The sequence below is a fragment of the Salmo salar genome, chromosome 02, assembly GCF_965601325.2.
Source record: "Salmo salar chromosome 02, fSalSal1, whole genome shotgun sequence".
In the NCBI taxonomy this organism is placed as follows: domain Eukaryota; kingdom Metazoa; phylum Chordata; class Actinopteri; order Salmoniformes; family Salmonidae; genus Salmo; species Salmo salar.
In genome coordinates, this window is record NC_138292.1 from 35,909,852 (window position 1) to 35,981,940 (window position 72,089).

At 41.9% G+C, this 72,089-nt stretch overlaps 3 protein-coding genes across 3 annotated transcripts; all 3 read left to right on the top strand.

Moving 5' to 3' along the window:
• The first annotated feature begins 18,497 nt into the window (after positions 1 to 18,497).
• Positions 18,498 to 38,197, top strand: LOC106580852 (leucine-rich repeat and immunoglobulin-like domain-containing nogo receptor-interacting protein 1). Its single transcript, XM_014162339.3, has 3 exons — positions 18,498 to 19,033; positions 33,765 to 33,881; positions 34,003 to 38,197. Exon 3 carries the CDS (start codon positions 34,015 to 34,017, stop codon positions 35,848 to 35,850), a length of 1,836 nt encoding a protein of 611 aa, XP_014017814.1. The 5' UTR covers positions 18,498 to 19,033; positions 33,765 to 33,881; positions 34,003 to 34,014; the 3' UTR covers positions 35,851 to 38,197.
• Positions 38,198 to 40,227: 2,030 nt separating this feature from the next.
• Positions 40,228 to 57,320, top strand: LOC106580807 (semaphorin-7A). The gene is made up of 14 exons (XM_045702970.2): positions 40,228 to 40,585; positions 43,142 to 43,281; positions 43,819 to 43,881; positions 44,333 to 44,428; positions 44,659 to 44,764; positions 45,403 to 45,510; positions 45,888 to 46,027; positions 46,351 to 46,535; positions 47,097 to 47,205; positions 47,473 to 47,674; positions 48,271 to 48,386; positions 48,557 to 48,729; positions 48,970 to 49,025; positions 52,676 to 57,320. The coding sequence occupies exons 1-14, from the start codon at positions 40,504 to 40,506 to the stop codon at positions 53,020 to 53,022; spliced, it is 1,923 nt and encodes a 640-aa protein (XP_045558926.2). The 5' UTR covers positions 40,228 to 40,503; the 3' UTR covers positions 53,023 to 57,320.
• Positions 57,321 to 67,473: 10,153 nt separating this feature from the next.
• LOC106580799 (toll-like receptor 2 type-2) lies at positions 67,474 to 71,215 on the top strand. Its single transcript, XM_014162243.3, has 3 exons — positions 67,474 to 68,468; positions 68,690 to 69,872; positions 70,072 to 71,215. The coding sequence occupies exons 1-3, from the start codon at positions 67,474 to 67,476 to the stop codon at positions 70,588 to 70,590; spliced, it is 2,697 nt and encodes an 898-aa protein (XP_014017718.2). The 3' UTR covers positions 70,591 to 71,215.
• Positions 71,216 to 72,089: the final 874 nt, after the last annotated feature.

Genomic DNA, 72,089 nt, shown 5'->3' on the forward strand with positions numbered 1-72,089 from the left:
ATTTCTTATTTCAGAATGAGCCTGTTGTAAATTACATAATGGAGTAATGCAAAAAAATTCTAGGTATGCTGTAAATCAGAGGTAAAATTGAGGGTATGAGTGGTGAGTGGGGTGGTGTTGTCTGGGGTGGGGGGGGGGGGGGGGGGGGTATGCCATTTGGATAACTTTGGACCTTCACTTTGGATAGCTGAAACAAAGTAGAATTTTTCCATGTGACTCAAATCAGGGTTAAGTATAATACATACAAAAGTTTCAAGGTGGCCTCTATATAGAATATTAAATACCGTCTGTGGCAAATCCCAACAATTCTATGCTATGCTATGGTCCCCCCTTCTGCATATGATCACGATTGCTCTGTGTTTGGAGTGGGTACTTCCCTGTGTTAGTCAACCCCCTATGGTCCTGAGCCAATGTGTCAGGACTGTGTATATATGAAAACTGTCTCATGATGTTTAGGTACATGCAGTCAGACATGACTCTACATGCTTAAATCACCCCTTAAAAAAGAATGCATCTCGTGACATACACTCAACAATGATAACAACCCACTAAACTGCATGTTGATTACTCACACCTTTTCATGTAAAATGGGGCCCTATTCAACCCAAACTTTTCTTCCTGTGCTGAATGAATTCATGTTTGAGTGGATTTCCTAATATTTTTGCATCGCAAGAACATGCTTCTTGGTCTTATCCACCAAATCCAGTTACCATTTTTGATAAGACATTATCATTATTTCAACATAAAATACTAGATAACAGAATAAAGATGTTTAGTTCTCTCTGTTTCAAAAGTAGAAGTGTGATGTTCAAGGTCAAGCCATGTGGAGTCTCGAGTATGAGAGTCATTCATGTGCAAGGGAGCTAGCCTGGCACTCGCCAATGACCATTTGTAATCTGTCTGATCTCTGGTATAGACTTGGGCACCTGTAGCATATGCCCTTGGCCCTCCGGAGCTCACTGGCCAGCAGAATGAGACTTAAGCTCCTTTAATAAGACTCTTTTGATTTGGCCAGCCACTCTAGATAATGAGACCAGGACTGTCTCCATCGATCAACCAGCAGTTCCCCTCTCAGACCGAGAACATGTCATGGGGATGCGTATGTGTGTGTGCGTGCATGTGCATGTTGGTGTGTTTGTGGAGTGCGGAGCGTTGGTGTTTTACCCGGTCTTTTCTGATTTACCATGTTTATGTGACAGCGTCAATACTTGAATTAACTGGAATTCCAATGGAGTGTTCATTTTGAACGAAGACCTGCCCAGTATATATCGAAATTGCTTAGCAAACAAATTACTTTTGAGAAATATAGTATTCTTTCTAACAAAGATATCTACATATATACACATATACAGTACCAGTCACACCTACTCAGTTTGAAACCCTTGAATGAGTAGGTGTGTTCACTTTCTTTTTACTATTTTCTACATTGTAGAATAATAGTGAATACATTAAAACTATGAACTAACACATATGGAATTATGTAGTAACCAAAAAAGTGTTAAACAAATTTGAGATTCTTCAAAGTAGCCACCCTTTGTCTTGATGACAGCTTTGCACACTCGTGGCAGCCTCTCCAACATAATCCAGGTAGAATCAGGAATTCCTCAAGGCAGCTGTCTAGGCCCCTTACTTTTTCAACCTTTACTAATGACATGCTACTGGCTTTGAGTAAAACCAGTATGCAGATTACTCAACACTATACACGTCAGCTACTACAGCGACTGAAATGACTGCATTACTTAACAAAGAGCTGCAGTTAGTTTCAGAAAGGGAGGCAAGGAATAAGTTAGTCCTAAATATTTCTAAAACTAAAAGCATTGTATTTGGGACAAATCATTCACTAAAGCCTAAACCTCAACTAAATCTTGTAATGAATAATGTGGAAACTAAGCAAGTTGAGGTGACTAAACTGCGTGGAGTAACCCTGGATTGTAAACTGCCATGGTCAAAACATATTGATACAACACTAGCTAAGATGGGGAAAAGTCTGTCCATAATAAAGTGCTGCTCTGCCTTAACAACACTTTCAACAAAGCCGGTCCTACAGGCCCTAGTTTTGTCGTACCTGGACTACTGTTCAGTTGTGTGGTCAGGTGCCACAAAGAGGGACTTAGGAAAATTGCAATTGGCTCAGAACAGGGCAGCAAGGCTGGCCCTTGGATGTACACAGACAGCTAACATTAATAATTTGCATGAAAATCTCTCCTGGCTCAAAGTGGAAAAGAGATTGACTTCATCACTACTTGCATTTGTGAGAGGTAGTGACATGTTGAATGCACCGAGTTGTCTGTTTGAACTACTGGCACAGAGCTCGGACACCCATGCATACCCCACAAAACATGCCACCAGAGGTCTCTTCACAGTCCCAAAGTCCAGAACAGACTATGGGAGGCGCACAGTACTACATAGAGCCATGATACATGGAATTCTATTCCACATCAAGTAATTGATTTTTATTTATTTATTTTTTATTTCACCTTTATTTAACCAGGTAGGCAAGTTGAGAACAAGTTCTCATTTACAATTGCGACCTGGCCAAGATAAAGCAAAGCAGTTCGACACATACAACAGAGTTACACATGGAGTAAAACAAACATATAGTCAATAACACAATAGAAAAATAAGTCTATATACAATGTGAGCAAATGAGGTGAGATAAGGGAGGTAATGGGAAAAAAGGCCATGGTGGCAAAGTAAATACAATATAGCAATTAAAACACTGGAATGGTAGATTTGCAGTGGAAGAAAGTGCAAAGTAGAAATATAAATAATGGGGTGCAAAGGAGCAAAATAAATAAATAAATACAGTAGGGGAAGCGGTAGTTGTTTGGGCTATTTATAGATGGGCTATGTGCAGGTACAGTGATCTGTGAGCTGCTCTGACAGCTGGTGCTTAAAGCTAGTGAGGGAGATAGGTGTTTCCCGTTTCATAGATTTTTGTAGTTCGTTCCAGTCATTGGCAGCAGAGAACTGGAAGGAGAGACGGCCAAAGGAGGAATTGGCTTTGGGGGTGACCAGAGAGATATACCTGCTGGAGCGCGTGCTACAGGTGGGTGCTGCTATGGTGACCAGTGAGCGGAGATAAGGGGGGACTTTACCTAGCAGGGTCTTGTAGATGACCTGGAGCCAGTGGGTTTGGCGACGAGTATGAAGCGAGGGCCAGCCAACGAGAGCGTACAGGTCGCAGTGGTGGGTAGTATATGGGGCTTTGGTGACAAAACGGATGGCACTGTGATAGACTGCATCCAGTTTATTGAGTAGGGTATTGGAGGCTATTTTGTAAATGACATCGCCGAAGTCGAGGATCCGTAGGATGGTCAGTTTTACGAGTGTATGTTTGGCAGCATGAGTGAAGGATGCTTTGTTGCGAAATAGGAAGCCAATTCTAGATTTAACTTTGTATTGGAGATGTTTGATGTGAGTCTGGAAGGAGAGCTTACAGTCTAACCAGACACCTAGGTATTTGTAGTTGTCCACATATTCTAAGTCAGAACCGTCCAGAGTAGTGATGCTGGACGGGCGGGCAGGTGCAGGCAGCGATCGGTTGAAGAGCATGCATTTAGTTTTACTTGTATTTAAGAGCAGTTGTAGGCCACGGAAGGAGAGTTGTATGGCATTGAAGCTCGTCTGGAGGGTTGTTAACAGTGTCCAAAGAAGGCCCAGAAGTATACAGAATGGTGTCGTCTGCGTAGAGGTGGATCAGAGACTCACCAGCAGCAAGAGCGACATCATTGTATAGTATACGTATACAGAGAAGAGAGTCGGCCCAAGAATTGAACCCTGTGGCACCCCCATAGAGACTACCAGAGGCCCAGACAACAGTGTACGTACACAGAGAAGAGAGTCGGCCCAAGAATTGAACCCTGTGGCACCGCCATAGAGACTACCAGAGGCCCAGACAACAGGCCATCCAATTTGACACATTGAACTCTATCAGAGAAGTAGTTGGTGAACCAGGCGAGGCAATCATTTGAGAAACCAAGGCTATTGAGTCTGCCGATGAGGATGTGGTGATTGACAGAGTCGAAAGCCTTGGCCAGGTCAATGAATACGGCAGCACAGTATTGTTTCTTATCGATGGCGGTTACGATATCATTTAGGACCTTGAGCGTGGCTGAGGTGCACCCATGACCAGCTCTGAAACCAGATTGCATAGCGGAGAAGGTGCGGTGGGATTCGAAATGGTCGGTAATCTGTTTGTTGACTTGGCTTTCAAAGAACTTAGAAAGGCAGGGTAGGATAGATATAGGTCTGTAGCAGTTTGGGTCAAGAGTGTCCCCTCCTTTGAAGAGGGGGACGACAGCAGCTGCTTCACAATCTTTTGGAATCTCAGACGACACGAAAGAGAGGTTGAACAGGCTAGTAATAGGGGTTGCAACAATTTCGGCAGATCATTTTAGAAAGAAAGGGTCCAGATTGTCTAGCCCGGCTGATTTGTAGGGGTCCAGATTTTGCAGCTCTTTCAGAACATCAGCTGACTGGATTTGGGAGAAGGAGAAATGGGGAAGGCTTGGGCGAGTAGCTGTGGGGGGGTGCAGTGCTGTTGACCGCGGTAGGAGTGGCCAGGTGGAAAGCATGGCCAGCCGTAGAAAAATACTTATTGAAATTCTCAATTATAGTGGACTTGTCAGAGGTGACAGAGTTTCCTATCCTCAGTGCAGTGGGCAGCTGGGAGGAGGTGTTCTTATTCTCTATGGACTTTACAGTGTCTCAGAACATTTTTGAGTTTGTGTTGCAGGAAGCAAATTTCTGCTTGAAAAAGCTAGCCTTGGCTTTTCTAACTGCCTGTGTATATTGGTTTCTAACTTCCCTGAAAAGTTGCATATCACGGGGGCTGTTCGATGCTAATGCAGAACGCCACAGGATGTTTTTGTGTTGGTTAAGGGCAGTCAGGTCTGGAGAGATACAAGGGCTATATCTGTTCCTGGTTCTACATTTCTTGAATGGGGCATGCTTATTTAAGATGGTGAGGAAGGCATATAAAAAAAAATAACCAGGCATCCTCTACTGACGGGATGAGGTTGATATCCTTCCAGGATACCCGGGCCAGGTCGATTAGAAAGGCTTGCTCACTGAAATGTTTCAGGGAGCGTTTGACATTGATGAGTGGAGGTCGTTTGACCGCTGACCCATTACGGATGCAGGCAATGAGGCAGTGATCGCTGAGATCTTGGTTGAAAACAACAGAGGTGTATTTAGAGGGCAAGTTGGTTAGGATGATATCTATGAGAGTGCCCGTGTTTACGGCTTTGGGGTGGTACCTGGTAGGTTAATTGATAATTTGTGTGAGATTGAGGGCATCAAGCTTAGATTGTAGGATGGCTGGGGTGTTAAGCATGTCCCAGTTTAGGGGGTGTTCTATAGCAGGTGGCAATGGTGAGAGACTTGTTTTTAGAGAGATGGATTTTTTAAAGTAGAAGTTCAAATTGTTTGGGTACAGACCTGGATAGTAGGACAGAACTCTGCAGGCTATCTCTGCAGTAGATTGCAACACCGCCCCCTTTGGCCTTTCTATCTTGTCTGAAAATGTTGTAGTTAGGGATGAAGATTTCAGAGTTTTTGGTGGACTTCCTAAGCCAGGATTCAGGCCTGGATTCACCTCTACATCCCCAGAGGAACAGAGGAGGAGTAGGATAAGGGTACGGCTAAAAGCTATGAGAATTGGTCATTTATGACGTCCAGAATAGAGAGTAAAAGGAGCAGGTTTCTGGGGGTGATAAAATAGCTTCAAGGTATAATGTACAGACAAAGGTATGGTAGGATGTGAATACAGTGGAGGTAAACCTAGGCATTGAGTGATGATGAGAGAGATATTGTCTCTAGAAACATCATTGAAACCAGAAGATGTCATAGCATGTGTGGGTGGTGGAACTGAAAGGTTGGATAAGGTGAAATGAGCGATTAGCGGGCCGCAGATGGTGTTCAGGTTACGTCGCGATGGAGGGGCCAGTTGGATAACTCCCTCAGGTAGATAACGCCGGTAGTCCATCATGAATGCCCGATGGGGCTCTGCATCGGCAGTAAAACGGGTCCGGATAGGTGATTGTAGCCCAGGAGTGGCTGATGGAACTCTTCAGCTGGCTAGCTCCGGAATAATTGATGTTAGCTCCGGGACCGACGTTAGCCAATAGTCACTCGGGTAGCAGCTAGCTAGCTGCAAGATCCAGGTGTAAATGTCCAGAGCCTGCGGTAGAAATCCGGGGATATGGAGAGAAAAATAAGTCCGGTATGCTCTGGTTTGAGTCGCGCTGTACAAAACTGGCGATAGCTTTTCGAGCTAAGGGATAGCTGATGACCGCCAACCGTGGCTAGCTGAACTCCAATGTTAGCCAGTGAACTGGCCAGCCTCTGGCTAACCTCTGGCTAGCTTCTGTTGTGGATTTCAGATTTGAGGTAAATAATACTTTTTTTTTTAATTGGTGAGGCGGGTTGTAGGAGAGTGTTTTGAGGTTGAGTTTTTAGAAAAAAATATATAAAAAGATATGCGAAGAAAATATATATATATATATATATATATATATATATATATATATATATTGTGGCAAACATCTTCAAAGTTAGGAGCGTTTGTCACAAATTAAGTGGGAAACTGTCACCAAAGTCAGCCCAGAATGAAAATTCTTTCGAACATGACAGTACCTGTGTGTTTGTTTCGCTGTCCTGGTCCACCCAGGCCGCAGGTAAGGTCAAGGATAGCAGGGTTCGGTACACAAATCTGGTTCTCGGTAGGTCCAGGTCTAAACGCCAACAGGTAAGTCCAAAACAGTCCAGCTCGTACACGGTAAATCCAGCCAATGTAGATTGTCTCTCTCTCTCTCTCTCTCTCTCTCTCTCTCTCTCTCTCTCTCTCTCTCTCTCTCTCTCTCTCTCTCTCTCTCTCTCTCTCTCTCTCCTCTCTCTCTCTCTCTCTCTCTCTCTCTCTCTCTCTCTCTCTCTCTCTCTCTCTCTCTCTCTCTCTCTCTCTCTCTCTCTCTCTCTCTCTCTCTCTCTCTCTCTCTCTCTCTCTCTCTCTCTCTCTCTCTCTCTCTCTCTCTCTCTCTCTCTCTCTCTCTCTCTCTCTCTCTCTCTCTCTCTCTCTCTCTATGGTTCATAGATCCTTCCCTCTCTCTCTCTTCCTGGTTTTTCTTGACCTTTTATCTGTGGGTCGGCTCCACCTTCTGAGGGTTCCCCTTGCTTCTGGGAATTGTAGTTTTGGCAGCCGGCCATTTTGTGATCTGTAGTTCTGATCGGGGTGGCCATTTTAGTGATCGGGCATAGCCCGTTTATTAGCTCTGCCCTCACATATATGCCATTTATCACTCGACCCCCTTCTTTGCCACAATATATATATATACACAGGGCACGACAAGAGGAGGACAAAGGATGCAATTGATTGATGCAAGCAATAGAATCATATTTACAAAACAGATAAAAAATACACCTAATGGAACAGCGGGGACTGTGAAGAGACACAAACACAGGCACAGACACATGCATACACATACACAATAACATACGCACTGTACACAGACGTACAGATGGATTTTGTGTTGTAGATATGTGGTAATAGAGTAGTGGCCCAAGGGCAGACACTTAATGTGCTGTGAAATCTGTTGTGAATGTATTGTAATGTTTAAAAATTGTATATAACAGCCTTAAATTTGCTGGACCCCAGGGAGAGTACCTGCAGCAGGTAATGGGGATCCATAATAAATACAAATATAAACTCAACTGAGGAAGGAATTTTTCATAATTTGAACTTGACTAATCACACAAATGCGAGGTGTCTTCAAAAGGGGGCAGGAAATGTCTGGGACAGGGATGTGGTTTCAATGTGGAAATTCGTTGGCAAGTTCTCTGCATCTGAGGCTACAAAGCCCATGAAACTGGTCTGCAAGATTCTTGATATGTTTCGCAAGCTCAGACTCATGTCAGACAAGCCTTTGTGTGCCTCTGCTACTCTATCATGGCCTCTCTTTCGCACAGGTACATGTTCATTTTCTTTTTTGCCTATGTACCTCTTAAGCGTAATTTGGTAAATTTTTTCATCCCTTGCTGCTGCTCGAATGGACTTCTTCCTTTCTCTCACTTCCTTGGCTGCTCTTTCAAGAACTTCAAGGGACTAGACCCTTGCTTGTTTTACTTTTGTATACATGGGACATGATTTTCTGCTCTGTAACAATAAAAATGCATCTTAAGTTCATAATGCATGACAATACTATGTGTATTATGCATAAAACCAAATGGCGCAATTTACCCCAAAGCAACTATTTGACTATATTAGCCCACACAGCTGAGTATGAGCTTTCATGCCATGTTTAGGACCTCATATTGTAGCTTATAAAGACCCCAACTGATGTATAAAACTGTCTTAAAACAATCTACTTTGGTTTAGATACAAGCATCATGACACCTATAACACAATACAATGACTTTGTGAAAATCATTTTTTTGGACCTACTAATTTTTCCATGTGGTTTCTTCCTTCACAGATTCCATGAAAAGATTACCTCTTTCCAAATATTTGCTTACATGATTCATTTTGTGTATGGTATCCTAGCAACAAGGTGTGGCTCAACTAACCCTTTGGCATGACTTACCCCACTCTCACCTACAGTTCCTTAAATGGTATGGTCATTGTGTTACTAGAGAGCTTTCTGTTCTGTCCAAAATTCTGGTACCGTTACATTAAACAGATTTTATTTTCTATTTACTTGAATTTACGTGCAATATTCAGTGAGACCTGACAGAGCTGTTGGAGGGGAGACCACATCTGTTTCCTGTTTCTGTGCATACCATTGAGCCCACCACAAAACTGGAAGCAGATCACCTCCCAGGATCCTCTGCTCTGATCATATGACCAATCCCATGACTGAGTCATGGGATGGGATCTCCAGCTTGACTAAGGTGGTCTGGTGCTATAATAATAAGTAATCTGACATCATTGTGTTGTTCTATAAGAGCAACAAAGTAATCATAAACAACCATATATACAGCAAGTTTATATATACTCACCAAGATCCATATGACCCCTCCTATACCATGTTTTGTAACAGAATTTACAGCAATTCCACAGTAGAAGCTTTGGAATTTACAACCAATCCATATATTTTGTTAGGAGAATTATACATCTTTTTTGTTTATTCCCTGTCCAGTATCAGTATGTGGAGTAACATTCATTCAGATTTTTTCCAATCTACTGAAATATGTGTATGTGTGGGTTTGAATTCAGATGTGAACTGTGTGCACTTGTCACTGACCAATTCAGACAAATGCATTTAAACTGGAGGGTTTTAAAATATGTTTGAAAACAGATTCAAGTCCAGTACATTGCTTTTTAAATTGTCTGTTTATTATATTCCGTATCGTCTCTTAATGTAATAAATCCATGATAAACTAGGAGGGTAGGCAGGATTGTTTGATTTGAATGTCCCACAACTCCGGAACATCCAGATGTGTTGAAAATAACCACTTGTCCCATTATAGCTGGGCATTCTTTCACCATTTGAAAGGGTTAGCGAATCAGACTAGATAATGAATAACTGCAGTTTTGTAGATTGTTCATTCATGTGGAGCATGGGGTTGTAGGTTCCCACATGGGTTACATGTACCAATAGGCCTAATGTATGTGTTGACTTGAAGTCACTCTAGATAATAGCATCTGGTGAATGGCTGAGCCTGTCCTGAATCAGTCAATCAGTGTTCAGAGAATTAGCAACACATTGTATTACAACAAAGATTTGAGGCTCTGGATGGGAAATCTATCATTGCTTAGAATACATCCAACCACATTCTGATCTTTGTGCTGGAAGACCTTAGTATGTACTGCAATACCATCAGTGACATTGGCACAAAATCCACATGACAGTTGTTCGTTTTGGGGTAACTAGTTCAACCGTAAGGCTTGGGATGTAATGTCACTTAGGGGCTTCCTCCTTTGGCTTTGAACATGGGGAGGAATGGCGCTGGAAAGTATAATTTTGTGTGTTTTGTGTGCTGATTTTAACTTTTTTTTACATAATGTTTGTGATATTATTTCCTATGACCGGAAAAAGCTTCTTGGACATCAGAACAGCGATAACTATCCTTGATTTGGAAGTGGATTTCTACTCCAATGAGTCGGAGGCGCTGGACACACTGCTCAACCTAGACCAGGCCCTAATCCCCGACATTTGGAAGAGAAAGAGACGGTGATGAAGAGGCCGACGTGCAGGCACCCTGACGAAACTACGGCGGCAAGTAAATAAAACGCTTCTACCCTCTGTTCTATTGGAGAATATACAATCACTGGAGAACAAACTGGATGAGCTCTGTTCGAGACTATCCTATCAATGGGACCTGAAGAACTGTAATATTCTATGCTTCTCGGAGTTGTGGCTGAAGAAGGACATGGATAATATAAATCTAGCTGTTTTTCATATGCATTGGCAGGACAAAATTTCAGTGTCGGGTAAGCTCAAGGGGTGTGTGTGTCACGGCTGTCGAAAGGAGCAGACCAAAGTGCAGCGTGGTTGTAGTTCCGCATTTTATTAAATCCATGAAACTTTGCAATACATAAATAACTGAATTAACAAAACAACAAACCGTGACGCAGAGCGAAACAAACACTACTCAAACCCACAACCCCAGGAAGAAAAACCCCTACTTAAATATGATCTCCAATTAGAGGCAACGAGGACCAGCTGCCTCCAATTGGAGATCAACCCAAAATAAACCCAAAATTGAAATAGAAACCTAGAACTTAAACCTAGAAATACAAAACCTAGAAAAACACAAAACACCCCCTGTCACGCCCTGACCTACTCTACCATAGAAAATAACCTCTTACTACGGTCTACTACACCGCCACTGACGCTCGACGGATGTGGCAGGGTTTGCAAACTATCATGGATTACAAAGAGAAAACCAGCCGCGAGATGCCCAGTGAGGCATTGCTATCAGACAAGCTAAATGCATTCGAGGCAAGCAACACTGAACCATGCGTGAGAGCTCCAGCTGTTCTGGATGACTGTGTGATCACGCTCTCCGTAGCCAATGTGAGTAAGACCTTTAAACAAGTTAACATTCACAAGGCCGCAGGGCCAGATGGATTACCAGGATGCGTACTCAGAGCATGCGCTGACCAGCATGACACAAGTAATGTTTCCAACAATTGTTTACAGACAGATTATTTCACTTATAATTCACTGTATCACAATTCCAGTGGGTCAGAAGTTTACATACACTAAGTTGACTGTGCCTTTAAACAGCTTGGAAAATTCCAGAAAATGATGTCATGGCCTTAGAAGATTCTGATAGGCTAATTGACATCATTTGAGTCAATTGGAGGTGTACCTGTGGATGTACACTGCTCAAAAAAATAAAGGGAACACTTAAACAACACATCCTAGATCTGAATGAATGAAATAATCTTATTAAATACTTTTTTCTTTACATAGTTGAATGTGCTGACAACAAAATCACACAAAAATAATCCATGGAAATCCAATTTATCAACCCATGGAGGTCTGGATTTGGAGTCAGACTCAAAATTAAAGTGGAAAACCACACTACAGGCTGATCCAACTTTGATGTAATGTCCTTAAAACAAGTCAAAATGAGGCTCAGTAGTGTGTGTGGCCTCCACGTGCCTGTATGACCTCCCTACAATGCCTGGGCATGCTCTTGATGAGGTGGCGGATGGTCTCCTGAGGGATCTCCTCCCAGACCTGGACTAAAGCATCCGCCAACTCCTGGACAGTCTGTGATGCAACGTGGCGTTGGTGGATGGAGCGAGACATGATGTCCCAGATGTGCTCAATTGGATTCAGGTCTGGGGAACGGGCGGGCCAGTCCATAGCATCAATGCCTTCCTCTTGCAGGAACTGCTGACACACTCCAGCCACATGAGGTCTAGCATTGCCTTGCATTAGGAGAAACCCAGGGCCAACCGCACCAGAATATGGTCTCACAAGGAGTCTGAGGATCTCATCTCGGTACCTAATGGCAGTCAGGCTACCTCTGGCGAGCACATGGAGGGCTGTGCGGTCCCCCAAAGAAATGCCACCCCACACCATGACTGACCCACCGCCAAACCGGTCATGCTGGAGGATGTTGCAGGCAGCAGAACATTCTCCACGGTGTCTCCAGACTCTGTCACGTCTGTCACATGCTCAGTGTGAACCTGCTTTCATCTGTGAAGAGCACAGGGCGCCAGTGGCGAATTTGCCAATCTTGGTGTTCTCTGGCAAATGCCAAACGTCCTGCACGGTGTTGGGCTGTAAGCACAACCCCCACATGTGAACGTCGTGCCCTCATACCACCCTCATGGAGTCTGTTTCTGACCGTTTGAGCAGACACATGCACATTTGTGGCCTGCTGGAGGTCATTTTGCAGGGCTCTGGCAGTGCTCCTCCTGCTCCTCCTTGCACAAAGGTGGAGGTAGCGGTCCTGCTGCTGGGTTGTTGCCCTCCTACGGCCTCCTCCACGTCTCCTGATGTACTGGCCTGTCTCCTGGTAGCGCCTCCATGCTCTGGACACTACGCTGACAGACACAGCAAACCTTCTTGCCACAGCTCGCATTGATGTGCCATCCTGGATGAGCTGCACTACCTGAGCCACTTTTGTGGGTTGTAGACATGCTACCACTAGAGTGAAAGCGCCGCCAGCATTCAAAAGTGACCAAAACATCAGCCAGGAAGCATAGGAACTGAGAAGTGGTCTGTGGTTTCCACCTGCAGAACCACTCCTTTATTGGGGGTGTCTTGCTTATTGCCTATAATTTCCACCTGTTGTCTATTCCATTTGCACAACAGCATGTGAAATGTATTGTCAATCAGTGTTGCTTCCTAAGTGGACAGTTTGATTTCACAGAAGTGTGGTTGACTTGGAGTTACATTGTGTTATTTAAGTGTTCCCTTTATTTTTTTGAGCAGTATATTTCAAGGCCTACCTTTAAACTCAGTGCCTCTTTGCTTGACATCATGGGAAAATCAAAAGAAATCAGCCAAGACCTCAGAAAAACTATTGTTGACCTCCACAAGTCTGGTTCATCCTTGGGAGCAATTTCCAAACACCTGAAGGTACCAGGTTCATCTGTACAAACAATAGTACGTAAGCATAAACACCATACTCACAGACACCATTCAAACAGTTTTAGAAACTTTAGGGTGTTTTCTATCCACAAGTATTAATTATATGCATATCCTACCTTCTGAGTTTGAGTAGGAGGCCGTTTAAAATGGGCACAATTTTTTTTCAAAAATCGCTGTAGCGCCCCCTATCCTAGGCGAACGACAAGAGGTTAAGGACAACAAAGTCAAGGCATTGGAGTGGCCATCACAAAGCCCTGACCTCAATCCTATAGAAAATGTATGGGCAGAACTGAAAAAGCATGTGTGAGCAAGGAGGCCTACAAACCTGACTCAGTTACACCAGCTCAGTCAGGAGGAATGGGCCAAAATTCACCCAACTTATTGTGGGAAGCTTGTGGAAGGGTACCCGAAACATTTGACCCAAGTTAAACAATTTAAAGGCAATGCTACCAAATACTAATTGAGTGTATGTAAAATCTGACCCACTGGGAATGTGGTGAAAGAATAAAAGCTGAAATAAATAATTCTCTCTACTATTATTCTGACATTTCACATTCTTAAAATGAACTGGTGATCCTAACTGACCTAAGACAGGGAGTTTTTACTATGACTAATTGTCAGGAATTGTGAAAAACTGAGTTTAAATCTATTTGACTAAGGTGTATGTAAACTTCCCACTTCAACTGTACATGTTTCAAGCAGACCACTACAGTCCCTGTGCCCAAGAACGCCAAGGTAACCTCTCTAAATGACTATCACCCCGTAGCACTCACATCTGTAGCCATGAAATGCTTTAAAAGGCTGGTCATGGCTGACAACACCATCATCCAAGACCCACTCCAATTCGCATACCGCTCCAACAGATCCACAGATGATGCAATCTCTATTGCACTCCACGCTGTCCTTTCCCACACGGACAAAAGGAACACCTATGTGACAATGCTGTTCATTGACTACAGCTCAGCATTCAACACCATAGTACTCTCCAAGCTCATCACTAAGCTAAAGACCCAGGGACTGAACACCTCCCTCTGCAACTGGATCCTAGACTTCCTGATGGGATGCCCCCAGGTGGGGAGGGTAGGCAACAACACCCCCTCGGTGCTGCGTGCTTAGTCCTCTCCTGTACTCTCTGTTCACCCATGACTGTGTGGCCGCGCATGACTCCAATACCATCATTAAGGTTGCCGACGACATGACGGTAGTAATCAAATCAAATCAAATTGTATTGGTTACATACACATGATTAGCAGATGTTAATGCGAGTGTAGCGAAATGCTTGTAGGCCTGGTCACTGTTGATCACTGTTGATAGGGAGGAGGTCAGAGACCTGGCAGTGTGGTGCCAGAACAACAACCTCTCCCTCAACGTCAGCAAGACATAGGAGATAATCGTGGACTAGAGGAAACGGAGGGCTGAGCACGTCCCCAATCACATTGACGGGGCTGGGTGGAGCGGGTCAAGAACTTCATGTTCCTCGGTGTCCAATTCACTAAGGATCTATCATTGTCCAAACCCACCAACACAGTTGGGTAGAGGGCATGACAACGCTTCAGGAAGCTGAAAAGATTTTTCATGGGCTCTCAGATCCTTAAAAATGTCTACAGCTGCACCATTGAGAGCGTCTTGACTGGCTGCATGGTATGGCAACTGCTTGGATTCCGACCGCAAGGCGCTACAGAGGGTAGTGTGTACGGCCCAACACATCACTGGGGCCGAGCTCCCTGCCTTCCAGGACCTCTATACCAGGCGATGTCAGACGAAGGCCCTAAAAATTGTCAAAGACTCCAGCCACCCAAGTCATAGACTGTTCTCTTTGCTACCACACAGCAAGCAGTAGTGTTGCACCAAGTCTGGAGCCAACAGGACCCTGAACAGCTTCTACCCCCAAACCATAAGGCTGCTAAATAATTAGTTAAATAGTTAACCAAATAGCTACCCGGACTTTGTTCATTGACCCCTTTTTGTACTCATCACATACGCTGCTGCTACTATTTACTATCTGTCACTTTATTCCTAGTTATATGTTCATATCTACCTCAATTACCTCGTACCCCTGCACATTGACTCAGTACTGGTACCCCTTGCATATAGCAAAGTTATTGTTACTCATTGTGTATACAGTTTATTATTACTTTAATTATTACGTGTTTTACTTTTCTATTATTTCTCTATTTTATTTCTCTCTGCATTATTGAGAAGGGCCCGTAAATAAACATTTCACTGTTAGCCCACACCTGTTGTTTACAAAGCATGTGACAAATAAAATTTGATTTGATTTGACATGTGCTGATGTGGAAATTATCACGGGATACCATCATATCTGGCAATGAAACAAAGCCATTCATGATTCCTAATAACTAATGATATTAACTGGGATCATTGTGCAGGCGTCTGTTATTTTTGTTGACGTGCACATGTTCCCTTTACTGTTTATGGGATTAAAGATCATGCAGAGCAGAAATTGCTAACCTCCACATTACACAGACAGAATAAAAAGCCAATTACAATGCCACAGACTGCAAGCTCATTCACTATTTTATTTAAAAATTGGTAGATCTCATCTGCCCCGTGCTGCTCCATCTCCAAGTTTGCTCTTTAGGGATTAGTAGTCCGAGACAAAATTTAGTTAAAGTGGTGCGTGCCTCATGCTTCGGCCTGCAAAGCATATTTTTAGACCAGGGTCAGACACTCACTGTGCAGAAGAGAAAATGAAATGAGCTGGGAGACTGTAGCTAAGTGATGTTCACTTTATAGCGGTGCCAATATTTTAAAGAATAATTGAGCACTCTGCATTATGGGCCTGTTCATTAGTAGAGCCAAGCAGAGCCACAAGAGACAACAGCTGAGGCCTCACTGTGGGATTAAATGCTGATGGGTCTATTTGGAGTTCCATGCTTTGATCCACAGAATAGTATTAGGATGACCTTTTACATCATATGAAATTCCATGCACCACAGTTACTATTGTGTGTGTGTATGTGTGTGTTTGTTTACTTGGTTGGTTGGTTGGTTGGGGTCTGTTATAGACTTTAAACGAAATCTCAAATTTAAATGGTGGTCAAACTATTATAACAGATGAAAGCCATTTTCACAAACTCCCAGTATCCCAGAATCTATTATCCGCATCAACCAAGCAACATTACCAACACATGATTCTGTTTTGCAAAAACATTTAACGAATTCATCACAACAATGATTTACTAATTACATGTTTGTCTGAGATTAGCATTTACATGTAATTCATTTATTGAGTCTTGCTTTGGAGAAGGGAGTGTGCTTTGTTTTTGTTTCCCCTTGTTTTCATTATATAAAAACATTTAAGGATGGATCAGAGCCACCCAAAACAAATAATCCCAATGTAATCTTCTTGGTTACAAAACGAAGTGCTGGCCGCTAACCAAGCAGAGCCTGTTAGCAGGCCTTTGACCAGCTGGCTGTGACAGCCGCTACAAAAAGAAAAACCCTCAAGAAAGAGCTCATCCTTAATTTCAGGCTCCTTCCTACGCAGAGAAAAACATAAAGATTATTCATATTATACAGATTATGATTCTTTATGGTATCATTCTGATGAAACACAACATTATCTTTCTGTTATTCTGTACATGTTTTGTTTTTGGCTAGAAATATATATCTACATTAATCAACAATGTTGATATAAAGATTTTGACAATGATGCAAATCATTCCTCATCATGTTTTCTCAGATTTCGTTCAGGTCTGATATATGTGAAATGGAGTATGTGGCACTAATGTAGTCCACTAGATTGTTTTGTTGTACTACTTTAATTCAGATTAAAGTAAGTGAACTCCATAAGGTAGTAAAGGTGAACCTGGTTAATTATAGAGAACCAGCTCCATCTCCCTTTGTTCATTTTAGACATTCTCCCCCCAGTGGCCAAACGTAATTAAAGTCCTTTGGGCTTTGCCAAGAGTGCCACTGTCCTCCCAAATCACTAATGGAAGGCACACCAGTTTCAGATACAGAGAAATAAAAGGCTGCTCACGATCATTACAGCAAATGTACCATACTGGTCATTAAAATGAATTAAGTGACTATCAGCTACATTATGTCGGCAAAGCAACCAATGCCAACTAATGCACCTCAGTGAACAACACTGTAGCAGAATGTCATTTGGAGAGCGTGGGACTCCTGTGCAATCAATACATAATGTATCTCTAATGCATTTTTTTTTTTTACATCAATCCTATTCTATCTGAATGCTGGATAACGCAGACAGGTCACCAGTGATACAAGTCAGTATTCTGCTGTCCATCCATGTCCGAGGATGTCAGGAGATGACCTGGAAACCGGCCACTAGGGGCAACAGTTAGCAATGTCACCTTCAAACATCTGCCTCTAATTCCAAAAGTTGCATGTTTGAATCCAGTGATAGAAAGTAGTTTTCTATATTTTTGTTTTAAGCCTATCCCAAACCTTACCCCTTACCTTAACCATTCAGAGTTAATGCCTAACCTTAAACGTTACCTTAAAAATTTGGAGTTGATGCATAAACTTAACTTTAAACACTTTGACATTTTCCCTTGTGAGGCAGTATCTTCAAATTAACATGGCCATGTGTTGAGTGTTGTTATACGCAATAACTTTCTGCACCTGCCTCAGTTTCAGACGCACTTTTCCTCTCGCTCCTCATCAGGAACATACCGGCTGGCAGATGCTCCATGTTATGCTCCATAGAGAGGAACCGCAAGGCTGCCCTGCTCCAATCAGAGAACACCAGGTAAACTGATGAGGATTAATTAAAATGGAACTGAGGTTGAGCCCAAATCTAACATTTACTAGTGGGAGCCAAGGCCCAACATCTAGTCCATCTGGCTTCTTTCTGAGAAACAGTCACAGTGTTAGATTAAAACAAAACCCAGAGTAGTTTGCCTGAATCCCATTGATGGGGAGTTGGATTGACTTGTAAAGCTCTCAGGGCATTGTCAGGTTGGCCATACATACTTGAATATGGTGGCGAAATCCCTGTTCTAGACAGAATTCTTCTTGAACATAAATCTCTTGTATAACCTAAAGGGAATGCTCAATTTCAGTTTAGAATCAAACATACCAATATGTTTTTGTATCAATTAAAATATCAAATAATGTTTTTTTAGGATTATTGTGGAAAATCCACGAGTGATTGCATGCATGTGTATGCACACTTTGAGGCATGAGCTCTCCAACTGAACCCTGAAGGAGATGAATTTAGACTGTGATTGCCCTATAGTTTTTTGTTTCTATATATTTATTTATTTTCTATACAGCTGGTGTCTTGCCTAAGTCAAAAGATTTGCCTGACCAGAGTGCACATTTGCCTATCATTCCCAAATATTGGCCTAGCCGGCGCGATAGTAATGTACTGTCCTGGATCATTTCCAGAACTCAATCAGTCTAGTGGATAAAATCACAAATCCTGTCAGAATGCTGAGAGCTCCGGGATTTCGCCACCATATTCGCGCATCTATGGTAGCCTACTATGAACTCGTTCTTACACACTTAGTCGTTGCGCTATGTCCTCATGGACAAGTTTTCCATTCATGTAGTTGACTGGTTCGTTGATGTACACCAATAGGCTACTTTCCTCCAGTTCGCTTGAGGTAGTTATGATATTTTTCTGTGGGATTAGATTGCGACTCGAGCAAAGAGCATCACTACCACGCAGAAGAGCACGAGCAGGGGCAAGAAGGCGGGCTTTCGATAGCGTCAGAAGAGAATAAAGTAGTCGACCTAAATTCTTTTCCGTAGCGTAATTATCCTACTACTCCCAGAGGGTGGTGCAGTAGTCAGAATAAATTAATGAAGGAGGACAAATTAAATTGTGCAAGGTCTCAAGGCATATGTTTTAAAGTCTTGCAAAACATGATAAATCAACCAGCAACCGACACGAAAAGCTTAGGCGAGAAGGAACTCGAACGTTTGGAGTTGTGCGTAAAATATGGAAATGTTTTACTATCAACGTTTTATTGAAGTCATTAGCTGGTGAGTTTTCGTTCATTGTATACAATTTTCAGTGTACATTTTAAATTGTGTAACCCTAACCCTAATTGATTGCAATTGTGTTTTTATATCAGACATAGTTCATAGGCTACTGATTTACCAATCTGCATTGTTGGCTACTTGTCAATAATATGAACAAAGCACCTGTGGGCAGCAATATTTTGAACATATTATGAATTACATCATACTTCTTTGTTTCTGGAAACTCACGCAGGACAGTAGTCCAGGAGCGGACTTGTGTTGTCGCCCTTTGGCGTCGATTGATTTATAGGTCAGCCTAATTCAGACCCCATGTAATAGTTTTTATGGTCAACGTGGGTTTCTGGACAGAGACCAGCTCAAACGAGTTCTTGACATGGCTTTCGACTTTAATCCCACAATAAGTGCCAAAATGGTGACTGTGATTTCCATTTTATTCCTTTGACTCAAAAATTGAACAGGTCCACAACCTAATATGTAAGGAACAAAAACGTAATATTAATAAATATACAAAAATACAGTACCTGGGTTGGCTAGGCTATATTGTCAAAGAAGCAAAGGCTAGACTACTTGATTTATCTTCCGATGTAAGTATGCAGAATGCTACGTTTTCCCGGTGGTGACAATAAAATATGTATTTTTTTTAAAGCAATCCTGATTGAGCCGGGTAAATGTTCTTATCATTTAGAATACGTTGGATGAGCCAATCATATAAATATCCATTAAAACGTATAATTAGATAGCTAGACGTTTATGATAGATTTTCAACTTCATAATTGATTTTCATCTGCAGCCTGATAAACTAAAATTAACATTTCAATTATAATTCATCATGGGAGAGAGAAAGATACAATAATGTTATCCAGCTTGTAGAATTTTTTTTAAAACTTTTTTTCCCCAGCCAGAGAGAGAGCGCATATCACAGAAGAAGGAGAATATCACAACAATGAAGTGCGACTGGCAAAGCACAGTGCCAAAGAGCACCTTTTGGTGACTGGCCAAATAGACACTTTAATCAGGAGGTGCTTTATGCACAGGAAGTATTTAAGTATTCTTGTTAGGGGAATGATTTACTCTGACTTTTATTTTTCAACCTGACCTGATCTGGGTCAAGCAAGAAAGTATTTTTCATCAGTGCCTTCTTTGTTTTGCTTGGTCGTCATTACCGAAGTGTAAATGGACTTGTTCTTAATTTCAAAGTTATGTGAGGCAGGGCTGCTTATACAGTCCCAACAGTCCAGGAATGAGAATATATTTCGACAGGTTGCTCAGCTGCAGCTTTTAGCTTCATCTGCAGTCCTTAATAGCAGGCTTAGTTAAAAGCATTGGGGCAAGGTCACGCGGTAACGGAGTCACACTCCCACTATAAAAACGGCCATATCTTTTTAATATGTGTCATGGAGCCATATGGGAGTCATTAAATGCATACAATTAAGATGTATTATTTCGTTTCTGGGCAGGTGTGACTCCATCAAGCACTAATACATTTTTTGCATTAAAGATATATTTGAACAATTACTTGTTAGTATTGCACTAACTAGTACGGCACTAATATATATATTGTGTGTGTATATTGTGTATATACACAAAATCCACTAATTGAAATCTCCATCGCTGTTTTATGTGACCACGTTGTCCAAAAACGACTCTGAATTAAGATTCAAAGATGTCTGCAGAAATAATGGGGTGTCAGCTATGATATACGTGACCTTGCCCCAATGCTATATACTTTTGTAGATATAGTATATCATAGCTGACACCCCATTATTTCTGCAGACATCTTTGAATCTTAATTCAGAGTCGTTTTTGGACAACGTGGTCACATAAAACACCGATGGAGATTTCAATTAGTGGATTTGGCTATTTCAGCCATACCCGTTGCTGACAGGTGTATATAATAGAGCACACAGCCATACAATCTCCATATACAAACATTGACAGTAGAATGGCCTACCTGAAGATCTGTGACTTTCAACGTGGCACCTTCATAGGATGCCACCTTCGAAAAAAGTCCGTTTGTCAAATTTCTGATCTGCTAGAGCTACCCCGGTCTACTGTAAGTGCTTGTTTTGGGAAGTGGAAACGTCTAGGAGCAACAACGGCTCAGCTGCAAAGTGGTAGGCCACACTAGCTCTAGGAACGGGACCGCCGAGTGCTGAAGTGCGTAGCGTGTAAAAATCGCCTGTCCTCGGTTGCAAAACCCACTACCGAGTTCCAAACTGCCTCTGGAAGCAAAGTTAGCACAATAACTGTTTGTCAGGAGCTTCATGAAATGGGTTTCTATGGGCGAGCAGCCACACACAAGCCTAAGATCACCATGCGCAATGCCAAGCGTTGCCCGGAGTGGTGTAAAGCTCGCCGCCATTGGAATCTGGAGCAGTGGAAAACATATTAATGCCCATGATTTTGGAATGAGATGTTTCACGAGCAGGTGTCCACATACTTTTGGTCATGCAGTGTATGACACCTTGAGTTTGAAAAAAAATATATATATATTTTGGTTATTGAATTACAGTGAAGTGGATTAACACATGGTAACAGAATGATGGTAACAGAATGACATCATGGGTCCTTGATCTGTACTGTAGACAGGTTAGCTGACATCACAAAAACAATGCAAACGCTGGGGCAGAAGGCAGTGTGTTGTTGTGATTCTGGATGGCCAGATAACTAGCAGCAATGATAAGAAGCTGCCATGTGGGGAGTCGTTTCAGCTAGTTTTATGTTGTTCTTGATACCATGTCTTGTTTTGAGGTGTTTTGACTAATTTCCTGACAATGCTAATATGGCAAAAATGTGCTAGCTAGCTAATCAACAACTGTAATGATGTATTTGAAGGACAAGTTCTCATTCTGCAAATGTATTTGTTTTCAATAAATATTGGATAATAAATATATACTAAACAAAAATACACTGCTCCAAAAAATAAAGGGAACATTAAAATAACACATCCTAGATCTGAATGAATGAAATAATCTTATTAAATACTTTTTTCTTTACATAGTTGAATGTGCTGACAACAAAATCACACAAAAATAATCAATGGAAATCCAATTTATCAACCCATGGAGGTCTGGATTTGGAGTCACTCAAAATTAAAGTGGAAAACCACACTACAGGCTGATCCAACTTTGATGTAATGTCCTTAAAACAAGTCAAAATGAGGCTCAGTAGTGTGTGTGGCCTCCACGTGCCTGTATGACCTCCCTACAACGCCTGGGCATGCTCCTGATGAGGTGGCAGATTGTCTCCTGAGGGAGCTCCTCCCAGACCTCCCAGGACTAAAGCATCCGCCAACTCCTGGACAGTCTGTGGTGCAACGTGGCATTGGTGGATGGAGCGAGACATGATGTCCCAGATGTGCTCAATTGGATTCAGGTCTGGGGAACGGGCGGGCCAGTCCATAGCATCAATGCCTTCCTCTTGCAGGAACTGCTGACACACTCCAGCCACATGAGGTCTAGCATTGTCTTGCATTAGGAGGAACCCAGGGCCAACTGCACCAGCATATGGTCTCACAAGGGGTCTGAGGATCTCATCTCGGTACCTAATGGCAGTCAGGCTACCTCTGGCGAGCACATGGAGGGCTGTGCGGCCCCCCAAAGAAATGCCACCCCACACCATGACTGACCCACCGCCAAACCGGTCATGCTGGAGGATGTTGCAGGCAGCAGAACGTTCTCCACGGCGTCTCCAGACTCTGTCACGTCTGTCACATGTGCTCAGTGTGAACCTGCTTTAATCTGTGAAGAGCACAGGGCGCCAGTGGCGAATTTGCCAATCTTGGTGTTCTCTGGCAAATGCCAAACGTCCTGCACTGTGTTGGGCTGTAAGCACAACCCCCACCTGTGGACGTCGGGCCCTCATACCACCCTCATGGAGTCTGTTTCTGACCGTTTGAGCAGACACATGCACATTTGTGGCCTGCTGGAGGTCATTTTGCAGGGCTCTGGCAGTGCTCCTCCTTGCACAAAGGCGGAGGTAGCGGTCCTGCTGCTGGGTTGTTGCCCTCCTACGGCCTCCTCCACGTCTCCTGATGTACTGGCCTCTCTCCTGGTAGCGCCTCCATGCTCTGGACACTACACTGACAGACACAGCAAACCTTCTTGCCACAGCTCGCATTGATGTGCCATCCTGGATGAGCTGCACTACCTGAGCCACTTGTGTGGGTTGTAGACTCCGTCTCATGCTACCACTAGAGTGAAAGCACCGCCAGCATTCAAAAGTGACCAAAACATCAGCCAGGAAGCATAGGAACTGAGAAGTGGTCTGTGGTCACCACCTGCAGAACCACTCCTTTATTGGGGGTGTCTTGCTAATTGCCTATAATTTCCACCTGTTGTCTATTCCATTTGCACAACAGCATGTGAAATGTATTGTCAATCAGTGTTGCTTCCTAAGTGGACAGTTTGATTTCACAGAAGTGTGATTGACTTGGAGTTACATTATGTTGTTTAAGTGTTCCCTTTATTTTTTTGAGCAGTGTATAAACACAACATGCAACAATTTCAAAGAATTTAAGGATATCAGTCAATTTAAATAAATATATTATGCCCTAATCTAACACGACTGGGAATACAGATATGCATCTTTTGGTCACACGTACCTTAAAAAAAAGATAGGGGTGTGGATCAGAAAACCAGTCAGTATCTGGTGTGACCCCCATTTGCCTCATGCAGCGCGACATCTCCTTCACATAGAGTTGATCAGGCTGTTGATTGGGGCCTGTTGTTCCACTCCTCTTCAAAGGCTGTGCGAAGTTGCTGGCTATAGGCGGAAACTGGAACACGCTGTTGTACATGTCGATCCAGAGCATCCCACACATGCTCAATGGGTGACATGTCTGCAGAGTATGCAGGCCATGGAAGAACTGGGACATTTTCAGCTTCCAGGAATTGTCTACAGATCCTTGCGACATGGGACGGTGCATTATCATGCTGAAACATGAGGTGATGGCTGCGGATGAATGGCATGACAATTGGCCTCAAGGTTGAAATTGCCATTGATAAAATGCAATCGTTTTTGTTGTCCATAGCTTATGCCTGCCCATACCATAACCCCACCGCCACCATGGGGCACTCTGTTCACAACGTTGACATCAGAAAACTACTCGCCCACACGACACCATACATATTGTCTGCGGTTGTGAGGCTGGTTGGACGTACTGCCAAATTCTCAAAAATGATGTTGGAGGCGGCTTTTGGTAGAGAAATTAACATTAAATTCTCTGGCAACAGCTCTGGTGGACATTCCTTCAGTCAGCATGCCATTTGTACGGTCTCTCAAAACCTGAGACATCTGTGGCATTGTGTTGTGTGACAAAACTGCACATTTTAGAGTGGCCTTTTATTGTCCCCAGCACAAGATGCACCTGTGCTGTAGACAATGCTGTTTAATTAGCTTCTTGATTTGCCACACCTGTCAGGTGGATGGATTATCTTGGCAAAGGAGAAACTCTCACTAACAGGGATGTAAATGTCATTTGTGCACAATATTTCAGAGAAATAATATTTTTGTACGTATGAAACATTTCTGGGATCTTTTATTTCAAATCAAATTTTACTTGTCACATGTGCCCCGAATACAACAGGTGTAGACCTTACCATGAAATGCTTACTTACAAGCCCTTAACCAACAGCGCAGTTCAAGAAGAGTTAAGAAAATATTTACCAAATAAACGTAAGTAAAAAAAATAAAATAACAATAAAATAACAATAACGAGGCCACATACAGGGGGTACCGGTACTGAGTCAATGTGCGGGGGTACAGGTTAGTCGAGGTAATTTGTACATGTAGGTAGGGGTGAAGTGACTATGCATAGATAATAAACAGCGAGTAGCAGCTGTGTACAAAACAAATGGAGGGGGCGGGGGGTGTCAATGTAAATATTCCAGTGGCCATTTGATTAATTGTTCAGCTGTCTTGTGGCTTGAGGGTAGAAGCTGTTAAGGAGCCTTAAGATCCACTCATTAAGATCTGGCCAATAAGTTGGCACGGCCAATACACCTGAACACACTTAACAAGATAGAGGATAGAGATAATTTTGTTGATGCTGAGAACGGAATGTATATGTTTTTAAATGACATTCTTAGAACATTCTCTAACGTTACTAACGTTTTCTTGTGGTTTTTATGGAAAGAACAATTTGAGAACATTCACAATGGACAACCACACTCTCATCAAACTCTAAGAAACATATGGTTCTCAGAACATTATGTGCTAGCTGGGTTTGTACCCACAATGCATCACTATTGACCAGACCAAATCTGTACCAATCATAGACGTGTCACGGTTATCGTCGGTGAAGGAGGACCAAAATGCAGCAGGACTGTGTTTGTTCATTTTGAACATTTATTAAATCAAAATGAACTCAAAAACAAGAGAACGAACGATCCACTGACAGTCTGGCAAGGCACAAGGCTAAACTCAGAACAATCTCCCACAATTAAACAAACAAACACACACAACTAATATAGGACTTCCAATCAAAGGCAACACCACACAGCTGCCTTCAATTGGAAGTCCACCCCAATTAACCAAACATAGACATACAACTAACTAGATAAACATAGAAATACGTAAACAAAGATCATAACCCGGAAATACTAAATCAAACACCCTTTTTCCAAAACACCACCCTGAACCACATAAAACAAATACTCTCTGCCACGTCCTGACCAAACTACAATACCCATTAACCCTTATACTGGCCAGGACGTGACAAGACGTCTATGTTTCAAGTTTGGACATCACAGTACAGCACAATGCAGCACATATTAGAATAAAGTACAGTATAGTTCAGTACAGTAAATTTCAGTACAGTACAATAGAGTAAATTATACTGTACTCTAGTGTGCTCTACTGTACTAAACTCTACTGTACATTACTGTATTGTACTGACCTCTACTTTTCTGTACTGTACTATACTGTGCTGTACTGTGCTGTCCAAACTTGTGAAACAGACATCTATGATTGGTTCAGATTTGGGCTGACCAAATTTCCACTGCTTTTCAACATCATGGACGTTCGGTGTCGGTCAGTGCTCAGTGGGTGAGAGGGTTGGTTACACTAAATGAAAAGAAAGGGGGCTCATGGATGGGTGTCAGTAAGAGGTGGGTTATCCAGATTGCTTTCAAACGCTTTGACCACCACTTGACAGAAAGAAAACAGTTATGAGCTGAACATAACAGTATGCCAGTGGAAGGGAGGACAGTAGCAGGTGACCCAATTGTGGTTTCTGACTACTATGAATTCCCATTGTAGCCATTCAGTTGCAGTCAGTCTGTTACAGATTTTTTGGGTTATTCTTTTAACGATTTGGTAACAGAATAATGCGTTTTAATCACTTAATAAATTATGAACCAAATTGTTATCAGTAAAAACATAAAACTACTTGGTTGGTCTACCTTTACTTGTTACTTATGTGAACTTTCATTATCCTCCCTCATGAGGGAGAAAAATTAGGAAATATCTTAAAGATATGTAGGTTTTTGGTAACTGAATGATACTAGGCAATATTTCTTAAACTTACAGAAGGCAAATCGTTTTTTTAAATGTATTTTTAATACCTTTTAAGACTTTCTGCTAGATGTTTTCTAAGACCCCTTTTCCATCTGTTTGACCATTAATCAAAGCCTTAGTTTATTCCTAATTTCTAGCATGGAAAATGGTGGACAATTTCTTTCCCCCCAGAAATATTCACTCTCGTAGGTTTAATTTCACACCAAATGTGATGTGCTCCTATGAACTTCACATGTGAATGCTCATAGGGCTTTTAACATGGAACTGCCCATCACTAGTATTGGAGAGTTGGTTTAAAAAACTGTTTATGGAGGATAATGCATTCTGTTCACACCAACTCTGTCCTGGGTTGACAATTTCAAAGGATTGTTTCTGTCATTCTCTTTTTTTTTTACCATATCAGTAGCCTCAAACAAGACCCTTTGGAAGGATTGTGCATAAACATTATGTCTACATAATAAAAGTCACAATATGAAGATTTAAATGGCAATACCCTTGGGCTCATGTCAAACCAACAAATAACTTATTTTCGCCATTGCAGTGGTTATGAGAGACTGTGCTAAAGGACTAGGACTAATGTTTATGCATGTTTTCATTCTGCCTTTAATTTGATTAAGTTCAACTAAATTGCCATAGTGTTTCTGCATATCAGAGGACTTATTAAACTAATCAATGATGTAAACACAACATCACAGCACTATAATAAAACCTCATTGTTAATTTTCCAACCAATCCATTTGAGCAAAATGAAGCATGGTTGAAACAACCTGCATACTTACTCTGAGGTCACAAGGAAATGGACACTGTGTCTCTGTGCCTTTATTTGATGATGTATTCTTTCAGACTCATCCGCGCTTATCACATTTATTGGATGAGATAACATCCCCAGTATGTGCTGTACCCAGAGAGGACAGTATGTGCATTTCATTAGCGTTCCACATGATTGGACCCACGCTATAGCTTTAGCACCACCATAGCAGGTTACCTTTATTGGAATGAAGTTAGGATTGTGGATGGCTCTGATCAGATTAGCAAGCAGCCCGTAAGTGTGCCAAAGGGGAAAAGCTCCACCTGTCCAGTTCTGTGTGGAGGATTATGTAGTGTAGTTGCTTTTCTGTGAAAAACGCAACCCGTAACAAACTGTTGTGGCTCTCTTTCAAGAGGTTGCTCTCTTTGTCCTCTCAAAGCTGTTTTGGAATAGTGAAAGCAGAGAGGGTATGCTGAAAATGGAAGGACATTCTAATGAAAGTGTAGCCTAAAGGAGACCTTGTAACAGGCCCAATGTAATCCAAGAATGGTACAATTGGCCGCTGTTATATATTCTTGGTATATTCCCCATAGGCGGAAAGTTCCCTGACCGCTGAAGTCCACCTTCAGAAGAATCAAGCACCTTTTTATAAAGCGTGCTTGCTGGAATCCTTGTTTACCATCCATCTCCTCTTGTCAGACATTGTTCTTTCTCTCATTGTACCTCGTTGGATTCAACCTGTCAATGCTATTAACTAAAACGACCTCATTTGGCATGTCACATCAGTGCTACACTGAAACCAATTATCTTTTCTCATTTATTTGTGCTATTATTAATTTTGCAGACAGTGCACTTTGTGCGAGCAGTGACTTAACTGACTGCCTTGATAAAGAATTATAATATAGTGCACCCTACAACACGACAGAACAGTGTCTGTGGAACCAGATTGATTTGAGTGGGCTGTCACAGTGACCCACTTCTGCCTCTGCCTGTGAGAAAGAGTGAGAGTGTAAATACAAACATATTCAAAGCACACACACACGCATACACACACACACACACAATGCATAACGCCTAACCTTAAGCATCCCGACGCATAGACACACATTCCACCATACAAAGACCAGAAACTCTCCATAACCCACAGACATTTAAGTTGCAAATACACACAAAAAGCATTTGTATAAAACACATTAAATCCAGATGAAACAAATGCAATTGCAAATGTGGGCACAGTTTAATATAATCATATTTGTCACAGTTGCAAGCTTACAGCCAGACAAACATACTCTTCTTTATGGCTTCCCTACATGCTTAGTGTAATGCAATTACACAAGCTATCTAACGTAGGTCTACACACACACACATAGACACACACACACACACACACATACACTGCAATATTATTGAGGTATACGTTGTCTTTACAAAATGTTTTAAAGTGATTGAATCAGAAATGGCTTGCTTGACTTGAGGTTGTTTACGGGCCCTTTCTCCTTTCCCTGGCAGACCCAATGGCAAAAAAAAATCTGGCATTCTGAAGAGCGTTGCTATTCTCTCCCCCTCAGCCTAGCAGCTGTTCTGCTCACAAACCTTTTAATACACGCTTGTAGAACTCTGGTGCATATCACAGAGGCTGGTACACAGGGGCAGGTGCCAGGAGCAATAAACAATGTCTTTCTAGCACATAAAAACATACAGATATACACACTGAGACACTTTCAACAGAGTGGATGCACACACCCGGACCCCCTGGTCTGTGCTGTTGTTTAATTTCAGCCATCTTAATTGGTCTAAGAATAGCACTTATACAAGTGTCAAAGTGCAGCCTGGCTTACACTGCAATCTCTTTCTAACCCCATGGTGATTTAGATAGTGACCAATGTGGGGAGGGGAGGAAAAGTCTGCCAGGGTGTCTGTTTTGAGGACTGACGTCAATACAGTGAATGAACACAAGACTGTTCTCGTGGCCCATCCAAAGCGGCCCCCAGCTAGACATCATGCACCGGTTCAATTGGGTCTTCTTGCCTATAATCTCTAAGTGTCCCTGCCAATACTGATCGGGGAAAATGTGTCTTGAGGTAGGAAAGACCAAAGGCTTTGGGAAATACTAGTCAGGCTGCAGAGCAGATACCACTTCAAAACAATGAATCACATAAAAAACAGATCAAACTTAGTTTGGGGTTGTTGTTTTGCTCTGTTTCTGCTGTGGGTCATGTCAAAACGAGAAGGAGGCTCATGAGCCACAGTTTTGGTTACCTAAAGTGATTCCATGGAGTCAGTAATGGGGATTCTGTAGCTAGGCACGCACTGCAAGGTCACTGTTTTGACACTGAGAATGTTCTGACATCTGTCCACAGTTTGATGTAACACGATGACAGCTGAGCAGACTTGATGAGTTTTGTGTGATGGTGGGGGAGAGCTGAGTGGCAAAGTCCAAATGTTTGAAAGAATTAAGCAACAGTGGGATCCAACCCAAACACCAAACATGGTTTCTGGATCTGCCATGGGATTGTCTGAGTGGATGTTACATCAGGTTGGCTTTGATATTGTTTGCATTTGGCGTTGTGGTTGTCTGTTAGATAAGAGCTGGCCGCTGCACAGGTTTGGACGGGTGGGTTTTGGTGTTATGCAAAAGTTTTACATATCGGCCAATCAGGCATTTTGCCATCAACTGTCCAGCTGAAAACAAAACAAACCCAATACCCTTACCACCCAGGACAGACTTCATTCAGCAGCTTCCTCAACAACAACTATTTCAATTGGATCAATACATGAAATAGAATACTATTTTTACCCGTTAGAATGTACTAAGCATAAATACAAATGAATATGATACCGTGTGACTGTGGAATCCAAAGTGGATGAAGTCTAGATTCCTGACCCTGTCTAATTTGACAGACAGGGTCAGCCCTAGGTCAGGACCATTGGCTGCAATCTTGCTTCATGGTGTATGCATGAACATACAGTACCAGTCAAAAGTTCGGACACACCTACTCATTCAAGGCTTTTTCTTTATTTTTTACTATTTTCTACATTGTAGAATGATAGTGAAGACATCAAAACTATGAAATAACACAAATGGAATCATGTAGCAAAAAAGTGTTAAACAAATCAATATATTTTTTTTATATTTGAGATTCTTGATGACATCTTTGCACACTCTTGGCATTCTCTCAACCAGCTTCACCTGGAATGCTTTTCCAACAGACTTGAAGGAGTTCCCACATATGCTGAGCACTTGTTGGCTGCTTTTCCTTCACTCTGCGGGTTTTGCGACAGCACTTGAAGAAACTTTAAAGGTACTTGAAATTTTCCGGATTGACTGACCTTCATGTCTTAAAGTAATGATGGACTGTCGTTTCTCTTTGCTTATTTGAGCTGTTCTTGCCATAATATGGAATTGGTATTTTACCAAATAGGGCTATCTTCTGTATAGCACCTCTACCTTGTCACAACACAACTGATTGGCTCAAACGCATTAAAAAGGAAAACAATTCCACAAATTCACTTTTTTAACAAGGCACATCTGTTAAATGAAATGCATTCCAGGTGACTACCTCATGAAGCTGGTTAATGCCAAGAATGTGCAAAGCTGTTATCAAGGCAAAATCAAGGCAAAGAGTGGCTACTTTGAAGAATCTCAAATAGAAAATATATTTAAATTTTTTTGGTTACTGCATGATTCCATGTGTGTTATTTCATAGTTTTGATGTCTTCACTATTATTCTACAATGTAGAAAATGGTAAAAATAAAGAAACTCTTGAATGAGTAAGTGTCCAAACTTTTGATTGGTACTGTATAGCAGGAGGAATTCTATAACACTGTGGCTAAAGGCTCAACCTCTGACAGCCCTGCCTCATTCGGACCACCTAGCTTCCCGCCGTGATGTCATGCACCTGCCAGTCTCTGTCTCTCACAAGTCCACACTGAGGGATCAACACGGTTAATTTATGTTAGCTTGCACTATGGTGTTAGAATGGTACAAGCAGTTCCAAGCATCTGAGCGCAAGTGGATGGGTTATGAGTCAGCCCTTCTAGTTGCTATAAGACCGTTTTCGGGAATAGCAGTGATGAGACAAGCCGCTCTGGGACCGATTTCAACTTGGCCGGTCAGTGAGAAGGCTGTGTCGAGAAAGGAGTGAGAAAGTGTCTCTATGATGTTGGACTGTGAGAGACCGCAGCTCCCGCAGGTTTGACTGAGCTCAGCACTCTATATTAATAATATTGATGTATTAGTCATATCATATGCATATTCATTTGATATATTGGATGGTAGATTTTTAGCATTTTTGGAGTAGTATATGATATATTTTAGAAAGGGCATGAACAAAGAAATATGGTAACGGTAAATAATTGCAAGCTATATTGTACCATATTTACTTGTATTTTGGTTTTAAGCAGTAGTTAAATCACAGCAATGGATCGGTCCATAGTCCTCCTTCATAAGTCTTGATGTTCCTGGCAACACTTTGTCAGCTAGTGAATGTTTTCTTCAGTGATATGAGTTGGATCTTGGGGCCAATTTTTCAAATGCAATGCTACAATTAGTAAACTGATTGGATTAATTTACAAGATATCAGCAATGACATGATTATGTCGTCACATTGTACCAGTTGGGGGAAATATATGTAGGCTATCACTTTTTACTTTTGTTTATTTAGGTTTTAACTTTTGATCAGTGGTGGAAAAAGTAAAGATGCCTTTAATAGAAAATGACTCAAGTAAAAGTAAAAGTCACACAGTAAATTCTACTTGAGTAAAAGTCTAAAAGTATTTGGTTTAAAATATACTTAAGTATCAAAAGTAAAAGTATAAATTCCTTATATTAAGCAAGCCAAACGGCACAATTTTCTCATTTTTTTTATTTACGGATAGCCAGGGGCACACTCCAATATTCAGACATCATTTACAAACGAAGCATGTGTCTTTAATGAGTCTGTCAGATCAAAGGCAGGGATGACCAGGGATGTTCTGTGCATGAATTGGACAATTTTCCTGTCCTGCCAAGCATTCAAAATGTAACGAGTACTTTTGGGTGTCAAGGAAAATGTATGGAGTAAAAAGTACAATATTTTCTTAAGAATGAAGTGAAGTAAAAGTATAAGTAGTAAATATAAATAGTAAAAAATATAAATAGTAAAGTACAGATACCCCCAAAAACGACTTAAGTAGCACCTTAAAGTATTTTTACTTAAGTACTTTACACCAATGCTTTTGATGTTGTCGATTTAGATTTTGCCTTTTGGTGTTCATGAGGGCTAGATCTAAATGCAGTTGCAGTTACAACTAATGTTTTTGGCATTTGTGTCAGTATAAGAGTTAGTGCTTTAGTCAGTGCTTTAGTCGTCATCAGGATTAAAACTTTTAAAAGCATTCCCAAAATCTGATTTGCACCATAGTTGAATCACAAATGTTGCTGAAATGTATGTCATATTATATTTTATATATTTGTACTTAAAAGGATAGCTTGAGATTTTGGCAATTAAGCCTTTTTTTTCTACTTACCCAGAGTCAAATGAAGCAATGTATGCGTCTGTGTGCAGTTTAAAGGAAGGCAAAGGTAGTTTCTGGAGCTATTGCTTACTAGCGTTAGTGCATTGACTGGAAGTCTACAGTAGCTGCTAGCATTGTATCCATGAGTTCATCTGACTCTGGGTAAGTAGAAGAAAGGGCTTAATTGCCAAAATGTTGAACTATCCCTTTTAATACAGTGTAGTTGAAAATGTTCCCTAATTTCTTGTCCTGCTTAATTAATTGAAAAGGAGCCTGCACAGTACGACAAAACCTTTTTGTTTCTTGGGGTATGTATGATGTGCCTCTATGGGAATGTTAGACTATTCCCTACTTGACCTTCTCAACTTGGTCCTGTATAGCTAACGTGCGCACATCTGCCTTCACATGTCACTGGCCCTGACCACAGATAGCCTGCCTAATCCAGATGTCTGGCCAGGGGGCACAGCTCCCATCTGAACTGGCCTTCATCAGGGTTTTTAGAATCAGTAAGCATAGGTCTGGATGCACTAATGAGGATTTTTTTGTGCAGATCAAGATGGGGCACGGTCATGGGCGTATGTTTCATTACCGTACCACTACCTTTTAGCCTGCAACTTAGACTGAGGATATAAGGTGCAGAGTAAAAGTGGTAAACAATGTATTATTTGGTAATCAATTAGTAGAGATGTTGTTTGTATTAAAAAGAGATGTAGGTCGATAGTAATTAGGACATCTGCTCTAAATAGTACCTTAATTATGCTCTGACGTTGATAATAATTATACATTTTTTATTGTCTTGATTCCACTCTGAAATTCACCACTTTTTTAGGTTTATCTCAAAATGTTGGAAACTCATGCTTTGTCCATAAATATAGCATTTGCAATCCATGATTTACAAATGCTACAAAGAATCCTTGCTTTTGTTTTTTTGGGGGGGAGATTAATTCATGTCTCTCTTGTCTCTCTAGGCCACTTGCAAGGACATGTTTTTTACAGAACATCATCTCTTATAGAAGACTTAACTCAAGTCTGATCCCAACTTGACCACCACTGGTTATGAAAACCTGCATCCTCGCAGTAAATCGGTAAGTTCCTTAACAAATACTAAAATATATTCAGACCTTTGTTTTCATCTGTTATGGCATTGTGAGTTAGCGTGACTGCTCTTTAGCTATCAGTTCATAACCTTTTTGTTTCCATTTTTAGGCAGGAGGCAAGATGTTTGTGGAGTCTGTTGTCCGATGGGGGGCATGGAGCATCTTGCTCCAGTGTGGATTATTGGGCGTGTCAGCAGGGGACTTCCCCTGGCCTTGCCCTGCCAGGTGTGTGTGTCGGCTTGAGACTTTAGAAGTGAATTGCTCTGACAAACAGCTGACTTCTGTGTCTGAGGGCTTCGCTAGTGGCACCCAGCGCATTAACTTATCTCGTAACAAGCTGAAGACGCTGGGTCGTCGCCAGTTCTTTGGGATGACCCAGCTAGAGGATCTGGACATTAGTGACAATGTAATTGCCATGATTGAAGTGGAGGCTTTCCAGGGCCTGCAGAACCTCAAGACCCTGTGCATTAGGAGCAACCGCCTCAAGATCATCTCTGTGGGGGTCTTCTCCGGACTGCCCAGCCTGCGCTTCCTGGACCTGAGTGAGAACGAGATCCTGGTCTTTCTGGACTTTACTTTCCGTGAGTTGGTGAGCCTTCACCAGCTGGAGGCTGGGGAGAATGACCTGGTGTTCATCTCCCAGCGGGCCTTTACCGGCCTGCAGAACCTGCAGGAGCTCAATCTGGACCGCAGCAACCTGACCTCCATCCCCACCGAGGCACTGTCCCAGCTCCAGAGCCTGACTCGGCTGCGCATGATCCGCCTCACCATCTCGGCGCTGCCCAACAATGCCTTCCGCCGCCTGCATCGGCTGCGCAGCCTCGTCATCTCCCACTGGCCCTTGCTGGACACCCTGGCCAGCAACAGCCTGATTGGCCTCAACCTCACCTCGCTGGTCATCAGCAGCTGCAATCTCAGTGCTGTCCCATACCAGGCGCTGCGCCACCTGGTCTACCTGGGCTACCTGGACCTGTCCTATAACCCCATCACAGCCATCCAGGGTAACCTGCTGGGAGACCTGTTGCGGCTGCAGGAACTGCACCTGGCTGGGGGCAACCTGCTCCGCATCGAGCCAGGGGCCTTCAGGGGGCTGGCATACTTCCGTCTGCTCAACGTGACATCCAATCAGCTCAGCACACTGGAGGACAGTGCCTTCCACTCGGTGGGGAATCTGCAGGTCCTGCGGCTGGATGGGAACCCCCTGGCCTGCGACTGCCGACTACTCTGGGTGGTCCGCCGGCGACAGCGCCTGAACTTTGACGGTCGCCAACCCACCTGCTCCACCCCGGACATGGTGCGAGAGCGGGAATTCCGGGACTTCTCAGAGAAAGAGCTCCCGAGACTGTTCACCTGCCGGCAGGCCCGCATTGTAGACCGCAGGTCCCAGGAGGTCAGGGTGGAGGAGGGCACTACGGTGCTCTTCTCCTGCAAGGCAGACGGTGACCCAATGCCCTCCTTTACCTGGTTGTCGGCCCAGCGGATTCCGCTCTCCACTACGGGGCGCATCAGGGTGTTGTCCAATGGGACTCTAGAGGTACGCTATGCCCAGGTTCAGGACAGCGGCACATACCAGTGCACAGCGGGCAACGCAGCTGGCAACGACAGCCTGTACGTCAGCCTCTATGTGAAGGGTTTCCCACGTAACCGTACCATGCCCTTTTTCACCGACGAAGGCTGGATAGAGTCCTCACACGCCCCTACTGCCAACTCCTCTGCACACGTGGCCAACCAGTACCCGTTTGATGCCAAGACACTGATCATCGCCACCACCATGGGCTTCCTGTCCTTCCTCAGCTCAGTGGCTATCTGCTTCGTCTTCATGTTCTTCTGGAGCCAGAGCAAGGGGCAAATCAAACACACAGCAACCATCGACTATGTGCCCCGTACCTCAATGGGGGTAGGAGGAGGAGGGGGGGGTGGAGGGGATGCTGGCAAGTTCACCATGAAGCTTATCTAAGGTTATGTGGGAGAGAACATGGGACACATTGACTATGTCACCCCATGAGGGTGAAGGCTCTACAGGGACACAGGGCCACGGTCTGCCTTCAGAAAGCTAGATCCTCAGTGCACCCTTAACATACAGAAATTATACATATCTGATGACATATCATCCTAAATATCTCGGAGAAGAAAATAATGAACAGTGGTTGTCTAGAAGCCGGTTTATTTCAACTCTGTTGTCAATTTTTTTAAATGGTGTCATTTTCTTTATTCAAGTATTTATTCAACATTACAATTACAGTGCTACAAATCGAATTTGCCGTTGCAACATGATGATATTAAATATTATACATGTTCATGTGTATAAGGAATGCTCTTAAAGTGTCAAGGTTCATTTCACTCATATCAGGTGTGCTTGGTGGATCTGATATACAGATATATAGTAAGTGTGGATATCATGTGTCAACTTGCCAATACAGGTCAAGCAAGCATTGCCCTCTGACCTGCGGATAACTATTTATTCTTATCCACAGAGGATCCATTCAGAGATTGCATACTTACAATTTGCTTAAGGCTCTATGAAACTATAATAATATGCAAACACATGATTGTAGTTGTATAGTTATAATGGATGTATAGAATATTGTACTAGGCTATATTCAAATACTGTAGATAAATCAGTTTCACTGTACAGTAACATTTCATGGCTCACTTTTTGACTAGCCTCTATTTTACGAAACTTCATGTTGTTTTGGGGACAGGAGTATTATATAGCTATCAGAACTTCATGTTGTTTTGGGGACAGGAGTATTATATAGCTATCAGAACTTCATGTTGTTTTGGGGACAGGAGTATTATATAGCTATCAGAACTTCATGTTGTTTTGGGGACAGGAGTATTATATAGCTATCAGAACTTCATGTTGTTTTGGGGACAGGAGTATTATATAGCTATCAGAACTTCATGTTGTTTTGGGGACAGGAGTATTATATAGCTATCAGAACTTCATGTTGTTTTGGGGACAGGAGTATTATATAGCTATCAGAACTTCATGTTGTTTTGGGGACAGGAGTATTATATAGCTATCAGAACTTCATGTTGTTTTGGGGACAGGAGTATTATATAGCTATCAGAACTTCATGTTGTTTTGGGGACAGGAGTATTATATAGCTATCAGAACTTCATGTTGTTTTGGGGACAGGAGTATTATATAGCTATCAGAACTTCATGTTGTTTTGGGGACAGGAGTATTATATAGCTATCAGAACTTCATGTTGTTTTGGGGACAGGAGTATTATATAGCTATCAGAACTTCATGTTGTTTTGGGGACAGGAGTATTATATAGCTATCAGAACTTCATGTTGTTTTGGGGACAGGAGTATTATATAGCTATCAGAACTTCATGTTGTTTTGGGGACAGGAGTATTATATAGCTATCAGAACTTCATGTTGTTTTGGGGACAGGAGTATTATATAGCTATCAGAACTTCATGTTGTTTTGGGGACAGGAGTATTATATAGCTATCAGAACTTCATGTTGTTTTGGGGACAGGAGTATTATATAGCTATCAGAACTTCATGTTGTTTTGGGGACAGGAGTATTATATAGCTATCAGAACTTCATGTTGTTTTGGGAACAGGAGTATTATATAGCTATCAGAACTTCATGTTGTTTTGGGGACAGGAGTATTATATAGCTATCAGAATATGACAGTGTCCAGCGGGTGATGAAATTCTAATCTGTACATAAGAATGTATCCAATTCCATGTCATATTATAAACAATCTTTTAAGCTTTAAATCCTATTTTCATTTTATTTTTTATAACAAAGTACGATAGTTCGCACACATCAAATACAGAGAATTCAAGATCATTTTTTCCAATTCATTTTTTTTTATATCAGCGGAATTTCATACTGTATAATTTGGTAAGATATTGCAGTCAGCAACAATGCTAATATAAATGTATAACATTTATGTAACCTCACACTGTTTATTTTTACTGAATGTTTATCGATCACAGGGTATTGAAAATATGTGCCTGAGTAATCTCACTCGCCATTAAAGAAACAATGATGAACTGTAATGGCGAACAGTACCTTGTGAAATTCAATGTCAAATGTAGGTCGTGGACATTTCCATGCTCTAGGTTACTTTATGGCTGTATCTAGTCCTGTGGATTAGTGTCACTCAAATATGCCACTCTTATTTCATGTACACTTGTTGTGTAGGTACACACAAACCAAAATTCCAAAACAATGTAAATGATGTACACATCTATAGTTAAGTCTGTTGTTTTGCTATCTTATTTGTAAAATATAATCTTTTTGCATTTTGAAATGATTAAAAACCTCTTTAACCTGCCTCATTGCCTTGGATTGATTCAGCAATATCCCATAGCCTTTTATGAAATGACAAAACTATTCAGTCTGCCCCAACATACAAATCTCAGTGGATCTGAGTTGGGCTCTATTTTAAATGACTATACAGTACATTGTTAAAGAATTGCTATGAGAGAGACATCCTTCACTGCATAAGACACAGCACGTTGATAATCTCAATGTTTTGACTGAGTTGTCAGACCCATTTCAATCGATTAGAGCAGAGAAACAGATTTGTTTCATCGCCTCAGTGCAAACGCAGATGGTTATTTGATAGAGCTATGTTTGTTTGTTACACTTCCTTGTTAGTCTTAATTTTCAGACGGGAAAGGAGGAAATAGTAAATTAGGGTTTTGCTGTATATTGTCTCATTAGTTCAGTTGAAGGTGACAGCATGAAGGTCAACCTCCACGATCAACCTCCAGGAGATCCACGATCCACTGACAATTTCCCGTCCAGACGGATATGAAGCCCACCAGCTTTAAGTAGATTCTGTGGAGAGCAAATCATTTTCTCTCTTGCCCTTGCCCAGAATAATCCAGAAAAAATGATAATCACGTGCATTTGCAGAGATTTAAACCCTTTTGGATTACCTCTGCATGTCTCAATCTGTTATATAGGTCTGTCTGGTGGCTGCTAACCCGAGGCCTGGCCTGTCATATTATCTGTTTTAATGCAACTATTTCCTCTCATGGAATGGAATCCAAAGGTTTTACTGTAGCGTCATAAGCCAATGCTCCCTATGGGAAGCAAATCCAAGGGCATTATTTACTTACTTGTGCTGTCAGGTGCAATGTTCATTGATATTAAAGACTGCGAGGACAGAAAATCATAATTTTTTGTAGGTATAAATCTATTCAGGTTTACAATAGCCTGCCAAAGAAATATATACTCTCAAGTAGGCCTCATGGTTTACAGTACAGGTCTACAGTATTATTGCACCTCTACACAGATATGTCCACAAGAGAAAGAACTTAGGTGTCCGTTTTAACATGGTTAACACCTTTAATGAACCCACAGTGCGGTTTTTCTTTACCTATAATTGATTGAATTGGGGCCCTTGTGTCTGAATTCCAGGTGATAAAAGAACCATGATGCTTTGTGTTCCCCTTATCTGGCCTGATGCCTACCACTGAGTGGTGCTAAAACCCCATGGTTAAAGATTCTCAAGTCTCATCCATTACACTTACCAAACATATTTTAATTTGTATTAATTATACAAAGGTGCTGGGTCACCGTTTCCAGGGAAATCATTTTGTGGAACTCCTACTGATTGGATTTTATAAGAAGGGAAATAAAATGTAGTTATAGGTGACAATGACTAAATTCATCTAGGCGATGGGTAGAAGTATGGCATATGCTGCGGATACAGTAGCCTATATCTAAACAATAGGTGCCAAATTATCTCTGTATTATGTAACTATCGTATTTTACTAAAAGTGTCTAAATATCTATTACTCCTGTGTGGCTGTGAACGCTCTTCTTTAGTGTCTCAGATGGTAGCCACCGTTGCAGACACTGACACCACCATTAAGATGAGACCACCTATTAAACCATTTTTCCTGCCATGGGCATTGATGCATCTTCTGACATTCAAGTCAATTAACCCTCCTTGGATGCACACACTGCAGAACTGCTTTGATGATTCATCGCTTTCTGGGCGTACAAGTGACTATTGACAGGTATTGATTGGGAAATATTACAATAACCCATCTCTACCATTATTGGCTTCTTGATGTGGACCTAAAATGTGTTAACACTACTGCCCGATTAAAACAAAATGGCTGTGTTTAGCAAAGAAAAACATATTCAGGCTAGAACATGTTTTCCAGTTGCTCACGTTAGGTCTCAGAACGTAAGAAAACATAGCCTGCACATTACAGGGGCATATTGTACATGTACGTGATTGAACAGGATTAGTCCTTCAACACACTGCAGCGAGCATAAAGAGCAACAGGTATCAAATTACGCGTTTATGGTGGATTTACTCTGAAAGTGACCATGGTGCGCTTCCATACATCACGAAAGACTACATTTCTTTTTCGCGCCCCATTCCTCACACCCACCGTTCTTTTTGTTTTTGAGGTGGAGCCTGATACCCCGATTCTTCAGTGGACTGTCGGCAAGACAGACCTGCACTGGTTGCATGATTGAGGCCAATAGTCAGTCGCATAGATCAATACATTATACCAATACGAAAGCCGATTGATTGCCTATTGTGGAAATAATAAAGTAAGAACTCATTCGATTATTAAATCCTTGGAAATCGGGCACATTGAAGACGTGGAATGATGAATTATATAATACTGGCGACCGTTTTTTCCATGGTTTTCGCCGAAAAGTCACCTCGACTGAAATTCATTGTAAAAGGTATGTGCTAATTTAGCTATTTGCGTTTAGGGTGGTCAGATACGCCCTGTCTGTGTATTAGGCTATATGCGAGGACCTTGTTTTTCCTCAATGGAAATAGTTAGATTAACAATGAACACTAGACTGTAGTCTACTTGAAAATACAAGTAGTGGATCACTCCTCATCGCGCGTTTATACATGCATGACGTCATGCATGATTCAAGGTAGACAATCATGTAAAATGTTCCTCAAAACAAGCTATACCAACAACATAGAAATGTAGCCTTATAATGATACTAGGCTATATTAAATTGACAGAATGTTTGGCATTGTGCCAATGAGAACGGATCTCAGAGAAACGCAAATAATGTGATGAGAGAGAAAACACTTTGGACTTGGTATAATTGTATAATTTGAATAGCCGATTTGTCAAATTATTTATGTGTCCCAGTTCTCAACTAAATTAAATGAAATAAGCAATTTGTATTAGATTACATGGAAGAAAGTAAACACTGCGTATTAGATTAAATGGGAGAAATTAAGCACTGTGTATTAGATGATATTAAGCTTCATGTGGGCTAATTTAGGCCCATTGGCCTATTCCATTGTAATGAAATGTAAGGGAATAGAAGTGTTGTTTGGAACAGGTTTATGGCAGCGGGAACGGTAGAATTATTCAGAACCAATTGTGTTTTACAAGAAACTAGCTTAATTAAGATAGCCTATTATTACTATTTAGGTGTTGATTATTCGGGTAGCCTGTCATATAAAATAGTGACCCACTCCTACGAAGACATCTAATCTTGAATTCAGAGCGCACCTCAGCATGCCAATGCAGAGGCTGTATGTTAAAGGCCCAGTGCAGTCAAACGTGTTTTTCCTGTGTTTAACATATATTTCCACAATATGATGTTGGAATAATACTGTGAAATTGTAAAAAGGTTGATAATGCCCCTTTAGTGTTAGACCTTTTTAAAAAGGCCGCCTGAAATTTCTGCCCGTTTTGGTGGGATGGAATTTTAGCCTGCCTGGTGAAATCACCAGGCGGTACATTCGGCTGCATTGGACCTTTAAGTGTTTTGAAGGTTTTGTACGTTTTTGCGTTTCGGTCACTGATAACTAATGTGTGAGGTTCAACCTAGGGCAGTGGGTAGACGTTTGTCAGTTGTCATGGAAACGCTGTCCTGGTGTTGTTTACCAATCAGACAGCTGTTATTTGTGAACAATGTCCGGATATTTCTTCTCCTCTGCACCTCATTCCCTCTTCAAGACAGAATATAAGGCTAAATGATACGTGCTAATTGAACAGAGTGCTCAGGAGCTCTGAATGTAATATCATTACGTTTACTCAAAGACACAATGTCAGTGAACGTATTACAAAACCACTACATTACAGTTAAAACCCAGCATTATGGTGAATACTTTGGTCGCGCTGCAGAACTGCAATGCAGGTGCACGAGCTGACGCGTTGATGGTACTGCAGTAGCTAAGGCTTGTTGAGGATAGAGCAGTAGCATGAGCTCCAGAACCTCATTAACACACGCGAACACAAGCGCGGGTAAACACGCACACACACACACACACACACACACACACACACACACACACACACACACACACACACACACACACACACACACACACACACACACACACACACACACACACACACAGCCCAATTAATATTTATGGAAATTCCGCGCAGCAAACTAACAATTATATTTTCGAACTCACGCCCTCACACCTTGTACAGTGGTCTGATATATTCACAATCAATATAAACAGGGCTATCAAGTTAAGATGCACCGATGCTATAGTCATCACAGGTGTAAATGACTGTATTTCTCTTGGCCGTTCAGCAGCCAAATACAGACAACAACATGGCCTATCTGTTTGACATATCAATCAAACGTATGTTATACAATAGGCCTACCAACCCTATAAAGGGATGTCATATTAACGACATTCAGTCCTAGTGTACCCGATAGAGACAAAGACATGTCAAAACAGAAATATAAAATCGATGAATGCATTACGGTCTTCTCGCCGTAGAGGTTTAAATGACTGGTGACCGAAGCCTAGTTCAGCACCGTGGACAGCGCCATTTGCCGCTCTTTTGTCGGCCAATTGAGGAACAAGTTGTCTACTTTCCTGAAGCGTCGAGAACGTCAGTCTGCCACTGAATTGGTAGACACACTAGTGTCGGATTTGCATGTGCCTGTAGGAATAGGAGTACCGAGGGTAAATTGTCCTTAACCATGGCAACCAGTTCAATTTCAGTACAGACTCTTTTTCTCTCTCGAACTGTACAGCTTTAGCCTCATATCATGTACAACTAAAATTACTTGGGCCAAAAGGTAGACTGGTGGCTTCTTTTTTTTTTTTTTACCATTACATGACCACACCACAGAGCTCAATTAATACATTATTGTTAAATCAAATTAATGAACTGAAAATAATGGGCAATTACATGTTTAATTGACTCAACTTGAAACCCCCAACGACACGGATCTATTGGTATATCATATAAGGACATTTTAACAACACCTCCTAATCTACTTTGATATGGCCCACAGAACCGGCCAGGTATCACTTCTCCAAACCGGAGAACTACATGTCAGTGTACCACCAGGAGGGCACCAACGTGCTGTACGTGGGGGGCCAGACAGTGATCTACATGCTGACGTTCACTGACAGGGGGGTCCGCGACCAGCAGGTGAGTTGCTGGTAACCAACGAGATGAACAGAGATACTCGGTGGTGGTGACACAGTAACCCAGTAAAGGCACAGGAGACTGGCTTAAAGAGGAGGCAGCAGCTGTCGACCTAGTTCAACAGCCTCCGTCGCATGAGATGGGTCACGCATACATTTATAGAGCAGCTCTCATCTCTGTCCAATCGGAAGGAAGTGATTAAATAGTGTGGACTTATGAGGTCAACATACAATAAAGATAATACACTGAGCTAATAATGTCAATGTTGACTAGACGAACATGAGCAGAAGATAGCCCATCATTTGTCTTTTGTGACTATTCTGATTGTCTGTGCCCTATAGTTACGCTTCGTTGATCAATACTAGAGACAGTAAAGTAATCCTCCCTTTGTTAGTTTATGGCACAGGACCTGACTTTTGTCATTTTCAATCAGCACTGAGTTTGATTGCAGTTGTTTGCATATTTGAAAAGGCCTAATATTTGCATACAAGTTATGGATAAATTGTATGACATACTGGAATGTATCTTATATTATTACAGATCCCTGTGGTAACTGATGAAAACGCAAAGGCAGCTTGCATCGCCAAATCAGACCCACCAAAGGTAGGTGGTCACCATCAACATCATCATCATCCTCATCATCAATCGTTGTCATCACTATCATCATCATTTTCAATAAGGTTTGCTGCTACTGTACGAAGTTTGTTGCTACTGTACGAATATGAATTAAACAGACACATATCATCCCCAGTAGAAACTGTCCCAAAGGTTAAAGGTTGGGACAGGGGAATGGTACAATGTTGTATTTGGTATTCAGGCAAACTCCATCTGGAAGTTTCTCTTGAGATAACAGTCCAGCTACTGTACTTTATGAATAAGTGATGCAATGCATATGAAGTTATGCAGACAATGCATTCCCTCAGTACTGCAGAGCTATCTGCCAAATTAGGGAAAATGGATCAGTTCCAATATTCTCTCTCTCTCTCTCTCTCTCTCTCTCTCTCTCTCTCTCTCTCTCTCTCTCTCTCTCTCTCTCTCTCTCTCTCTCCTACAGTTGGAGTGCGACAATTTCATCACAGTCATCCAGAAAGTCAATGACACTTTTGTGGTATGCGGGACAAATGCAGGAACCCCCAAATGCTGGCTGCTGGTAAGATGACATGACGATGAATAGAATAGCTATTGTCTTCAACATGTGTGTTTAGTGTTCTCACAACGGTCACACTTTCATCTCACTTAACTCCTGTATCACTTTTATAAAAGTTGGTAGTAGTGTTCAATAAAAAACTTTAACTAATATCTCTATTTGTACTGTATACAAGGAGGTAAGAGCATTCAGGATATGGGTTGTGAGGTTGTGATGTCATTTCCTCTCCATAGGTAAATGACACTGTGCTGACTGACGCCCCCACCAATGGACAGATGGCACCAGCCTCTGACATCTCCCCTCCCTACCCCTCCCAGAGGTCCGTCAGTCTGTCCGCAGGTACGATGCGAGGACAGACAGACACTCCAGCCAAACATCCATAGAAACTCTGCTATTGGCACAATACCAAACCCATCCCTCACCCCTATTTCTACATCCTTGTTAACTCCTCTCTGTGGATCTGAAAGGATAGGATAAGTATCAGCTTTTTGGTGGAGAGCTCCATCCAGCCATTATGTTCATAAGTATACAGACCAATCCTCAACATTGGCTTCTGTTTAAAATGGTACCATAGTACTGCAGATGGTTCACGACATGTAGCGAAGCTGTAACTCACAGTATTATCGAAATCATGGCAAGGTTACTTTGTATAGCAGGTTCTGTGATATCGCAGACCAGGCTGGACTGGAGTGATGAACCAACGAGCCATTTGCTAGAGTGGTGCAGCATTCTGATAATGTTCAGTTCTCATCGAACCATTAATGTCATGATTCCAAATTACCTCCCTTATTGCTATGGAGACAGTGCCCTAAGTGGGGTAATTGTAATACGGTTATGGGAGGATGTTGGTTGATGCAGTCAGCTGTCTTCTGTTGATTTCTTTTTTATCTCTCCCCTCAACCTTCTGTTTGTTTGTCTCTCTCTCCTCTTTGTCTCTCTCTTTATCTTTACCCCCCCCCCCCCCCTCTCGCTCTCAGATGGGAATCTATACTCTGCTCTCTCGGCAGTGGGGCGTCACCCTGGCTCTATCCGCCGGACCTACGGCACTCAGAAGCTCCTGAAGACTGAGACCAAGTGGCTGCAGAGTGAGTGGGATGAGAGCAACATGGGACTATATTGGTGTAGGAGAGCTGCATGAGGCACTGGAGTGGATGAGCATGGAAATAGCAACTCTATATTATCTTCTATCTTGTAACTGTAACATGCTGCATGCAGAAATGTAATCACTATGAACACTAGATGGCCCTGCTAGAATGAAATGCATTAGGAGTTTGAAAAGGACCCAAATAGTTACAACCAGTGACTGAGTTGGCCTGGTGCTCACTGGCCTCAAATGTTTTATTGCCTGGTTGAGTATTACCAGCAGCTAAATATAAAGAGCAACGGCACCAGAAATGAGTACCGGCATCTATTTCAGTCCACTTCAAGCACTGGTGGAAGTCCTTTCTCTCTCCTGCTACAGGCCCCCAGTTTGGTGGAGCAGCAGTAATGCCAGCCTCTCAGAAACACAAGGAGGAGATCTACTTCTTCTTCAGTGAGATCAACAAGACGGCCATGGTGGACGAGGAGCCCTACAGGTCGCGCATCGGCCGAATCTGCATGGTAACCATAACAACATCACCTTATGTCAGCTGTATTACAACGTTGTTGCGTATTAAAGCTGAGCTCCGCGAAAGGATAAACAGTTTTGTTTTTTTAAACAGAGGAGATGAGCATCCAGCCTCGTGGTAAAAAGAAAACGTAGTACATACTCTGATGTTCTATCACATGTGCAATGATGTCAGAGGGGGAAAAAAACTGGGTTTGTTGTTTGAAGTAACATCTTTGATGTTTGTAATATCGCAAATGAACCTGGCAGTTTCACCGCTAAGGATTCCAGCTTTAATGTTATGGTGTACTGATGTATACTGTGTGTCCGTCTCCAGGTGGACGAGGGGGGTATAAAAAACCTGCTGGCGGACTCGTGGACCACCTTCCTGAAGGCCAGGGTGATATGTGGTGTGGGTAGCACCCCCCAGCAGTACAACAACATCAGACAGGCCTTTGTGCTGTCTGAAGTGGCCCAGGAGAAGAGGACCGGGGTCATGTACGGCCTGTTTGCCAACGCCTGGTGAGTAGACACCTTACACCTTCAACACCCTTCAACCCATATGGCTGCTTAAGACTGTGTCATGCTTAAAATGCAGGAGAGGAATGAGCTGCACAAACAACATAATCAGAGGAAAGGAGGATTATGCACAGCACATCCAAATGGGGCACAGGAGCTGGATAGACATGTACAGCAATGAAAACCTGCGAGCAGCAACACGTTTCAGTGAGGAAAATACATGATTGTATTTGAAAGGGAAAGGGAAAGGGGGATACCTAGTCAGTTGTACAACTGAATGCATTCAACTGAATTGTGTCTACCGCATTTAACCCAACCACTCTGAATCAGAAGTGGGCTCTGCTCTGTGGAGGCGGCCAATTACTTTTGAGCTTGAGTGCTTTTATTAGCATATTTGAGCAGCCTTAAATCTTTTAAGTCCTTTTAGGGAGTCATAGTAATATGATTCTACTCCGCTATCAGTCTGTGATTGAGTTGCTAACAACATTCTGATTCACGTTAAGTTTGAATAAAGTAAGAAGAAGGAAGGAAGGCTTTCAAGTGTTGTATTGTTTGGTTGACCAGGGACACGACAGTGATATGTGCTTACTCCATCGAGGACATTGACCAGGCCTTCGCCACGTCCAAACTGAAGGGCTACAGCAGTCCTCTGATTGGACATCGCCCTGGCACAGTAAGACACCCACTGAATCAGTTAAATTAACTTTATTTTAATGAATGTTTCGTAGTGCCAATCAAAGTCATTTTGCGAAGGCCAATTGCATATGCTCATGCATGTGAGTCCGTCAATTTTGAGGAAGTGGAAGACTTGTGTTTCTATTTTTAAACAGTTGCAGATGACAGACACTGGTTGTGAAATGATTGTGCAAGACAAAGCCACAGCCTAAGTCTGTCTCCCTTCCTGATTACATCACTGTCATTACATCACTTCTTGTCCCAGTGTGCCTTCAAGAACTCCACGGCAGCCCACAACCCTAAGTCCCTGGGGGTGATCAGGGACCACCCGGAGATCGAGGACGTGATTCGTCCGGTCGGGGGTGCTCCGCTGAACCTGCCCACCGACGATCACTTCACACACACTGTCGCTGCCATGGTGCTGGCAGTCAACGACGAGCACTATACTGTGCTGTACCTGGGAACAGGTGTGTGTGTGTGTGTGTGTGTGTGTGTGTGTGTGTGTGTGTGTGTGTGTGTGTGTGTGTGTGTGTGTTTGGTGTAACCTATTTAAAAGTTATCTTTTAGAAGACGTAGTCTCCTTGACAAAGTAAATAAAAAAGTTGTTTGCTCAACGCAGGCATGAGTTGGGGCTTATTATAAGACTGCATTTTTTGGCAAGAATCCCAGATAAATTGACTGAATTAAAAAAAAGTAGCTACAGCCTAATCAGATGATAAAGAAGTCAGTCGCTACCACAGGGAAAGTAGTGATAGAGCTGTGAACAGAGCCATGGGTCTCTGAGGTGGCCTAATAAGAAATTAGAGCAGTTAAGTCTTCTGTGGGAAGTAATAGCCTCTCAATCTGGGGAGGAGATAAGAGAGGACAAGCTGTAGGACAGGCCTGCTCCTCTCCGTAAGTCAGCCACTGATGAAATGACCAGTAGAGGAAAAAGGCAGCATGTGCTATTATAAACCTGGGGCCGTATTCAATCAAAAATATCCACTGGGTTTCCGGGATACAGGGCTCGACCTTGGTGTCTCTCTCTCCTCTGATAATGTTCTCTCTCTCTTTCTGGTGATAGAACAGGGGAAAGTGCTCAAGGTTCTGCACACTATCGAGGATGCCTTTATCATATCCCAGTACTCCCTCTTCCACAACGAGGGTCCTGTTCTAAGCATGGCCATCGACTCTAAGAAGGTACTGTGAGACCATCAGCGAACACTCCTTAGCAGCTAGCACTAATATCCGTAGATTCATTTGTTTACGATGTAGCTGCAGTCCAATTCTTTTAAACAATGCCCTTCTAGTGATAGCCACTGTATGTCTCTTCCTGTCTCTCATGTATTGCTCCCTGCCTTCTCCCCCAGGGCCACCTTTATGTGGGCACGGCAATGGAGGTTCAGCGCATACCATTGGCTGACTGCGGTCGCTATGGAGACAGTTGCCGGGAGTGCATTCTGTCTCGGGATCCCTATTGTGGTTGGGATGCAGCCAGGAGGAGGTGCACACCCATCCCAGCTGGATACAACATCAGCACTGGGTATGAGATGTGATGATGTCACTCCTGGAATACAGTTCAGATACCTATGGAAAACATGCAGTGTACCAGAAAATGACAGTCAATACCAGCCATAACATATCATTTCTCACAGAGGAGTGTCGAGGTTCCAACTACTATTCTAGGTTTTATGATAATTGTTTCATTTACATAAAATGGTTGATCGTTCAAAATGGTACATGCTAATTTGATGTTCCTTCAATAATTTGTTTCATACTGAAGGGCACTCACTCAGAGTCTGGACCACTCCAATGCCTCTATCTGTGGTGAAGCTGCTGGTGAGTGCCACTCCGCCTCCTCTCTGACTCTCTGTATCTTCATTAACTGAAATAAGGAACTTTTTTCCAGAGCTTAACTCAGAAGATGATATCATATAATTGAGCGGAGGCTCAAACCCATTGGGCGGTTTAATATCAAAGTTTGCCCTCACTTCAAAGCCCAATAGCTTCAGCCATATTAACCTCTAATAATCCAAACAAATTCTCCCCGCTGATGGGATATGTACTGTCTTTGTTATCAAGCTCTTTTTTCCATTACTTCTCTTGGTCGCAGTCTCAGTGCAGCTGTCATGTATCCGTTCACTGTTTCCTTTCTTCCATTCCTGGAACACAGAGATTTAATCCTAGGGAGTGGAGGATGAAAGGTGATGCAATACCATATATAAAGATATTATATTTTAATCTGTTATTTTAGCAGATATTTTCCAGAGAAAGTAAGTATCAGGCCACAGAATAAAACAGAACACTATTTAATGCATCTCTGTGTCGGTTTCTACTAGAGGTCGACCGATTAATCGGAATGGCCGATTAATTAGGGCCGATTTCAAGTTTTCATAACAATCGGTAATCGGTATTTTTGGACACCGATTTTTTTAATTTAAATGTTTTTTTTTTATACACCTTTATTTAACTAGGCAAGTCAGTTAAGAACACATTCTTATTTTCAATGTCGGCCTAGGAATGGTGGGTTAACTGCCTTGTTCAGGGGCAGAACAACAGATTTTTACCTTGTCAGCTCGGGGATTCGTTTTTGCAACCTTCCGGTTACTAGTCCAACGCTCTAACCACCTGCCTTACATTGCACTCCACGAGGAGTCTGCGTGGCAGGCTGACTACCTGTTACGCGAGGGCAGCAAGAAGCCAAGGTAAGTTGCTAGCTAGCATTAAACTTATCTTATAAAAAACAATCAATCTTAACATAATCACTAGTTAACTACACATGGTTCATGATATTACTAGTTTATCTAGCGTGTCCTGCGTTGCATGTAATCGATGCGGTGCCTGTTAATTTCTCATTGAATCACAGCCTACTTCGACAAACGGGTGATGATTTAACAAGCGCATTTGCGAAAAAAGCACTGTCGTTGCACCAATGTACCTAACCATAAACATCAATGCCTTTCTTCAAATCAATACACAAGTATATATTTTTAACCTGCATATTTAGTTAATATTGCCTGCTAACATGAATTTCTTATAACTAGGGAAATTGTGTCACTTCTCTTGCGTTCCGTGCAAGCAGTTAGGGTATATGCAGCAGTTTGGGCCGCCTGGCTCATTGCGAACTGTGTGAAGTCCATTTATTCCTAACAAAGGTCGTAATTAATTATGACATAACATTGAAGGTTGTACAATGTAACAGCAATATTTAGACTTAGGGATGCCATCCGTTAGATAAAATACGGAACGGTTCCGTATTTCACTGAAAGAATAAACGTTTTGTTTTCGAAATGATAGTTTCCGGATTCGACCATTTTAATGACCAAAGGCTCGTATTTCTGTGTGTTATTATGTTATAATTAAGTCTATGATTTGATAGCGCAGTCTGACTGAGCGATGGTAGGCACCAGCAGGCTCGTAAGCATTCATTCAAACAGCACTTTCGTGCGTTTGCCAGCAGCTCTTCGCAATGCTTCAAGCATTGTGCTGTTTATGACTTCAAGTCTATCAACTCCCGAGATGAGGCTGGTGTAACCGATGTGAAATGGCTAGCTAGTTAGCGATGTGTGCGCTAATAGTGTTTCAAACGTCACTCGCTCCAATAATCGGTTTCGGTATCGGCGTTGAAAAATTATAATCGGTCGACCTCTAATTTGTACACATTAGTCTGGTTTTAGGTTTACTGGGCTTTGAGTCACAATTGTCCTACTAACTGAGAGCAAACTTATCATTTACAATAACTTGTATATTTTTTCATCAATAAACTCAGCAAAAAAAGAAACGTCCTCTCGCTGTCAACTGCGTTTATTTTCAGCAAACTTAACATGTGTAAATATTTCTATGAACATAAAAAGACTCAACAACTGAGACATAAACTGAACAAGTTCCACAGACATGTGACTAACAGAAATTGAATAATGTGTCCCTGAACAAAGGGGGGGGGGGGGGGGGGGGTCAAAATCAAAAGTCACAGTCAGTATCTGGTGTGGCAACTAGCTGCATTAAGTACTGCAGTGCATCTCCTCCTCATGGACTGCACCAGATTTGCCAGTTCTTGCTGTGAGATGTTACCACACTCTTCCACCAAGTCACCTGCAAGTTCCCGGACATTTCTGGGGGGAATGGCCCTAGCCCTCACCCTCCGATCCAACAGGTCCCAGACGTGCTTAATGGGATTGAGATCCGGGCTCTTCGCTGGCCATGGCAGGACACTGACATTCCTGTCTTGCAGGAAATCACGCACAGAACGAGCAGTATGGCTGGTGGCATTGTCATGCTGGAGGGTCATGTCAGGATGAGCCTGCAGGAAGGGTACCACATGAGGGAGGAGGATGTCTTCCCTGTAACGCACAGCGTTAAGGTTGCCTGCAATGACAACAAGCCCAGTCCAATGATGCTGTGACACACCGCCCCAGACCATGACGGACCCTCCACCTCCAAATCAATCCCGCTCCAGAGTACAGGCCTCGGGGTAACGCTCATTCCTTCGACGATAAACACGAATCTGACCATCACCCCTGGTGAGACAAAACCGCGACTTGTCAGTGAAGAGCACTTTTTGCCAGTCCTCTCTGGTCCAGCGACGGTGGGTTTGTGCCCATAGGTGACGCTGTTGCCGGTGATGTCTGGTGAGGACCTGCCTTACAACAGGCCTACAAGCCTCAATCCAGCCTCTCTCAGCCTATTGCGGACAGTCTGAGCACTGATGGAGGGATTGTGCGTTCCTGGTGTAACTCGGGCAGTTGTTGTTGCCATCCTGTACCTGCCCGCAGGTGTGATGTTCGGATGTACCGATCCTGTGCAGGTGTTGTTACACGTGGTCTGCCACTGCGAGGACGATCAGCTGTCCGTCCTGTCTCCCTGCAGCGCTGTCTTAGGCATCTCACAGTACGGACATTGCAATTTATTGCCCTGGCCACATCTGCAGTTCTCATGCCTCCTTGCAGCATGCCTAAGGCACGTTCACACAGATGAGCAGGGACCCTGGGCATCTTTCTTTTGTGTTTTTCAGAGTCAGTAGAAAGGCCTTTTTAGTGTCCTAAGTTATCATAACTGTGACCTTAATTGCCTACCATCTGTAAGCTGTTAGTGTCTTAATGACCGTTCCACAAGCGCATGTTCATTAATTGTTTATGGTTAATTAAACAAGCATGGGAAACAGTGTTTAAACCCTTTACAATTAAGATCTGTGAAGTTATTTGGATTTTTACGAATTATCTTTGAAAGACAGGGTCCTGAAAAAGGGACGTTTCTTTTTTTGCTGAGTTTATGAGTGTGGCCTCTCACCCACACATTTCTCACATAATGAAGTAGCCCTGCCAATCCTGTCCTGCCATTCCCATTTTGAACTCACCTATGATTGTAACCGTAGATACGTAAACAATCCATAGGTATGAAACCATAGGCTACTCTCTAGTCTAGGCAGCCCATAAGTATTTCATTTGGGTGAGATCAATGTTAACCAGGCTGTGCCCTCTGAACCCCCACAGCACTGAAGACCCATAGGACAAACCCCAAACAGGTGGTGATTGACTCGGACGGCCCCGTCAACCTCCCCTGCCCCGTGCACTCCTTTCACGCCACCTACCGCTGGGAGAAGGACAACTGTATCCAGAACTACCCCTGCTTCATCATTGGAGACTCCTGTGTGCTGGGACCCACCCCTGGCCTGCCCCTTAAGCAGGGGGTGTTCCGCTGCATGGCCACGGAGAACGGCTACAAGGTGGAGGTGGTCTCCTACAGGCTGGTGATCAACAGTGGGCCTCTGCCTGCCTCCCTGGCCTCCACCCTGGGGCCCTCCCTCCTTCTTGCTGCAGCCACCCTCTGGCTCCTGTAACCATTGCAAATGCTAAAGCTAACCCCTTAGCCTCTAAGGCCCTCTCTCTGACAGACAGGAGAGGAGGGGCCACCATACCCAGGTGAGGTTCGCAGAGCATTGATATTAATGGTCGGGTAATGCGATCAGTGTTGCCCGCAGAGACTGTTTTCAGAAAAAGTGTTTTTTTATTTCATTTACGTTGTTCAGAAAATGCCTGAAAATAAACCAAGCCATTTATTTTTAAATAATATATGGGCCTACCATACTAACTAATATACTGTTTAAACAAAAAAAGACCTAAAGCAAACTTAAAATACATAACATTTAAACTTAATTAATACATTAACATCAATATGGGTTTTATGGAAAGACAAACTATATTATCGTGTCTTATTCTGAATTTTAAATACAGATTCAAACCACAAGATATGCTTTGCGAACCTTGCCTGTCCACCCAGGAGATGACATCTCATGAGTTGTGTTAAATACAATACCAGGCCAATTTCTCTTTATGGTTTCTCAACTTATTTTCAAACATGATTGTGCTACTTTGTGAATATTTGAAGCTTGAATACTGCTCTAACATCTAAACATCCTGTTGAATGTCATAAGTATAGGCTAGTATTTAGAAAATGTCTGGTATTGACAAAAAAAAGCCTTAACAATTCTGGGACATACCCCCTAAGCACAATTTGCTGTGAAAGCAAAACTGCTCAATTGTGTTGACTTGAATCAGGTGGCCAAGCCTTACTTTGATGCTGGGAGGAAGTGTCATAATTTTGACAAGAAGTCATCTTTTTGACAGGAAGTAGGTAGAAGAGCATGAGCTCATCCTCGAACATCACTGTGTCTCGGCAAGTCCTCTGCAGTAAAGGTCGTTTTTGCATAATTTTATTGGATAGTATCAGACATTCATATTATACTTCATTTTCAATAAACGTAAGTACAGTAAACATCATTCAGTGGCAGGTGAGGCCAAATTAGAATTGAGTAGATGACATGTAGAGTTAGATGCATTTTGTAGTTTGCTAAATATGAGAAAAAGCTTGTGATTATATGAGTACCGTGTGTTAAGTATTTTATTGCTCCGCAAATGCTGATTTCCACCATTGCTGCCTATGAAAGTTATTCTTGACGGTTCAAGGTTTTATACTGTACAGAAGTCCAGAGAGGACATATGAATAAAATAAAATAAATCCTTGTTATGTCGAGATAACAACTTATTTATCTCATGATCACGACATAACGTTTTGTCGAGATCACGAGACTAACTCTATAAATAGGAGTAGACGCATTGATGATAGATTGACAGTATAGCTGAGGCGGTAGAGCATATGTTTTGATTGATTGCTACACTAAGCGATGGTACATTTCATGCTAACATATCACTCATTGTCAGTTTATAAATTAGAATGTTAGCTAGCTAAATGTCCCTTACCTTGAACTAAGAGGTCTTGGGGCATCTAATCCTTCATGGGGCATTTGAGCCTTGAACGATGCCTGACAGGCTGGCCTGTCTCTGAGGCCAGCCTGACCACAGACAATCGCATGCAAGCAACAAGGCAGCTAACTTGGCTAGTCTTGTGAGTGCGCAAGCTAGCTAGCTAGTTAGCTAGGTGGTCTTACTAGCTAGCTAGATAGCTTGTTATATATGCTGGTTGTTAGCTTGCATAACTGATATGTGTATAATTGTAAGGGGCACTTCATGTTTTATGGATAATATTACAATTTACAGAGTGGGTGAGCACAATTCCTAACAGGCTAACAAGATTACATTTTGTCCTCAGACCATGATCAGATTCAATAGCAGTCTCAGAGGCTGATAAATCAGGATTCCACCTTGTAGGTTGTTTCATAGGTAATGCTCCTTGCAGGCAGATTAGCAGTTAGTGCATTATGTATATGATCAAGACTGGGTGTGCTCTATTCCTGGCAGGCTGATTCGATTCAGTAGCAGCCTCAGAGGCTGATAAATCAGGATGCTGACTTGTAGGCTGTCTGCAAGGAGCCTTACATATGAAACAGCCTACAAGGCAGCACCCTAATTTATGAGCCTCTACGGCTTCTAATGAATCTGATCAACTTGCCAAAAATAGAGCTCACTCACTTTGGATTATATGCATCAGCCTATACAGCGCTGACAGCTAATCTGCCTGCAAGGAGATTTACCAATGAAATAACCTACAGGGCAGCATCCTGATTTATCAGCCTCTGAGGCTGAAATTTAATCTGATCAGCCTGTGAGGAATGCAGCTCACCCACTGCAAATGTAAATATTATTCACAAAAAAATGAAGTGTCCCTTGTAATTTATACACATATCAGTTATGCAAGCTAACCACCAGCATAGATAACAAGCTAGCTTGCTAGCTAGAAAGCTCACAAGGCTAGCCAAGTTAGCTGTGTTGTTCCTTGCATGTGATTTAATGTGGTCTTGGGGGCGGCGGAGACCCTGGGAGACTGTGTCGCCTGTCAGGCATCGTTCCGGGCTTAAATGCCCCACTTTGCGATCAACACAGCCACAGGGCTCCTTGATGAAGTGGTTATCGTGCATCTGAAGAAATTAATGGGTGATAAGTTGTACTTTTGATTATCTTCTGATCTCGACAAAACAACTTTTGTTATGCTATAAATATGTCTTGATCTCGACATAACGAGATAAAAAAATGTTTTATTCATATGTCCTCTCTGGAGTTCTGTAATACTGTGGTTATACAATGATGTTACTCATTGACTGCTTTAACTAACCTATTCTCAATGGGAAAATTCAGTGCACAATACTCAAAGGGGTTATTTTCATACTTGTATCTGTATGCTGTAACAAAAGGCTTGACATAATTTGATAGGATCCTTTTGTGAAGTAGAACACTTTGAGCAGCCACCATACTCTGGGGAGAAAGACAGAAATTGATTGACATTTTTGGAAGATATGGAACAAAATTCCTCTTTAAGCAATAGATGTTTTTTTATTTTAGCACCTGACCTCACATAATAATAGTATATGCTTTATTGGAGGCAGAGAATGTTTGCTGGGAGGGAGTGGTTTACTCAAAGCAAATGTTGAATGTAACATATTAATATGAATGTAGTTGCAACAAAATGCAAGTCTATTGTCCCCATGTATTGATTGTTTTATCTCAGTGCTGAAGCACCACCTTACAACCACTACTGTGTTTTGAACTGTGCCACTGTCGCCTGAAAATATTGGTAGAAAACAGGCTACATAATGCTTTTCTTAGAACAGTTTTAGCCACAGTTCTGCAGGTTCCATCTTTCTCTCTGGGGGTGGCTGTAAGTTTGTTGTCTCGAGGTCTCGGAAGGATCTGCTTGCTGCATTGCACTGATGCGGGCTATTGACCGTGCCAAACATAAGCTGTGTTGAGCCGCCTCATCCGCCGCCTGCCGCTTCTCACTCACTTAGCACTTTGAGTAATTGGTTTCCCAAATCTCTTTCTCAAACTCACACACATTCTTATATATGTCACAAATACACACAGGCATGTAGGTGCGCGCACACACACACACCTCTTGTTTACCAATCACCCACTTCAATCTCATTCTCTTTACTCCAGTATTTACTGTTGCTTATCTGTTTCATTGTATTTTGAGCATGAAGCTGGTGTGTCTCTGAAAACAGTGAACAGAAGCCACTCATACGCTAGCCAACACTAATTAGGCAACTGAACCTGTATCGCTCACTGCAGAGACATAGAGGCTCTTTTACCAAGACAGATGGCCTAGTGTCAGTGGGTATTGTTAAAAACGGTCAATGAATCGTAGCTGTGCAGAGTTGATTGTATTTGGCCTTTCATGGATTTCCAAGGGGCAGCAGTGATATGGGAGTTTGTTTTCTCTGGAGCACTTTATTTAATGACCACCTTCATAGCCAGGAGTCCCTGCTTTGACGTGGAAATAAACCGTGGATATATCGCATGCGAGTGATTATCATTATCCTAGAAAGATTTAAACCGGTTTGTTGTGTTCAATTACCCGTTCGATAAATAATGCCAGCAGAGAAATAGAGTGAAGTGAATCGTATTGTCTTTAAATCCGTTCTCTGGTGCTTTGGACAGTGTTGATTGCATTCTGTGTCTTAGTACATTTTTATTGGGAATCAGCTTACCAAACTCGATAGAAGAGGAGATTGTATTGGTATCATGCTCGTTAATGCCTCACCATAACCATTCTTTTTTTTAAAGGACAGATGTCTGTCTATATAAAGTGTTAATACATGTCCCTGTAACAAATCTGTAACTCCATATGTTTCCCTTTACTGAACATGTACAGTGAAAATCAATAAAGTCATCAACTACAGTATTTTATTTTTTTATTCACTTTTATTTATTCAGGTAGCCCAATTATTATAAAAAAAATGTTTCACACACTGGAAGAAAATGGTACATCATTGGTCTTTCTTTTATTTGCTTGTGTGTCTGTGAAGAGAGAGCGAGAAGAGGGGCAGAGGGAGGGATGTGGACAAGCATATCAAAAGAGGAGAGGGAGAGAGAGCGATACACACTTAACGGTATAATACATGGGCAATGCGCATGGCACCGTTTGCGGCACAGTGGAAAGTTGGATTACTTTAAATTGTTGCAGATTGTGTTAAATTCATGCTGGAGACCCACAAAATGGTTAATTCTACATTGAGTAAATTATGTTGAAAATGTTGCACCATCTACTGGTGTAGAATTGTATGACAGTTCAGTGTCAATGCTGCACACTTGATCTTCATAAGAATAAAATAATATAAAAACATCACTTAAACCATGAAACAGGCAGGTGAACCCTATTTATGCTGGTGATGAACCCTATTTATACTGGTGAATGCCTATTCTAGGACATACTCCATTGTCAGAAAAGCTTAACACAAAAGAGACTATTTATTTTTGCCAACTCACTGTCAGCTCATTTTCTACCCATCACTTCCTGATTTTTCCACCAAACTTGGCATGACATGGTGATGAATCACTTATGATTAATAACAAGATCTTACAAGACAGCTTGCATTTGTTATGGGTTGTCATTCACTTTTTAACACCCACCAACAAACTGAGGCAACCATAATGAAGAACATATTTATTTCCCCCTCTCTCTTTTCTATTAAAGTTTCTACCCATTTCCCATGAAGTTAGTTTCCTATTTGTAATGAAGAGAAACGACTAATCTTATTCAATAACAGACAGGCTTACTTATCGACTGCCAGAGATAGCCACACAAAGCAAAATCGAAACCCCTGCTACATACAAACATACAATATATTAATCATCCATTTTATTAAGTTCTAGCTTTCCTCTGTGCAAAGACAACCACAATACAAGTATATCTAATGACACGACTCACTAAATCAATTTAATTGCCAGAGGTTTTTATTAAAAAATGTTGAAGGTTCTGACCTAGCATTTTCTCTTTGTGTTAGAATACACAGGGTGGAATAACAACAGAGACAAAGCTATTTCAATGTACTATTGCACAAGATAGCCCCATATCTTATTTTCCCCACAGTCACCTCGAAAGACATTGTGTGACATTAAAGGTTGCAAACACCGGCAGCAGCGCTTGACTTGGACTGAAATAGGTGCCGGTACTCATTTTGGGTGGAGGTACCTTTTATATTTAGGTGCAGGAGCTCCACAATACTTTGGAGCTAATATTCTATAAGAGGAACAGGAGCTCAAGCAGTAGAACATTTGAGGTGTTGGTCCTCAGCTCCCAAGTCAAGCACTGCCCTGTGGAAAAGGGATTGGCTTCGTCCACCATATTCCACATTCCTGAGCGCATAACAGAGCAACGAAGAAAATAAGACTTAAAGGGCTGGTCTTCTTCCTTCATTTCTCATACGCGTGATGAGTCATTGACAACATATGCTAAAGTGTTGTTGAAAACTGGTAATTGAAGGGCTGAATTGGTTCACTAATCTTTCATCTTCAGGTGAGTGCTGAGAGTTTGTCTGACTACTTTATATAAGATGTTGATCATTTTAACAGTATAAAGATATTCACAGTAGGGAGATTTTCACTCATTTTCACTCATTTAGATATTTGAGTGTAAAATTACCTCAAATATGTTAGCAGAAACTATTATTAGGCTACAGGATGAGTTTACAAATACCAAACAGTCGGGCATCAAGGAAAAACTATAAAAAGTCTAGATATGCAAATTTGAACTTTTTAAGTGACTGAGAAATCAAATGAGTTAAAAAAAGTAAGCAGGCCTAGACAGGCTGTATCAGGTAAATATAGAACCACACTGTGATGATAGGAGGAGTCACCATCATGAGCTTTACTCTGTAAACATTTCCCTCAAGTCCAGGAACACAGTGATCTGCCAGGTGGACGATGGTGCGTTTGATTCCATTAATATTGTGCTAACTGAAAGACTCATGTGAGGGCCATGGTTTTGTGCAGTCTGTGATATTGAGACATTGCATCCCATATGGCTTTAATGTTAATGTATTAGGGTACAACTTGATATTGAAGACCTTTGACCAGGTCTCTTGAAAAATAGATTCTGTCACTGAGACTAAGCTGTATAAAAAAAAGTGAAATATATCTATGTAAAAATAAAACTATAGCTCAAGTCAAACTCACAACATTACAGTATGCATGCCAAGCAAACACACAATGGACAGTACCATGACAGACTAGGTTGGGGTAAGTCATTACCTGGGAACAGTTTTAAAGCTAATTTCCTGTAAAACCCAATGCCATTTGTCACATTTTGCCATGAGGCTGAGAGAAAACGTTGCAGTTTTAAACTGTCCAGTGAAAATCACTTTTAAAAGTAAATATTGTTAACTCATACTCAAATGTTGTTGCCTCATCCTATACATAGTATTTGTGGCCGAAGTATAAATAAAAATCAACTCAAACTTCTATCTCAAACAAAAACAATGCTTGCTATGACATCACCATCCTGAGGAGGATAAGCTGGCTACCGTTCTACTCGTATTCACATTCTTAATGACCGGCATACGCCCACACCATTCCTACACAGAAAATGTGCATTAACACACTTAATTACCTTTTTTTTTTTTAAGGAAAACCATTTCAATGAGTCATAATATGACAATGAGTCATATTTCGTAGAAATCTGGAAACACTGGACAGTTATTTTAAAAGGTCACCTTTGGGCAAAAACAGCAGCTTTGAACTGTATAACTGATCACCGTCATACCCAGTCATTTAACCCTTAAATGGCTACATTAGTGCCATTTCTTACCGATGTAAAACCTGATCAGAGTTGTGGTTGTAAAAGGACTGCATCTTGTGGTAACTGTTGGTTTGAGTTGGCGCTGTCATGGTGGTGTCTCCATTACAACACTGAGATGGTGGTTTGAGTTAGGGCTGTCATGGTGGGGTGTCCATTAAAACACTGAAATGGTGGTTTGAGTTAGGGCTGTCATGGTGGGGTGTCCATTAAAACACTGAGATGGTGGTTTGAGTTAGGGCTGTCATGGTGGGGTGTCCATTAAAACACTGAGATGGTGGTTTGAGTTAGGGCTGTCATGGTGGGGTGTCCATTAAAACACTGAGATGGTGGTTTGAGTTAGGGCTGTCATGGTGGTGTCTCCACTAAAACACTGAGATGGTGGTTTGAGTTAGGGCTGTCATGGTGGGGTCTCCATTAAAACACTGAGATGGTGGTTTGAGTTAGGGCTGTCATGGTGGTGTCTCCACTAAAACACTGAGATGGTGGTTTGAGTTAGTGCTGTCATGGTGGGGTGTCCATTAAAACACTGAGATGGTGGTTTGAGTTAGGGCTGTCATGGTGGTGTCTCCATTACAACACTGAGATGGTGGAATACTGTTCAAAGGGCTGTTCCCGGTTTATTAATTCAGTGGAATTGAAGATAATGACAAGGTTGAGGATGTAGTGGTCTGGAAGGGAGATAAAGGGAAATATTAGTAACAAAACATAAAAAGGTGTAGACATGACAAAGTAGTGCCAGGTGACTATTACAGGGAACGGGGTAATATATAACTACAACTAAGGAGGCAGCCACAACTAAAACCTAAAAGGGGCATTATCAAACTGAGGACATTGTTATACAAAGATATATAACATAGGACAAAGTTATGGCTGCATATAGTATTGATTTATCGCCAACAACATAATAAATAGGCACTTAATTTGTCATATCACACACAAAGAAAAGGATCGGGGCCACCCCATGGCATCACCAAGCATAAACTATGCTAGTGCTCAGGGAGAAGCATGCTGCTTATATGGGGAAACAGAGGAGCGAAAAAGGGAGGTGAGGTGATTACAGAAGTGGGAACTGGTGTGTGTATTTGACCTGTTGGGGAAGCCAAAGTGGTGATAGGATAAGGTGGTTAGTGATAGGATTAGGGGGAATGTCAGTCAGTTTAGGGACAATTCGACAACACTGATCTTTACAGCCGGGCTGTCAAACTCATTCCATGGAGGGCCTAGTGCCTGCTGGTTTTTGGTTTTTCCAAAGACCTAGGCAATCAGGTGAGGGGAGTTCCTTAATAATGTGTGACCTTAATTCATCAATCAAGTACAAAGGAGGAGAACAATCCCGCAGACACTCGGCCCTCTGTGGAATGAGTTTGACACGTGCTCTACAGATTCTGTCCAAAAACCAATCCTGTGAAATGACGTCAACACATACTGGAGGAGTTAATGACTAAGCTACAAGTGGCTAGTTTAGCTAACGAACTAGCTACATTGGTTGCTGCGCATAACCAGAATGACACATTGATGAACCACCGAAGGCATACCCCATTTCTGTTAGAACGTTTTGGAGGTGGAGGAGTTTGACCGTTTTTCATGTCCAAAGTCGACCGTTAAAGCTAATTTCCTGCAATTCTACACATGTTGCTATTGATTATGACATGTTCGTATGCATGAACTTCAGGCTAAGGGCAACATAACATGAGCAAAGTTATATACCAGCAAAACTATTGTAATCAGATTACAGATAGTTTTGAAAAACGAGATGATTACTTCGAGGATTACTTTTAAATTCAGAAAGGATGTTTGTGGGAAAAATGTGCGTTGATGTGAATCACACTGCTGCTCTCTCATTTAGCAAATTGTGCCTTACGGATTGTGGTTGTTGTGGATGGCTGTTTACAAATCTAAATGTGTATTTGAACCCAATAATGGTTGAATTCAATACGTTTAAGCTGCCTATCAATCATTGTTTTTGAAACCAGTGGACAGCCAGTGAAAAATGCGCACTTGCAACAGCTCCATAGTGCGGATCCAAACCTATTGAATAAAAGTGGGGCTTTTATTGCTCAATTTAATTCATGCTGATAAAAAAACCAAAACAAAAATCCATAGGCCTAATGGACACATGCTCAAATTTTCACACTTTTGATAGACTTAAAGGGGCAGTCTGTAGTTGCTACATCCATTATTGTACTTATACATTATAATATATATCCATTGATTCTTGAAGAATATAATTTACAAATGCCTCATGAGCTTAGTTCAACTGTCACACTCCATGAGAACCCAAAATATATGCTTGTTTTACTCCAATGTTTGTAAACATTGTAAATGTAAACAAACACTGTATAGCCACATAACATGATTAAAACAATATTTTTTATATCATGCATGGTCAGTCCTTGCATCCATAGCTCTGTCTATTCATCTGAGAGTGGTTACATTTCTCCAGGCCCATCCCTCAGCTTTTTACCGAAACAGGCAGGGTGACCATTTTGTTATTGTTTCATCTGTGGATTTGCCCTTTAAACAGCTGCATATTATCAAGACATCAAAGTGTCACCAACAAAAAGGTAAACAATAGGTCTATAGCAAATGCAGCATATGGCATTCATTTTTCACATGTAAATAGCACTTTTCAGTAGTCCTCAAAGCATGCCATTCCATGAGTGCAGTATTTATTTTTTAACTCGAATCAATGAGCCCAGTCAGTCCTCGATGACAACAAAATCATAAACAACAGAGTAGGGCTGGCTAATAAGTCCTTAGTTTTGGGGTCATGTTGAGGTAAAACTATATGGCTAATCTATACTTCCATATTTCCAAGTCCTATTCTTGAAGATCAAAGGGTATAACATTAATTGGAAATACTGGAATTCTGAAAGATTCTGGTTTTGAATGTAAAGCTATAATTTAATGGTATTATATGTAGTAGAAAGCAATGGGTTAGAAGAAGCCTACATAACCAACCCATAAAGTAAAATCCATATATGGCCAGCTATGTAAACTTTAACATTGATTTATCCTGCAATATATGTGGTTCAATTGGTAACATAAATCTTTGCCTTCTTCTAATGCCTCTTAAGGGGAAAGTAATCTAAAAGTAACAGAATGTAATCAGATTACATTACTGAGTTATTGCAATCCAAAAGTTACGTTACTGATTACAATTTTGGACAGGTAACTAGTAACTGTAACGGATTAGATTTAGAACGTAACATACCCAACCCTGGTTATAAGAAGTGGAAACTTTAAAACTTTTTCACATGCAGCCTTTTGAACAATGAGACTCATTGTGCCCATACAGTAATAATAGTATTATGAGAAATTCCTTACATTGTGATTCTGTGCCAAGGCATGGCCACTCCTGAACATTGTTACTGAAAAGTGAAGCAATAGCATTGCTACAGAGATGGGCTGATGCTTATCAGTGTAATTCCCATACAAAGACGTTTTGACGATACGCGGGGTTCAGTAGGCCTATGCCACTAGGAGGATGTTATTATGCCAAGACAGGAGGGTAAACTTCAAGGAATCATTGACAAAATGGAACCAGTCAGACATCAATTCACTGCATTGTCTCCACTGTCATTCTATTGACGGTATGTCCCACTGTCATTCATTCCATTTACCGTAGATCCCTGAGATGATATACAGTAGATATGATATAGAAAGCTATCTTTAGCAGATACCGCTAACAGATATTATTTATCTTCAGGTGTTGAACTTGGGAGTTTCTTTGAAGACAATATAGCTAATTGGCAATAAAGCAAGTATGAGGAAATGTTTATTGAGAAAATATTATCAGCTGAATATATGATGCTATGTCTATTAGAAGTTGTTTTGTCTCAGTTTTATTTGGATGTGTCTCAAAGTGGGTGACTACTAGGTTTATAATAGGTTTATAGGTTTTATGGGTCAATAGAAGTTGTTTGAACATGCTTTCTGGGCACTAAACTTAGCCTTACATTTCTCCTGGCTTGTCTAAATAAACTGCTTAGCTGGCTATGCGGATGTTCATTTCCATGAAGCTACAGTATATATTACTTTAAGTAGACTGCTTTGACCCTGGTGGGTCCCATCGTTTTCAAACATAAATGTATAGCTGTAACAGGTATTGAGTTTCAGTCACTAAATCTATGAGCCAATAGTCAACAGTACTTCAGCTTTACAATGTTGTTGATACTGTACAAGTACGATGTTCCACAATTTCATTACGTTCTTCTTGTCATCGGTGGTGATATGGCTATTTACAAATAATGAATTAGATCCTACCACTTAATGTCTTCACACGTCTACAGAAATTCAAGTAAAAGTCAATCCTCAGGTCACAGCATAGCCCACAAGATTCCATGCATATATGTCACATAATTAGCCTATCAAAAGTGAAGTTTTGTATTTGTAGTGTAATCACACATATTTGGGTGACCAATCTTGATTGGCAAGTCGTCTGATTCCAATATTAGACATTCAGAAGCACACAACCAGTGAGTTAATGGCTAACCAGGCTAACTAACAGAGTTCATTTAGACCATTAATACTCTATACATGTAGGTTAGAGGCACACAGCTCTGACCTGGTGGTAAGTAGTAACACTCAGTAAATATAGACTGGCTTTAGAAGGAAGCTCCTACTTTCCTATAAAAAAATCCTCCCCTTCTCATCAGCCACTCATTGTGTCATATTTATGAGTTACCATCTGGTCAGACATTGGTCCGTGGGACATTAATCAATCACTCAGTAATGGTTGGCTGATATTGATTTAATCACTCTGCAAGGTCTAGTGTTAATCTAAGCAGTTTTTAATGGAGGAAGACCATATTGTCCTGGGTTCCTGGTACAATAACAATAAGATTGATAAATACTAATATTGAACCATTTCATGATTGGCCTATGCTTTATGGTGGTCATCATGCTGGGTTATTGTTTTGTGATGGGGTTATATGCATGTGAGGTATTTTACTGAATCAATATTATTGAAACGTTTGTTATCTTTTCTTCATTTGTAGGAATAGCTATCAGTGTTGGCTAGAGAACTGATAAGCTTCTCTAAACTACGGGTACAGTAGGTATCATTGTGCAATAAAGCTATGCAGGTTTTTTTTTTTACATGCAGATGCTACGTAGCAAAGCAACAAGGAAGGGCATATTTCCTCTATGTTAAATTACAAAACAACCCCACACAGTAAGGAAATATTTATGAGTCAAGGAACCCTGCCAGATATGAATGTCAGTGGAGGTGGTGCACGTCACATAAGGAGATCAAGATAAAGACAGCAGTCTAACAGACTGTCCAATTAATTATAAACATCATACATTGACCCTTCCAGCAGAAAGAAGGAATTCATTATCTAAATATTAACCTCTATATCAAGAGCAGAACTCTGATCTGAAGTTTGAAAGGGTCAGTCTTAATTGCTGGTCTCCAGGAAGTATCCATTGCCTATGTATATGCTACCCAATGTATACAGTACAGTAAACAAAGTGGAGGCTCATTGAATACCTTAGACATTTTGATATCAGAAAATAAAATATGCCACAGATAAAAAAATATATAATCCAGAATCTTTATTGAGAAAAGCAAGGGCTTCTGAAAATAAAATGTATTCGTTAAACGTTTCATCCCTTGGTATTACTCAAAATATCATAAAACATTGCTAGAATACAAAACTTACTGTAGGCTATAGCAGGGGTTCCCAAACGTTTTCACTCGGGGCCCCCCTTCCAACATTGGGGAACATTCCACGCCACAAGCACTACACTAGCTGTTCACAGCCCTCTTGTTGGTGGAGAGAATTTTGCAAGTTTAATTAAGGCTTATTTCCTGCAATTCTACACATTTTGTCATGGGGTGCAAAGAACATTTTGCAGTTTTAAAATAAATGTTCTGTAATTCTATACATTTTGCCATGTCTAATGTGTATTCATCTGATATTTGAGTGACAAATAAATTACTACAATGGGCACAAAAAAAAAGGAATATTGCAAAATAAACCTTAATAAAAAACATTAGCTGACATGGGCTAGTTGATGTGGACATTTCTAACAAGTTATAAATAGCTCTCTAAGGTATGCAATGACTAACATTAAAAGAGGAACTGGTGATGCACTACCCAATTTTGAAATTGCATCGTGTACTATTACAACTTTCAAGAGTAAGTTTAAAGCCGGACTGAGTTCACCCTAGGGGCCGCGCCCCACAGTTTGGGATCCACTGGGCTACAGGACAACAATCAAAGGGTTCACTGACATATTTGATGAGATGTTAGAATATGTCATCTATGACAATCAGTGAACCCTTTGATTGGTGAAGTGTACTGTAGGCGATAAGTCAGGTGTAAATATAAGGAAGCAATACATTTGCGGACAGTCCATATTTGTTCATGACATGAATGTTTACTCCCTTCTTGCCACTCACTGGATACAATTTTATTAAAACTGTTTGTTCTACATGGTAATAACATTTATTGCCGACGTGAAGGTAATTCCAAAACAGTGAGTTACCCTTGGTTTGTAGTATAAATAAAGGAAAGGATTATGAGAACTTGGGGGATTGTACCTAACAGCCATGAGCAGAGTACTGTGTCTTATGAGGGTTAGTAGAAACATTCAGCCATGAGAATTAGTCAGCAAGAGGAATTTTAATTTCAGTCAAGGAGGATGAATCAGTTCACTCCCTTGTGTAAGGCATATCAACATATCAGGTGATCTTGAACAGATAACAGCATCACATCCACTAACAGGTACAGTTACACGCTTTTAAAAGATGCATCTTTAAATGTGCTAGTCACAGGAATACTTTAAAGGTTCTCCATTGAGCATGCAATTTAATCTGGGTCCTGGTAACAGCCCACTTAGAATGGCATATATCCTTTATTAGTTTTGCTATGGAAATTTGAGCATGTCACTTCCCAACACCACAACACTAGTCTGAATTAAGTCAATAGATCAGGTGGTGTGCATGCCAGAACTGACCATACGGTCCGTGTTGAGAAATCATGGCGATATTTCACAAATCCCTTCTCTTGGCTTTGAAACAGAAATGTGTGGGTAATGTTGGGCACAGACACAAATACTGGTAACATCAGAGTGAAATCTATTTCCTTCCTCCCTATTTCCTCTAGTTGCAATTGAGGATTGAAGGACGTAAAGAGGAGACTATAGTCAAACTTCAATGATAAAGACCTAGAGAATGTAATAGATGTTTGTTGTCAATCTTGTAATTTGTTAAACTTGACAGATTTTTACATTCCTTTACAGATCCAAAATGTGCATGCACACAATGATTCTACTGGGTTTTGTGTGGTTTAGTCCGCCACTTCTTGTGGCCCTTGCCTCACCAACCCCTGCTTCGAATGATGAGAGAGGCCCCTGTCAAATCTACAACTCTGGTCGCTCCGCAAACTGCCTTGGTCAGCGACTGGATCATGTTCCATGGAAGCACTTCCCTTCCACGCTTGAAAGTATAGATCTCTCCTACAATGAAATTCATGCCATTCGTGTTAATTACTTTTCTCGCCTACCTCATCTTCGTGTCCTCAAGCTGCAGTTCAACAACATCTCTGTGATTGAGGACCGTGCCTTCCACAACAACCCCCTCCTGGAGCATCTTAACATCTTTAACAACTCCCTAGAGGAAATCCCTGCCAACGCCTTGCAGGACCTCTTTAATCTAAGGGAACTCCTTATGTCGAATAACCTTTACACCCAGGCCACATTGTCAGCTGACGTTTTCTCCAGATTGACCCAACTCAAGGCCCTGTCCATGGGCGGCCCCTTGGTCAAGGGTCTAAGGAAAGGGGACTTCCAGGCATTGAGGAACATTCAGTTACAGGACTTTGCCATTAAAACTTCATCAAATATCAGTTACTATGAACCGGGTAGTCTGAAGGTAATCCAGACAGGTAGAATGGGTTTTGACATGGCCATAGATCAGAAGCCGAATTTCCTACCTTTGATTCTACGAGACTTGGCCAACAAGACTTTCAGTCTCATCCAATTCAGGAACCTCTTTGAGTTCATGTATTACATGGGAGATGAGGATATTTTCAGAGGCTTGCAAGACATCAAAGTAGATTCGCTCATCTTTCACCGTGGAAAATTCAATGAGAAACTTATGAGGATGGCTCTGTTTAATCTACAGGTCACCCCCCTTAAAAGTCTGACACTTCAATACATTGACTTTGCTCGCTCGCCCAACTTTGTGGATAATGGCTTGGGCTCCAGTATCAAAGACCTTGCACTGAGTAGACTAAATCTGTGGTAAGCATATCTTATTATACTCTGTTAAATTACAAAAGCACTATGTATACATTTCTACCCAGAAGATGCAAAAAAAATACAGGTTCCTTGTCACAAGTGTTTTTTTTTCATCAATTGAAATCTTTTGTCATATCTATGTATTGTGAAAGTACCAATTATGTTATCATCTTGACCACACATGTTTTTTTCATGCTTACATTTGTTTCTTGCTTACTCCTCAGGCACATCAGTAATCCAGACATTTTGCGATTCGACTGGCGCTTCACATGGTTCAACAAAGTCCGACTGCTGTCCATTCAGAATGTCAACTTCAACTCTGTGCCTTGCGATGCCTGGCTTAATATGGAAGACATGGAGGTTTTGGACATCTCGAACAACCGCCTGCAGGACAACATCCTCTTCAACCAGAGATGCGACTACAGGGGCACCATGCCGACTCTTCGTTCCTTCAATGTCAGCACCAACCAACTGACCAGCCTTCAGGACTTAGCCTCCCTGACCAGGGAGTTCAAACAGTTGAAGGTCCTGGATGTTAGCCACAACATGCTGGGCTCTGCTGAGGAGAGTCGCAACTGTAACTGGATGCAGAACATCACCCAGGTGATCGCTCACCACAACCGATTCAAAAGTGGTGCCCTCCAGTGTCTGCCCACCACAGTACAATTCTTGGACCTCTCGTACTGTGACCTGGACCAGCTGGACATGGCCTACTTCCAACAAACCATCAGCCTCAAGGAGCTCCTGCTCAGTGAGAACAAGATTAAGTTCATTCCCTCTGGGTGGAGAAGTCACTCCTTGCAGTCACTGGCTCTGGATGGGAACTCCTTTGGGCTCATCAGCATGGGCTCCTTCCAGGACATGCCCCAGCTGTCTCGACTGACGGCAGGGAACAATCCATTCCACTGCACCTGCGACCTCCACGCCTTCCTCCAGGACACAATTTCCAAGGGGAAGGTCAACATCACTGACTGGCCAGAGAACTACAAGTGTTACCATCCAGAGGCCCTGCTCAATACCGCTGTGGCAAATTTCTTCCCGGGTCACGTGGCCTGCGATATCAGACTGATCATCATCATCTGTGTGGCTACTACTGCAGCTGTGGTTTTAGTGTTGATGCTTATATGCTACATATTCAATGTTCCCTGGTACATCAAAGCCACATATCAGATCCTCAGAGCCAAATACAGGGCTCATCAGGAAGGAGCATCTGGAAAATCACAGATCTATGTTTACCATGCCTTTATCTCCTATAGCCACCCAGATGCAGACTGGGTCAGGGACCAGTTGCTGCCCTGCTTGGAGAACAGCAAGCCCCCCTACCGACTCTGTATCCATGAGAGAGACTTCATGCCAGGAAAGTGGATCATCGACAACATAATTGAAAATATTGAGAGCAGCGAAAAGGTAAGGGTGAGGATCCACCAAGACAAGTTAGAGGTGTTTCAACAAGTAAATAGTACTAGACTTTTGAATATAAAAGGTCAATTGAAGAACCCAAAATGTAAGATGTATGTTTTGTTTAGGTTTGTATCCTGATTCCTGCACTGTGCATTTGCCGAAATGAATACACCCTATCCTCTGAATTTTTTGTTTCCTAATCCAGGTCATATTTGTGTTGTCACACCACTTTGTGAACAGCGATTGGTGCAACTACGAGCTCTACTTTGCCCAGCAAAGAGCCATCGGCAAGACCTTCAGCGATGTTATTCTGGTGGTGAAAGAGCCCATCGACCCTGAATCTCTGCCCAGCAAGTACTGTAAGCTCAAGAAGATGCTGAACACCAAAACATACCTAGAGTGGCCCCAGCAAGCCAAGCAGCAGACCTTCTTCTGGGCTCAACTTAGGAGCTGTCTGGGCAAGCCCACAGTGACTAGAGAGCAGGCTCTTAGTGGTAGGAGCAGCAGTGTATCCTCAGTGGGCGCTGTGCCTGTGATAGAGCTCCCTCTAGAGGATGGGAAGCCAGCGATAGCTATGCCAAATTTAGACAGAGAAGCAGAGCTCCACAAAGTAGTTCCTCAGGAGATCGAAAAACTTTCAGTGAGAAGTCCAGAGTTTTATGGGCAAAGACCAATCCCTGTAGCCTTGGCATCAGACAAAATAAGCCAAGCATGTAGCTTGTAATGTGTATAGTGTCCCAAGACCAATCTCTCTCTGAAGTGCTGAGCTTGAGTGACTTCTTGGCCATGCTGTGGCAGATAATGTGGTTGCTAAGCTGCTGGTAGCATTAGCAAGTGTTTCATAATGATGACAGTGAATAACATGAGCCACCCACCCTTCTGACATGTACAGTGCTTACTCCCCCTTCAACTCTTTACATGGTGTTGTGTTACAAAGTGGGATTGAAATAGATGACATTTTTGTGTCATTGATCTACACAAAATACTCCATAATGTCAAAGAGAAAAAAAGTATAATAACATAAGTATAAGTATTAATTTATAAGCATAAGTATTCATCCCCTTTAGTTCAGAAGTCAAAATTGGCTTAACAAATCACATAATAAGTTATATGGACTCACTCTGTGTGAAATAATAGGGGTTGATGTGATTACTGAATGACTACCCTTTCCTCCGTCATACCTACCTACCTACCTACCTACCTACCTACCTACCTACCTACCTACCTACCTACCTACCTACCTACCTACCTACCTACCTACCTACCTACCTACCTACCTACCTACCTACCTACCTACCTACCTACCTACCTACCTACCTACCTACCTACCTACCTACCTACCTACCTACCTACAGTGGGGGAAAAAAGTATTTGATCCCCTGCTGATTTTGTACATTTGCCCACTGATAAAGGATCAGTCTATAATTTTAATGGTAGGTTTATTTGAACAGTGAGAGACAGAATAACAACAAAAATATCCAGAAAAATGCATGTCAAAAATGTTATAAATTGATTTGCATTTTAATGAGGGAAATAAGTATTTGACCCCCTCTCAATCAGAAAGATTTCTGGCTCCCAGGTGTCTTTTATACAGGTAACGAGCTGAGATTAGGAGCACACTCTTAAAGGGAGTGCTCCTAAACGCAGCTTGTTACCTGTAAAAAAGACACCTGTTCACAGAAGCAATCAATCAATCAGATTCCAAACTCTCCACCATGGCCAAGACCAAAGAGCTCTCCAAGGATGTCAGGGACAAGATTGTAGACCTACACAAGGCTGGAATGTGCTACAAGACCATCGCCAAGCAGCTTGGTGAGAAGGTGACAACATTTGGTGTGATTATTCGCAAATGGAAGAAACACAAAAGAACTGTCAATATCCCTCGGCCTGGGGCTCCATGCAAGATCTCACCTCGTGGGGATGCAATGATCATGAGAATGGTGAGGAATCAGCCCAGAACTACACGGGAGGATCTTGTCAATGATCTCAAGGCAGCTGGGACCATAGTCACCAAGAAAACAATTGGTAACACACTACGCCGTAAATGACTGAAATCCTGCAACGCCAGCAAGGTCCCCCTGCTCAAGAATACATATACATGCCCGTCTGAAGTTTGCCAATGAACATCTGAATGATTTAGAGGACAACTGGTGAAAGTATTGTGGTCAGATGAGACCAAAATGGAGCTCTTTGGCATCAACTCAACTCGCTGTGTTTGGTGGA

Bases quoted from the DNA above. Each gene is read 5' to 3' on its own strand.
- LOC106580807 (XM_045702970.2), top strand. From the start codon at position 40,504: ATGATGAATTATATAATACTGGCGACCGTTTTTTCCATGGTTTTCGCC. The intron at 44,765-45,402 runs GTACGATGCGAG...TCTCGCTCTCAG, and splicing joins GTCCGTCAGTCTGTCCGCAG to ATGGGAATCTATACTCTGCT. The intron at 46,536-47,096 runs GTGAGTAGACAC...TTGGTTGACCAG, and splicing joins GGCCTGTTTGCCAACGCCTG to GGACACGACAGTGATATGTG.
- LOC106580799 (XM_014162243.3), top strand. From the start codon at position 67,474: ATGTGCATGCACACAATGATTCTACTGGGTTTTGTGTGGTTTAGTCCG. The intron at 68,469-68,689 runs GTAAGCATATCT...CTTACTCCTCAG, and splicing joins CTGAGTAGACTAAATCTGTG to GCACATCAGTAATCCAGACA. The intron at 69,873-70,071 runs GTAAGGGTGAGG...TTCCTAATCCAG, and splicing joins ATATTGAGAGCAGCGAAAAG to GTCATATTTGTGTTGTCACA.
- LOC106580852 (XM_014162339.3), top strand. From the start codon at position 34,015: ATGTTTGTGGAGTCTGTTGTCCGATGGGGGGCATGGAGCATCTTGCTC.